The sequence below is a fragment of the Ambystoma mexicanum genome, chromosome 10, assembly GCF_040938575.1.
Source record: "Ambystoma mexicanum isolate Mex_15411 chromosome 10, UKY_AmexF1_1, whole genome shotgun sequence".
In the NCBI taxonomy this organism is placed as follows: domain Eukaryota; kingdom Metazoa; phylum Chordata; class Amphibia; order Caudata; family Ambystomatidae; genus Ambystoma; species Ambystoma mexicanum.
The window spans coordinates 1,660,721,558-1,660,793,646 of NC_090932.1; positions in this window are offsets into that span (position 1 = coordinate 1,660,721,558).

A 72,089-nucleotide genomic window follows, 5' to 3' on the forward strand; every position below is an offset into this window, starting at 1 on the left:
TGCATCTAAGGCTAATGGTAGGGAGGCAAGTATATTGCTGGCTATGATAGAAAGCGTCAGTGTGCATGACAGGGCATAATGCAGACTGATAATGAGTGCTACTGGCCAACACCAAGCGTCAAGAACATATCAGGAAAAGCAAACTGAGTGCAACGATCATTCTGTCTTGGTGCATTCAAACGATGACGGTTTTCATTTCAATTGAAAATGCATTTCTTTTCATGCAGTGGTTAAACATCGCTTCCCGGGCCCCGACTCTTCTACATGTGCGAACTATTGGCTACAGTAGGTTTTGAGAAATGAAAACAACCTACTTATATACCGATTTAAAGCGCTGTAGGCATCCCCTACGACCAGAGAAAGTAATTTGTTAAGTATTCCTTTTGCCCCTCTGTACCCTGTTCTGCGTTAGGCGCTGCCCCCGCCCTCCCCAGCCCCCGGCAATGCGTGTCTACCCTCTGCCTGCTTTTCACTGCCTTCTTGTTCCCTTAATCTCGCTGTCCTGAACTTTTGTGCGGCTTGAAAAGATTTCACGGGTGTTTAGATGTATTTTTAGAGCTCACCAAAGGCTACTTGGTGACATTTAGAGGCCGATTCATGGAATAATTAGCGCGGCGCAAGTGGGCATAAACGTGCGAATCGCAGTGGAATAGCGAAAATCGCAGTGAACGTGCGAAAATCGCACGAAAAGCAGCGCACGTCGATTCATGGAAGGCCGTGCGCGAGAAAACCAGCGGATGTGCGATAAAAAGTGCGCGGCGCACGTTAACGCACAGGCCATCTAACAGCGTGCGCCAGGTCACAGCGAAAATCGCACAGACCACAGCGAAAATCGCACATAGCGCGGCGCACGCAATAAAAGTAGGCGGAACACGGGCGTAACACTCGGAATGGGGAACAACTTGCCAAAACGTGGGCGTCACGGGGGAAGTACAGGGCACAAGTGCGCGGAACGCCCACACGCTCGCCTACAACACGTATTCATGGAATAGAATAGGGGAAAAAAGCGCACGCTCAAACCAGCGCACAGGCACAAACACGACCGCCACAAGAAAGGAGGCGGTAGCGTCTCTGCGGCTGTAAGAAATGTGCGCCAAAAGGTGCGCCAACAAATAGCACCTATATACTGCCATGATGAATGTCAAATACTGTGGCCCTCCAGGAAAAATGACGTGCAAAGGGGTACCCACAAACACGGACACCCGCTGACAAAAAATACGTGTGCATGTATACCGGGGTGCGCGGGAAGTGTCACACGCGATTTGCAGGGTACGTGCATCACAGGGGTTCGCGTGAAGTTATTCACGCGATCGGGCCTGGGGGAGCGGGCTACGTGTATTACAGGGGTTCGCGTGAAGTTCCACACGCGATCGGGCCTGGGGGAGCGGGCTTCGTGTATTACAGGGGTTCGCGTGAAGTTCCTCACGCGATCGGGCCTGGGGGAGCGGGCTACGTGTATAACAGGGGTTCGCGTGAAGTTCCTCACGCGATCGGGCCTGGGGGAGCGGGCTACGTGTATTACAGGGGTTCGCGTGAAGTTCCTCACGCGATCGGGCCTGGGGGAGCGGGCTACGTGTATTACAGGGGTTCGCGGGAAGTTCCACACGCGAATAGCCTGGGCACGTGTATTTCAGGGGTTCGCGGGAAGTTCCACACGCGAATAGCCTGGGCGCGTGTATTTCAGGGGTGCGCGGGAAGTTCCACACGCGAATAGCCTGGGCGCGTGAATTTGAGGGGTGCGCGGGAAGTTCCTCACGCGATCGGGCCTGGGGGAGCGGGCTACGTGTATTACAGGGGTTCGCGGGAAGTTCCACACGCGAATAGCCTGGGCGCGTGTATTTCAGGGGTGCGCGGGAAGTTCCACACGCGAACAGCCTGGGCGCGTGAATTTGAGGGGTGCGCGGGAAGTTCCACACGCGAATAGCCTGGGCGCGTGTATTTCAGGGGTTCGAAGGAAGTTCCACACGCGAATAGCCTGGGCGCGTGTATTTCAGGGGTTCGCGGGAAGTTCCACACGCGAATAGCCTGGGCGCGTGTATTTCAGGGGTGCGCAGGAAGTTCCACACGCGAATAGCCTGGGCGCGTGTATTTCAGGGGTTCGCGGGAAGTTCCACACGCGAATAGCCTGGGCGCGTGTATTTCAGGGGTTCGCGGGAAGTTCCACACGCGAATAGCCTGGGCGCGTGTATTTCAGGGGTGCGCGGGAAGTTCCACACGCGAATAGCCTGGGCGCGTGAATTTGAGGGGTGCGCGGGAAGTTCCTCACGCGATCGGGCCTGGGGGAGCGGGCTACGTGTATTACAGGGGTTCGCGTGAAGTTCCACACGCGATCGGGCCTGGGGGAGCGGGCTTTGTGTATTACAGGGGTTCGCGTGAAGTTCCTCACGCGATCGGGCCTGGGGGAGCGGGCTACGTGTATAACAGGGGTTCGCGTGAAGTTCCTCACGCGATCGGGCCTGGGGGAGCGGGCTACGTGTATTACAGGGGTTCGCGTGAAGTTCCTCACGCGATCGGGCCTGGGGGAGCGGGCTACGTGTATTACAGGGGTTCGCGGGAAGTTCCACACGCGAATAGCCTGGGCGCGTGTATTTCAGGGGTTCGCGGGAAGTTCCACACGCGAATAGCCTGGGCGCGTGTATTTCAGGGGTGCGCGGGAAGTTCCACACGCGAATAGCCTGGGCGCGTGAATTTGAGGGGTGCGCGGGAAGTTCCTCACGCGATCGGGCCTGGGGGAGCGGGCTACGTGTATTACAGGGGTTCGCGGGAAGTTCCACACGCGAATAGCCTGGGCGCGTGTATTTCAGGGGTGCGCGGGAAGTTCCACACGCGAACAGCCTGGGCGCGTGAATTTGAGGGGTGCGCGGGAAGTTCCACACGCGAATAGCCTGGGCGCGTGTATTTCAGGGGTTGGCGGGAAGTTCCACACGCGAATAGCCTGGGCGCGTGTATTTCAGGGGTTCGCGGGAAGTTCCACACGCGAATAGCCTGGCCGCGTGAATTTGAGGGGTGCGCGGGAAGTTCCACACGCGAATAGCCTGGGCGCGTGTATTTCAGGGGTGCGCGGGAAGTTCCACATGTGATTTGACAGTGTGGCTCCTCCCAGGTGTACCCTGTACACCCTCCACGGCCCCTGCAGGCAGCCCACACCACAGGGGACTACCCTGCATCCCTGGTCATGTCCCGCAGGCAGCCCACCCAACATGGGCATGCCCCCCAGCAAAGGCACATGTCTCCTTGAACTAATGAACACCAACACATGTCCCCTTGCACCCCCACCCCCCAGCACTGTGGGGCACCTGCCAGCAGGCCCCCACCCATGTCCAACTCATGTCTCCCACCACCCCCAAACCCCAGCCACCAGGGTCACCCTCCACCAGGGCCCCACTCATGTCTCCCACCACCCCCACCCCCCAGCACTGTGGGGCACCTGCCAGCAGGCCCCCACCCATGTCCAACTCATGTCTCCCACCACCCCCAAACCCCAGCCACCAGGGTCACCCTCCACCAGGGCCCCACTCATGTCTCCCACCACCCCCACCCCCCAGCACTGTGGGGCACCTGCCAGCAGGCCCCCACCCATGTCCAACTCATGTCTCCCACCACCCCCAAACCCCAGCCACCAGGGTCACCCTCCACCAGGGCCCCACTCATGTCTCCCACCACCCCCACCCCCCAGCACTGTGGGGCACCTGCCAGCAGGCCCCCACCCATGTCCAACTCATGTCTCCCACCACCCCCAAACCCCAGCCACCAGGGTCACCCTCCACCAGGGCCCCACTCATGTCTCCCACCACCCCCACCCCCCAGCACTGTGGGGCACCTGCCAGCAGGCCCCCACCCATGTCCAACTCATGTTCCCCACCCCCCCACCCCCCAGCAGTGCAGGGGCACCCTCCACCAGGCCCCCACCCATGTCTCCCACCCCACAGCAGTGCAGGGGCACCCTCCACCAGGCCCCCACCCATGTCTGCCACCCTCCCACCCCCCAGCAGTGCAGGGGCACCCTCCACCAGGCCCCACCCATGTCTCCCACCACCCCCACCCCCCAGCAGTGCAGGGGCACCTGCCAGCAGGCCCCCACCCATGTTCCCCACCCCCCCACCCCCCAGCACTGTGGGGCACCTGCCAGCAGGCCCCCACCCATGTCCAACTCATGTCTCTCACCACCCCCACCCCCCAGCACTGTGGGGCACCTGCCAGCAGGCCCCCACCCATGTCCAATCCATGCCCCCCTGCACCTGGGTCCCAACATTCCCCAATCATGTCCGTAATGCCCATCCTCCCCTGCCAAAAGGCCCAACCAACTATCACACCCACCCACATATCAAAGCCAATTACATGTTACACCCCCAATGTAAATAATGCAATTTAACACATGTCTGTCACACACAATGGCTGCAAGTGAATGACAAAACACCCAACATGACATGCCTGAAAGCAATGAGATGATACGACACATTGAAGATAAAAAAAATAATATGTATTGAACAGCAAATAAGAAAAAACACAAAGCAAATCAAACAAAACAAGATGAATGTCCAAGAAAAAATTATGAAAATTTAAAATAAGCCAATCAAGAAGATAATCCTGGGTCCATGAGCCCTACCAAATTAAACCTAACTGACTACTAACTAAAAAGGGAACTATATACAAAAAAGTGGTGCATTGTCCAATCGCAACCCAAAAAAAATTCAAAAAAACAAAGGAAACCTAACCCTAACTATACAACTATATACAAAGGCAGCGGGCTATTCGGACGGCTCACTGGTTGTCGTCATGGGCCAGGGCATCCTCGAACTCCTGGTCAATGGCTTGGAGGCGGGCATGTTCCCTGGCCCCGAGGTCCCGCAGGGATAACGCAGTGTCAAGCTCAAACTCCCTGCGAAGACCCTCGAGGCACTCAGCCCGCCTCAGCGCCCTCCGCATGGAGTCCTCCGCCCTGACCATCGTGAGCCGTTCCTCCTCTGCCCGCTGCCGCTCCGCACCTATCCGCTGGCACAACCTCTCCCACACGGAAGCCACTCCCATTCCAGGGTTCTCCTGCCCTCCGGCCGATGCCTGCACCCCTGATGTTGATGGCCCCGAGCCATGATGCCTCCCACGTTGAGCCTGCTGCTGCCTCCGACGCAACTGCCTGTGCCAGCACGACGGCATCCAGGCTGATGGAAACCACCGACGCCGTCGTGCACGTGCCCTGCCTGATGATGCCGTCACATCCTCCATCTGCTGGGGTCCAGTTGCTCTGGTGTCCACCCCTGCTGGATCTCTGACTCCCGACTGTGGCAGGGATGGGATCCCCACCGAGCTGGCTGCATTGGTCGGGGCAGGTCCACAGGGGGCCCTGGTGGCATCTGGGCTGGAAGACGGCAAGGAGAACGACTGGTGGATAGCCTGCACAGAGGAGGAGAGGGCCGCCACATTGGCCAACACATGCAGGAAACCCCCGAACATGGCCGATCCCAATTGGGCCACGTCGGCACGGTGCACTTCGTGATGATGTGCGTGCTCCTCCCGGGAAGCACGCACGGCATCACGAATCGCAGCCGTGCGCAACGCGACCCCAATCAGGACCTTCTCCGCACGGCCAGGGGTTCCCACGTCCGCAGGTGGAGGGGAGTCAGGTGACATGGACATCCCCTCTACCTGCGGACAGGCCTGGGATGGGGCATCCCTGCTGGTGCATGGTGGTGCACTCACAGGGTCAGGGACGGCGACATGCACAGGCCCCTCCACGGTGACCTGTGCTGCCTCCTGCCCCTGGCCCTGGACTGCACCACTTGCACCAGCAGGGATGCCCCCACCAGGCCCCATGTGTGCCCCAGTGGCGGCCTCCTCCTCCTCTGTGCAAACCACCAACCTGGATGGCTCCTCACCGTCTCCCACCGTAGCAGGCCCCTGTGGGGGCTCACCCACCCCTTCCGCTGCAGCCGTGGGGGCATCCCCGCCGCCTTGCTCCACAGCGCCGTCTCCGCCCTCTTCTTCACTAGCCGCTGCGTAGAGGGAGACAAAGAACACAAGCATCAGGGCACTGTACAATGGTCCCCTAGACAGGAAGCAATAGCAGATGAGCACCACTGTCAAAGTACACTTCCATCATGTCCCTCCACAACACATGGGCCAGTCCAGGCAAAACACACACAGTAACAGGCATGGTGCATGCCATGGACATTTCCATGCATGTCCAATGGACTCTTGAAACATTCAATGATATGTAACTCACATGCATCATGCCTCATGCCCATCACATGCACACACATCACCTCAGTCACATCCATCTGGCCCCAAACACACCAAACACAGCGGATACAAGGGTAATTTTGCTGCTTTAATGAATCTCTGCATTGTCACACACATGTGTCATGCATCCATGGCATGCACAAGTCACAGACACGCAGGTCAGGCACACAGACATGGCTACCATATATGTACCTGGCATCAGCACCCATCCCTCACCCCCACCCATGTTCAGGTACAGAGACTGGCATGCTCTCATGTTCATAATCTGATTAGGGCTCCCCATGCGGCATATCAACACATGCAACAACCATGTGCATCACACATCACTGGTCGCACATGCATTACCATGATGTCCCTGCACACATACATGCATACATGGGCTATGGCACACATACAGGCAAGTATCATAGAACCAGCACACCGCAACATGCCCTGTCTCACACAGTAATGCATGGACACTTACCGCTCAACTCCAGACGGGCCTCCCTCTCAAGGATCTGGGCGTGGAGCGCTGGGCGTACGCGTTCCAGGACCCTCATCTGGATGGTACTCATGCGGCCCCGGCCCCCCTCCACGAGGCGCCGGGCCTTCACAAGGGTCCTGGACCTCAAGTCCTCCCAGCGCTTCTTGATCTTCAGGACGTCGCGGGTTGCCACCCCCTCCGCGTTGATGGCAACCACACAGTCGGCCCAGATCCTCTGCCGTCCTTCCTTGCTGGCGCGGGACGATCCAAAGAGGGCATCATACTGCCCCAGGACATGCTCCACCAGGACACCAACTTCGGTGACAGTGAAGCTGGTGCCCCTCTGCCCCTCTGGCCTGGGGTTGCCACTGGTGCCAGATGTGGAAGTGCCCGACATGGCAACCCCAGAGGCAGGTGTGGGTGGGCAACTGGGTCCTGGGGCTGGGCTGTGGAGCGATGTAATACCAGTCGGGAGTCTTCAGTTCCAGCAGGGGTGGACACAGCAACTGGACCCCTGCAGATGGCTGATGTGCAGGCACCAAATGGCAGGGCACGGTGGCAGCAGGCAGGCAGGCAGCAGCAGATGGCACGTGGGAGGCTGCTCGGGGCACTGGGGGGCAGTAACTCGGCCTTCTGGGCAGGAGCGTGGGCTTCCGTGTGTTTTCGCGTGGCCAGCTTGATACGGAGTGATTTGGCACGTGAAAATCCTGCACGTCAGCGTGAAATCCGAGGAAAGGCCCTTAGCGCGTAAGCGCGTCAGCGCGCATACGCGATTCTATTGGACCAGAGTCCCTCAGCGCGTAAGCGCGTCTGTGACGTGACCCGCACGGGTGTTCCCCACTCAGGACGTGATGACGGGGCACACGTGGAGATACTGCACGTCAGAGTGTCATCGCGTGTAATTGGACAAAAGTGCGCGTACACGCGATTGGCCTATGTACGTGTATTTAATGGGTGCGCGGCCACTTACACACGCAAGTACGTCAGCGAACCTGTATCCCGTGGTGCGTGTGAATTTCCACACGCTATTGGACTGGGAACAGGATTCCAGGGCTGCGCGGGTCACACGCTGTATCCCGTGGTGCGTGTGAATTTCCACACGCTATTGGACTGGGAACAGGATTCCAGGGCTGCGCGGGTCACACGCTGTAATCCGTGGTGCGTGTGAATTTCCACACGCTATTGGACTGGGAACAGGATTCCAGGGCTGCGCGGGTCACACGCTCGCCTAGAACACGCGCTAAGCATAAATTGCGGACTTTAACAATAACAAGCTCAGACGCCAGGATGAACATACCGTTCCTAGCAGCAGTGGCAGTGGGCTACCAAAGGAGGAGGAGGAGGATAGTCAGGGCCAGAATATTCACACCCAGAACCAGCCTTTTCGGGATGCCTGATGACCAGGTGTATGGGAGGTACAGGTTTCCACCACACATCATACTGGACCTGGTGACTGAGTGGGAGGATGACCTCACATCACCCACCCTGTGCTCCCAAGCACTCAGCCCCCTGGAGAAGGTCCTCAATGTACTGCACTTCTTAGCCACTGGATCATTTCAGCGGACAAGTGCCATAGTGGGTGGGGTGTCACAGGCCACCCAGTCACGCTGCCTACACCAGGTCTTGAACATCATGACTGCACGCCCATCAGTCCGCAGGCACATATACCTGCCCAGAACACCTGCAGAAAGGCATGCTGCCGCCCTGGATTTTTACGCAGTGGCACGATTCCCCAAAGTGCTAGGTGCCATCGACTGCACCCATGTGGCTCTACGTCCCCCCAGGGCATCTGAGCACATCTATAGGAACCGCAAGCACTGGCATTCCATCAACGTGCAGGTAGCATGTAATGCCAAGGGAATCATCACCTCAGTATATGCCAACTATCCCGGCTCCACCCACGACAGCTTCATTTACCGAATGTCCACCCTAAGCCGGGACCTAGAAGCTGGGCGGCATGGAGATACATGGCTGCTTGGTGAGTATGTATGCCACTGCACATGCATGCATGTTGGATACTGAGCAAGGTCACAACCTCACCAATGATACCAATCCCCACCTCCACAGGGGACAGTGCCTACCCTCTCAGCCCCCACATGATGACGCCAATTCGGAACCCCACCACGCCACCCCAGGTAAGATTTAACACAGCCCACATTACAACCAGGGGCATAGTGGAGCGCACATTCGGAGTGCTGAAGTCACGCTTTCGCTCCCTTGACCGTTCTGGCGGGCAGCTGTTATACGCTCCCCCAGTAGTGTGCAGGATCATAGTGGCAGCATGTGTCCTGCACAACGTTGCAACACGCCGGGGCCTGGCCGTGGACATGGTGGTGGCCCCACATCCCCAACCACATGCACAGCCGCTGCGCATGGGAGGGGAAAGGGCACGGGGGGAGGCAGCCCGTACACAGCTAGTGGCTAATTACTTCACATAGAAATCACACCCCTGTGGAGTGCACACTGCCCTGGCACATTCCATCTGACAATCAATGATGACTCAACCTGACACTGATCCTGAATGTGTGGAGAATGAACCGGGAATTCCATGTCAGCCTGAGATTGTTCACCTGGAAGTGTCACAATGTGTGCATCCCTACCCACACAGACACCACCAATGCAGTTTTGTGAAGTTACACATTGAAGCAGCTAAAATGAATACCCACTTGCAAAATGCAACAAGAGGACAGTGCCATGTCAGCCAACCCAACCCCAGCACTGCCACACGACACACCGTGCCATGTCATGCTAATTGCAGGTAAACAAAGTAATCCCCACAACATGACATCACTCTCACTATGTACAGTGGCACTATTAGAAACCTGCAACACCTGAAATGCTCACAGCAATGCCGGACCAACAACATACTTGAGCACGTAGTACCATTAACATGACATCAAAAATGTAACATATTAGTAGTCTCACCACCTGGAAATGCCTGCACTCCCACCACTACCAACTGTGCAGTGTTGGCGCCATGTAGAGTTGTAGGTGCACTGCTGCCAACATGGTCCCCATCGCCAGACTAGAGGTCCTTGTGTGGACTTGAGGAAGGGACCTGCAAATTGGGAGGTAGACACAGAAGAAGAGTTACACATCAATGCAACATGCAGTGTACAACACAACAGCAATATGCACTAGGAATGTATACACAGTATTGACTACAGACTGGCCACACAGCTCATGGGAGTCCAACGTCACTGTGTAATTCACTGTCACTTGGGCACACCCTTTGCAAGCCCATGGAAACGGGAAGCAGGAGGGGTGTGTGTGACTCAAACCCAAGCATCTGAACCAAATACATTACAAGCCTGCATGTGCCCAGCCACAATGCAGCGTATGCCCACAGGAACCACGGAAGCCAACAGATCGGAGCCAACAGATCGGAGCCAACAGATCGGAGCCAACAGATCGGAGCCAACAGATCGGAGCCAACAGATCGGAGCCAACAGATCGGAGCCAACAGATCCTCCCAAAAAAATTGGGAATAAAAGAAATCAAAATCTAAATAAAAATAAGAAACAATCAAAAATGGCCATTGATGGGCCCGGGGGGGTTGGGGAGGCCACCCAGGAGGTCCGAGGACAGGATGCACACCAGAACCCACCTGCGTGGATCCTGGGAAAATAAAACACCTCCATGGGCTCATGGCCCACACGGCTACCCTATTGTGGGAGTGTCACTGCTGTCGCTATTATCACCCTGTGCAGCTGCATCCGGAGGTGGTTGCACTATGGGAGGCAGCCCACGCAAGGCCCTAGTCTGCTCCTCCATGGCTGCAAGCATGCGGGTGTGGTAGGTCTGGTTCTGGAGGATGAGTGTGCGGAGGTCCCCATGCAACAACTCACGGGATGCCCGGACCTCCGCCCTCGTTGCCTGCATCTCAGCTGAGAGCGTACGGGTGAGACGCTCCAGCTGCTGTTCTGTCCTTTGGTGTGTTGAAGCCTCAAGCTCAACAAGAGTCGTCCTGAGGTGTAGGAGCTCCTGCCTCAGGGCTTCCCTGTGGCCCTGGGACTCAATGGAGATGGCCTCCTGCAGAGTCGCCAGTGCCGCCCGCCTGTCCCTGTTGGACCCCAACATGTCGTCCCTGTGTGACTGGCAGATGGAGTCAGTTGCCTGCTCTAGTCGCTCCATCAGCCTTTCTGGGGGGACAATGGAAGTGGCCACCCTATCCATGGCCTGAGCCATCATCTCGGATGATGCAGCCTGTTGGGTAGCCATACCGTAAATGGATTGCTCCCATGCGGTATTGCCAGGTGGCGTACGGCCACCACGTCGGCGGGCACCACACCTGTCTGGGGCAAGGCGAACTGCGCCTTGCTGTGCCGGCACTGCCTGAGGCTGCAGGACTGCATTCCCCCTCTGATCTGCTGGCCCAGGAACAGGATCAGATGTCGCGGAGTGTGACCCTGCATCCGTAACCACCGAAGGCGTAGCTGCCAACACTGACATCCCCATGGAGGGTACTGACCCTGGTGCAGGTGGGTGAGACAGAACAGAATCCCTCCCTGGAACACTCACCTGCGACGGCACGTAGGTCTCATCCGAATCAACACCTGAGTACAGCTCGGGGGAGGTGCAGCCAGAGACACCCCTTGAGAGCACGACCTGCAGCACTTGTGGGTTCTCCCCCACCACCACACCACGTCCCTCACTGGTGGTTGGTCGGCCCTGGGACACCTCCTGGGTCTGCACCATCTCCACAACCCCAGCAGTATCAGGTGCGTCTTCCCCTGCAAAGACATGAAAACAAAGTAATGGAAACAGGCATTAGCACCATGGCACACATTGAGGGCTGAGAAGCAAGAGAACCAGTACTTGATTGACATGTCCCACATGACTAAAACCCTCCCATGCATGCACCCACACTGCGTATGAAGTGCAGGCAAACGGCACACACTGATGACACCAAGATGGAAGATGAACAAATTTTCTGCATGCTGCCTGGCAGTGGCATCACACATTGGCCTGTGATTGGCAGGTGAAACACACATGCCATCACACAGATGGCATGTACCATTGCTATTGAGTGAAGATGGAGAGGAGGGCAGCACCTATTCATTCAGTCCAGTTCCCGCATGTAATAGCTTTTCTGATTCTAACAGGTCAGATTTTTCACCTGGAGCTGCCAGTCTGTAATGGTCAAATTGCACAGGGACATGTGTGTACAAATGATATCCAGGTAACAAAGTCACTCCCCTTTACCATACCCATGTCAGACATGTGACTAGTGGACAGCGACATGCCTAGTGAAAGTGGTGGAATGCAAACAAACTGACTGAATGAACAGTGAAAATTAAGCAAATCTGTTGTGTCAAGGTGACACTTCAAGGGCAACTGGCGTGCAGTTGTGCTAGATGTCTACTGTTGGCAGAAGGGATACTGCTATGGCCAAATGCAGCTGCGCAGGAAGTATTGCATGAAGCACATGGCTGACCCATACGACTGAGGCGCACACACTCTCTCCTGCCACCCAAACAGAAGCCCTCACACACACACCATGCACATGTATGACACACACATGCATGTGCACTCACCGGACAATGCCTCGTAATCAGCCAGATCTCCCACGCCTTGGATCTGTTCCTCCGTGACGTAGGTCCCAGCGACTGACTCATGTGGAGTGAGTTCCATGTCTACTACTGGAGACCCACCTCCAGTCACTAGAGTTGCGGCATGACTTGAGGCCAGCTTACTCTTTGCCCTGCGCTTTAGGTCATTCCAGCGCTTATAGCAATCATTGGCTGTGCGCCTCACGATTCCAAGGGCACTTACGATGTCCGCAACGGTCTGCCAGTGTGCCTGGCGTTGTGCAGGTGTGGTCTTGGATCCTGCAACAATGACCATCTCGTTGTCATGTCCGGACACATACTCGACAAGTGCATTCAGTTCGTCATCCGTGAAGCTGGGCTTCCTGGACGGGCCGGACTGTGTAGCCGTGTCTGGGGCATCAGCCTGTGCCGGACGAGCACTCTTCCTCTTCCGCTTGGAAGGTGGTGGTGATCCTGAGTGTCCTGCGCCGCTCTGGACACTAGGGGCAGGAGCCCTGGTGGACTCTGTATCAGGAGTGTGGGATTGCACACTCAGCATGGGAGTTGGTGCAGGCATTGGCTCTAGTGTGATGGTGTCAGGGGGAATGTCAGCAGCATGGACTAGGACCGACACTGTCCTGGCTGGGTGTGTGAGGGCTGGGGTGGATGGAGCCGCAGCTGCCCCTGCAGCCACTCCGCCCTGCCTCCTTGGTGCAGCAGATGACCTTGCTGCCCCAGATCCACGTGGCATGATGGCATCAACGTGCACCAGCGCACGTGTCGTAGCCCTGCTGACCTGGAAGTCAGCCATGGAGTCAGCCAGGTCTGGTGCCACAATGGGCTGGTCCAACAAGGGCTGAGCATGGATGGTGTCAGCCACTTCAGCCTCAACGGGAGGGGGTAGGGGGGGGTGGGGGGGGGATGATGGGTGCCCTTGACTGGTCCTCCACACATGGGGGGACAGGCTCACCCTGCAAGTTACGACCACGTCCCCTACCGGATCCACCACGGCCACCACTTGTGGCTCTTCCACCTTTGCCACCCTTACGGAATCCTCGCCTCCCAGCCATGGCACTGATATTAATGTGCATATGGGAGTGGCTGTAGACAATTGTCCTGGGCAATTGGGGGTCAAAGGGGTTGGGTACCAGATGGTAATTGTACCCTAGTGCTCTAGCACGGCTGATTGTAACCCCTGGGGAAAGATGACGGGTCACGCAACGCACAGGAGGCCCAAAAAAGGGAGATGACGTGCACGCAACCCCTCCTAGACCACGTGTGCAGAAAGAAAAACCTGCACTACGCTGTGGCACCCAGTAACACAAGAATGAACGTATGCGTGTCACACGCAGCCTAGAATGACCTCTGAAGGGGTAGGCAACACACGGGGCAAGCACAGAAGTTGGATACGTGCGTGACTCACCGTCTGCCAGGTAAAAGAGCGTGAAGAATGAGCGCGTTTGGCTGGCTAAACCCCCGCCAAAAGAAGATGTGTACGCTGTCTGAGAAGACAGGACAACAGTAGAAGGGGACACTGTTTGAGGGAACAGGCCCAGGTAAACCAGTAATAGAGAAAAAAGAGAAAAAGCTGTCAGAGGTAACAGGGAATACGAACTGGAAACGCCGTGAAGTAAATCGCGTGTGAAACGACAAGAAGTACAGATTTCACCCACTCGCTCTCCACGAAAAGCACGTACAAGGAAATGGTGTTCTACATGTACCTTATATACAGGCCCACACGTACAGCGTCACTTACGCGGCGTGTACGTTCACCAATCACACGCTTTGTCACTCCTGCGTGTAGATCCATTTTCACCAATCACACGCTTTGTCACTTCTACGTGTACATCCATTTTCACCAATCACACGCTTTGACACTGGGACGTGTCACGCAACAATTTCCTGCACGTGCAGGTGACTATAGGCGCGCATATGCTGTTGACGGGTTTACGCGCTAAGGGCCTTTGCTGACGTGTGGGATTTCACTACCTATCAGGCTGTCCACGCGTTCACACACGAGAGACCACGCTCCTGGCCAGGAGGCGAAATTACTGCCCCCCCAGAGCCCTGAGCACGCTCCCACCTGCCATCTGCTGCTGCCTGACTGCCTGCTGGCCACGTGCCCCACAGTGCTGGTGGGTGGGGGTGTTGGGAGACATGGGTGGGGGCCTGGTGGAGGGTGCCCATGCACTGGTGGGGGTGGTGGGAGACATGGGTGGGGGCTTGGTGGAGAGTGCCCCTGGTGGCGGGGGGTGGTGGGAGACATGGGTGGGGGCCTGGTGGAGGCTGCCCCTGGTGGCGGGAGGGTGGGGGTGGTGGGAGACATGAGTGGGGGCCTGGTGGAGGCTGCCCCTGCACTGCTGGGGGGGTGGGGGTGCAGGGGGACATGAGCAGGTGTGCAGGGTAGTCCCCTGTTTTGTAGGCTGCCTGCAGGGGCCGTGGAGGGTGTACAGGGAACACCTGTGAGGACCCACCCAGCCTAATCGCGTGTTAAACTTCCCGCGTACCCCTGTAATACACGTACCCTGGCTAATTGCTTGTTGAAATTCCCGCGTACCCCTGTAATACACGTACCCTGGCCAATCGCGTGTTAAACTTCCCGCGTACCCATGTAATACACGTACCCTGGCTAATCGCGTGTATGACTTCACGTGTACCCCTGTAATACACTTACCCTGGCTAATCGCGTGTTAAACTTCCCGCGTACCCCTGTAATACACGTACCCTGGCTAATCGCGTGTATAACTTCCCGCGTACCCCTGTAATACACGTACCCTGGCCAATCGCGTGTTAAACTTCCCGCGTACCCCTGTAATACACGTACCCTGGCCAATCGCGTGTTAAACTTCCCGCGTACCCCTGTAATACACGTACCCTGGCTAATTGCGTGTTGAACTTCCCGCGTACCCATGTAATACACGTACCCTGGCTAATCGCGTGTATGACTTCACGTGTACCCCTGTAATACACTTACCCTGGCCAATCGCGTGTTAAACTTCCCGCGTACCCCTGTAATACACGTACCCTGGCTAATTGCGTGTTGAACTTCCCGCGTACCCCTGTAATACACGTACCCTGGCCAATCGCGTGTTAAACTTCCCGCGTACCCCTGTAATACACGTACCCTGGCCAATCGCGTGTTAAACTTCCCGCGTACCCCTGTAATACACGTACCCTGGCTAATTGCGTGTTGAACTTCCCGCGTACCCATGTAATACACGTACCCTGGCTAATCGCGTGTATGACTTCACGTGTACCCCTGTAATACACTTACCCTGGCCAATCGCGTTAAACTTCCCGCGTACCCCTGTAATACACGTACCCTGGCTAATTGCGTGTTGAACTTCCCGCGTACCCCTGTAATACACGTACCCTGGCCAATCGCGTGTTAAACTTCCCGCGTACCCCTGTAATACACGTACCCTGGCCAATCGCGTGTTAAACTTCCCGCGTACCCCTGTAATACACGTACCCTGGCTAATTGCGTGTTGAACTTCCCGCGTACCCATGTAATACACGTACCCTGGCTAATCGCGTGTATGACTTCACGTGTACCCCTGTAATACACTTACCCTGGCCAATCGCGTGTTAAACTTCCCGCGTACCCCTGTAATACACGTACCCTGGCTAATTGCGTGTTGAACTTCCCGCGTACCCCTGTAATACACGTACCCTGGCCAATCGCGTGTTAAACTTCCCGCGTACCCATGTAATACACGTACCCTGGCTAATCGCGTGTATGACTTCACGTGTACCCCTGTAATACACTTACCCTGGCTAATCGCGTGTTAAACTTCCCGCGTACCCCTGTAATACACGTACCCTGGCTAATCGCGTGTATAACTTCCCGCGTACCCCTGTAATACACGTACCCTGGCCAATCGCGTGTTAAACTTCCCGCGTACCCCTGTAATACACGTACCCTGGCCAATCGCGTGTTAAACTTCCCGCGTACCCCTGTAATACACGTACCCTGGCTAATTGCGTGTTGAACTTCCCGCGTACCCCTGTAATACACTTACCCTGGCTAATCGCGTGTTAAACTTCCCGCGTACCCCTGTAATACACGTACCCTGGCCAATCGCGTGTTAAACTTCCCGCATACCCATGTAATACACGTACCCTGGCTAATCGCGTGTATGACTTCACGTGTACCCCTGTAATACACTTACCCTGGCCAATCGCGTGTTAAACTTCCCGCGTACCCCTGTAATACACGTACCCTGGCTAATTGCGTGTTGAACTTCCCGCGTACCCCTGTAATACACATACCCTGGCCAATCGCGTGTTAAACTTCCCGCGTACCCATGTAATACACGTACCCTGGCTAATCGCGTGTATGACTTCACGTGTACCCCTGTAATACACTTACCCTGGCTAATCGCGTGTTAAACTTCCCGCGTACCCCTGTAATGCACGTACCCTGGCCAATCGCGTGTTAAACTTCCCGCGTACCCCTGTAATACACGTACCCTGGCTAATCGCGTGTATGACTTCACGTGTACCCCTGATATGCACGTTACCCGCTTTGCGTTCCTTGTTTGGCTGCCCTGTAAACTGGTCCAGAGTTAGCGCAGCCCTTTGCGATGATTTAGCGATTTTGCTGGCTTTTCCTTGCGCGAGGGCGTTCTTGGGGGCGTTACTGGCGCTGCTGCAGGGTCGCTGCGATACTCTGCGCCACGGCTGGTTTGGGAGCATGAAATCCATGAATACGCTGTGCGCGGAAATCGGTTTTATCGCACGTGCCTGGCGCAGTCAATCGCACGCGGACACTCTGCGCCAGCCGCTTGCGACACTTTTCTGCGAAATTCTATGAATTACCCTGTTAATCTTTCTGCACCTCGGCTTATAGGGCGGTGCAGCGTGTGCCGAGGAATTCCAAATGTTTTTTAGACTTGTAACAGAGAACAGGATAGCACTCTGGACTATCATCACAGCTGGGAAATGCTGTCGTTCTGTAGGTGTGTGTTGTGGTATGTTATGCTATGGATTGTTATGATACGTAACATTTGTACAGACCATCCCTGTCATTTGCATACGATTGGCGATGCTTGTTTGTGTGTGTCAATGTCTCTGTGTAGTGTCTCCAGCAAGTCCACCTCTGACATTTGCATGGAATTTCAGTGCTGCGTGTGCTGTGTGTGCATAGTGCACCCTCCGGTTGCACTAGAACCATCTCCGGTTCAGGAAGCACCTCAAAACCTTCCTCTTTGCTTCTGCTTTCTCTCTCCCTCTCCCCTGCTAATTCTTCGCTGAAACTGCACTGAATCTGCAACTGGGCCACTCTCCCCGACCCTGGGCCCAGCCACTCTCCACTTGCACTGCCTCCCTGGCAACCCCTGCACTGCGGGACTGTCTCTGTATCCCTCCAGCCCCCCCTTCCCAGCACTTACCTGCACTTACCTTGCACTTGCCACCAGCTGGCCCTCCTCATTTATTTATTTATTTATTATTTATTTTATTCTACTTACCTTGTACTGCACTCCCCCCCTGCACTTCTCCCCTGCCCCCCTTGCACTTCTTCCCTTCCCCCTACCCCTGCACTTGCGCGGCGATCTGAATGACACCTGGCCTAGTAGGATCGTTGTCTGTCTTCCCCCTCTTCCCCCCTCCCTGCCTCATCACGCCTTGAAACACTTGTGTATAGGCGCGTTACAAATGCCATATCATATCATATCATATCATACTGTCTCCTGCAGTTTACCTCTGTAACTTGCATGTCATTGCAGTGATGCGTGTGGTGTGTGTGTGTGTGTGTGTTTGTGTATCTGCATACTGTCTCCCGCAGTTCACCTTTGTAACTTACATGGAATTTCAGTGCTGCGTGTGGTGTGTGTGCATACTGCCTGTTGCAGTTCACCTCTGTAATGTGCATTCCATTGCAGTGCTGCTTTTGCCGTGTGTGTGTGTGCATACTGTCTCCTGCAGTTCACCACTGTAACTTGCATGGAAGTGCAGTGCTGCATGGTATGTGCATACTGTCTCCTGAAGTTCACCTGTGTGCACGGAAATGTTGTGCTGCATATGGTGTGTAGTGTCGTCGTGTGTGTATACTGTGTCTACACTCCAACTTTGTCTCTTGCACAAAATGATAGTGGTGTGTCTGCGTGTGTGTGTGCACTCTTCAACAACACTAGACTGTCCATCACTCCCAGATCCTCTTCAGCAAACATATTTTATACATGTGGGAAATCCAATCTTTTGATAAAAGTCTATTTCAAATTAGCAAAGAAATGTAAACTCAGAAGGATATGGACCCTCATGTGGGAAACGACACAAATGGGGATTTTTAACATCCATACCAACACTCGTAATCCTCTGGTAAGGTGACAGGACTGAGGGCCTGATTCTGAGCTTGTGTTAAATGTAAAGTGGGAAGTCGTCATTCTCCCCTCCAGTTTCCAACACCACCATTCTGAGGTAGATGGGAATATTGGAGGGGAAATGTGTTTTCCAGCATCTTATATCTATAGTCTAGATACACACATGTGCACGATTGCAATTGCGAGCATTTCCTAAAAGACTGCCTCTTTTCTATTTTGAGAAAGTTTTCTTAAACTGTCATTACACTAGAAAAGTGGTGCTGCAGTCTAGGAAATACTATTTTTTATATAGGGAGAAAGTGTTCAGCAGCGTCCACCGGCACCTAACAGGTGCCATATTTTGACTCCTCTTTTGATGTGCTAAAGCACTGCTTTTGAATGGAGATATCCCTCACAGTGCCTGACCTGCATTTCTCATGGTTGCTAAGGCTGTTATCAAGCATTACATTAGGCACATGCTAAAGTCCTTGCTTTGATGCAAGCCAGCATCATAACCACTATTAGAATATGATGCATTTAAGGAAAGTGTTCATCCTTCATAGATGAACACTTTTCTATTTTTTCATTCACTTCAGAATCTGGGTGGTGATAATGTAACCACATGCAATGGCAAAAGGTTGATTTACTGCCAATGTAAAACCAAACTTGTAATGAGGCCACAGTTTTATTACTGTCTGCAAGTTAGAGCCCCCCCACTGTTCCATTTAAACTTCAGGGCCCTTTGGCGTATGCACATTTAGTTTTCCTTACATCATTTCTAGACCATTTCTACTGGCAGCCCCTAGCCCACAGTTCAGCTGAGCAGAATTACCTCATTGACTACTGCACCATTGTGGGGACATCACATGATCGCGGGAGCGTGGTCTCGCGAGATCTCGGCATAACGAGATCTCGCGAACCCGCGCTCCGCCAGAAAACGTTCTCGCCAGTGTTGGCGAAGCGCCAGACCAAGCAGTCGACCCACAGTGCTGCTCCTGATAAGGAGCCATCAAACTGAGGCCCTGAAGAGCCTGATGATCCTGCTTCCAAGGCATAAATCCAAAGCCACAGGAGGCCACATGGGGGCCCTGGAAGCTTACAGCGTGCCATCCTTGTGCACACCTAGCCCCAGTAACTGAGAGGCCCTGAACTGAACTGTGAGTAATTCCCCTGCCTGCACGAGGACACATTTATGTTCACCTGTTTGTCTTGCAATAAAGACAGTTAGAACCCACTGAAGGATCCTGTCGTCCTTAAAGGCCACAACAACCATGCATAGAAAAGGACACTACAATCCCTAGAGTCAATATTGGGTGCACAAGAGGTCCCTGCCACCAGCACCTCTTGGAGGTCTGAGAGATACACATAGAATAATAGAGGTGCCCTTGAACACTCTTGGGGGAGCCCTGCATTGCACACCAAGACGCGGCACTCTCTATCCTTGGCTCTTGGATGGGCTCTGGCCGTTGCGTTTCGCAGGCTAATGCTGATGTAGACAGGAACATTGACGCATCAAATACCCCATTAGAGAAAGTGTGGGTCCTGTTCATGTGGCCAGTGTCGGCGTATCTGAGTGTTCAGCACTTTCCTGCGCTTTCTTTCTTTTCTTCAGTGCCACAGCACCTTTAGCTCCAAGAGCGCATCTGATTACATATTTGTCTCAGTGCCTTAATTAGTAGTTTATCTCTACGCACCCTTCTCATTGACTCGTAGAAGAAGAAGCAACATGATTGGGTAACCCATTAACCCTTGTTGTGCTTTGACCCCACAACTCATTTTGGGCCCGCATATTAACCAGTCTCCTTCCATGTTCCTTTTCAATGCTCACACTGGCATTTTCACCTTTAGCATTTGGGTTTCCCCAAGCCGCCCTAGGATCCAGGTCCCTTCTCAAGTGTCATCAATACAGTCTCCCTGATTTGTCACGCCCTGTGGGTTTGGAAATAGGTAAGACATCGTCTGTTTTTGCTGTTGATCATGTAGGCTGCTGGCCGGGTATTCAGTAAACACTGGGATCTCTTCTTTTTAATACTAGGGGACACAACCCTTGTTTTCAGTTCATAAACCATACCTTTGGCTCTTGTGTGCTCTATCTTCTTAGCATCTCTTTTGGTGATGGTCTCTGGTGGTGGAGCCGATGCTCCACACAGGTTCTAGTGGTGGTCCCCTCCTGGACTTTTAGCTCCCTCCACTTGGCAACAAGCCACCTGGAGTTCTGCACATGGTAAACCTGGTCCACTGGGCCTCTGGATAGTTTGACCATTGGCCTTTTTGAAATCATAACGTTTTTTCCAACATGTTATTGTTTTAGGGGCCGAGTAAAGACAGTTTTGTCCTGATGGAGGTGGTTGTACGCCATATCTTCCACCAAAACACCCAATCTGCTGTTCCATTTGATGCTTCACCTCCGATATATCAGTGTCTTGATAAATGTGGTGGGGGAATCCTGCTCCAATGTATCAGTATTTCCATGCAATGACAACAGTAATAGGCGTAGACTACTTTCTGATCTGCTCCTATTTTACTGCCTCTCTCTGGCATCTGCTGGCAACATTATCTATAACACTCTAAGGGGATCCACTTTTTCGTCTCTGGAGTAACTATATGTTTATTCTTGTATGTGTACTGTGGTTAGTTAGGGCAAGTTAGCAAGTGTACAAAAGGTTTTGCATTGTTCTTGCCATCCGTGAATGGAGCCTTCAATTGTATTATCCAATCCACTGTTTATGTACCAACATTTTCAACTTCTTGACTTTAGCCTCAAGATGTATTAAACTTTTTTGGTGTGTATTTTTTATTTCTTTTCCTCTGTCATATTTGTCTTTTTGTAGTCATTTTGGAGTAGAGTTCTTTCAGGAATGTTTATATAGTTCTTTCAGAAATGTTTAAAGAATTGCTTAGTCTTTGACCTTTGCAAAAGACAACGGCATGCTTTTAATTTTATGTATTGATTACTTCATATGTGGACCATGTTAGTGCATTACTAATGGGTTAAATTATTCAACTGTAATTTTATCTGCTGCATGATGAATCATATGATTAATTTCCAGTGCATTTTTCTATGCCTTGGTCCTGTGCAAATGGCATGTTATGCTGTTTGAACTGCATAGATTTATGATATGATATGATATGATATGGCATTTATAACGCGCCTATACACAAGTGTTTCAAGGCGCGATGAGGCAAGGGGGGAGGGGAAACAAAGGGAGGACAGACAACGATCTTACTAAGCCAGGTGTCATTCAGATTGCGCAAGTGCATGGGAAGGGGGAAAGGAAGAGTGCAGAGGTGAAAGGGAGAGGGGAAAGTGCAGTACATGGGAAGTGGAAAAAATAAGATAAATAAAACACATACAAACAAGCAAGTGCAAGGAAGTGCGGACAAAGTGCTGGAAAGGGGACTGAAGGAATACAGAAAACAGTATCCAAGTGCAGAGGTTGCCAGGGAGGCAGTGCAGGTGGGCAGTTTGACAGGGCCTGGGCCAGAGATCAGAAGGGTGGCCAGGTAACCAGTGCAATTTCAGTCAATAGTTCAGCAAGGGAGGGGAGGAGAGAAAGCAGAAGCAAAGAGGAAGGTTTTGAGGTGTTTCCGGAACCGGAGGTGGTTCTCCTCGATTTTCACAGAGACAGGAAGGCTGTTCCAGAAAGAGGCCCCTGCCGAAGAGAGTGAACTGCCAACAATTTGTTGCTTGGAGAAGCGACTGACCCTGAGGGAGTTGGAGGCAGATGAGCGAAGAGCTCGAGAAGGAAGCATTTCACTTTGGTTGTATGGAAGGGGTTCAAACAACCCATCCGCCTGTATGTCAACTAAGCTTGCTAGTGTGATACCTGAAGTAAAGGCAAAGAGAGGTGGTGTGGACTCAAAGCATGCCAATGGCACCATGATTATTAGTATGCCATCTGCAACTTGGCCCATTGCTCCTTGAGGCTATGCTGGCACTCAGAGGATGCAATCAGGATGAAAGGCATCCTGGAACAGAGGGGGCTCTCGCTGTTGAATAGAGCAGCAAACCCCCTACCGTACCATGGTCCCTTCCTTGAGCTCCAGGTGCCACAGTGTAAACACTGACAGGGGGGCATTCTGCATAGACATGGGCATCACACATCCCTCTAAAACTGCATGGTGTGGCTGTGGTCAGAGATGGCATGAGCCCACAGTTGAATCTGGAGACTCAGCATCCAGTGAATGTTTGGGAAGGCGATGCACACCCTAGTGGTGGACAAGTACCCAGAAGCAGGGAAGATTGGTTTTAACAGAGGAGATGTGAATTTGGCCAGTGTTAGGAGGAGGAGGTAATGGAGAGTTAATTGTGGGCAGAGTGGGGGCATTCCCATGTTCATAGATGCTGTAGTGGTATTCACCTTGTGAAGAAGGTGGTGAAGAACATTTCAGTTTAGTTACTTGCCCTGGTTCATATTGCATTGACCCAATTCTTGATGATTATACAGATCGATGGACAGTGACATTTTTTCAGCACCTACTGCAGTGCTTTTGATATCCCTAAATGGTCAGGCTTCTGTTAGCTATCCCATCACTGACCGCTGGAAGTGTTTTGGATTCACTCACTGCATTCTGTGTTGTCCATCGCTTTTGCGGTCTTGACCAACCCATGGGATAATGCCCTCTTTTCAGTAAGGAGGACCTGTGATCTTCTTGCCCCTTAATATGCAATTACCTGTTCAAAAATATTTTTGAGAAGTGGGTCTTCCCTCTGGGATGTCTGTTGAGAGTCTGTGGCTAGTATCTTGTCTTCAGCCAGTACAGGTATGGTAGGTTCCATGAACTGGCCACTGTGGTACCTCCAAAAGTCAGACCCCAGAGGTCTCTGCTGTCTCATCGACAGATTCCACTTCTTTGACTTGTGACTTGTGGGATATGCAACTTGAAGATTAGATGAGCTACGGGCTCATTTGTGTGGATGTCACCAAGATCAAAAGGACGACTGGCAACTATGCAGTGTAATCCTCGCAAGCTATGGCAACCCTGACATAAGGACATTCTTTAATTCCAGTTCAGTCCCTGGAGTTATATGGGAGAATAATAATATGCAAGCCTGAACAATTACTTCATCGTGGGTGGTTCCGCTGTAGTCTTACCTGCTTTGTAGGTCTAATCCAGTCACTTTCTGGGGCCACGATTTTGAGTGAGTAACATTTAGAATTTGTATGATTGGCTCGTATGACAGGATTCTTTCTCCATGGATTAAGTCTATATATTCTTCTTTGTGGGCCATTCCTTCAAGTCAAATCATGGATCCACCTTTGACAATCTCCCTACCAATAAAAGGATGGACATCATTTGTTGAATACTTAAATAAAAATAAATAACTTTCAATACTTTGTGAATCCCTTTTCTAGCGAGTTCCTCAGTATCGCTCTTTGGATACAAGAGACCACTTCTACCTCCTTCGGTCTCCCACCTTCGTTCTAGTCGGGCGACTCCATGTTTCTAGCAAGTCTTTCCTTACTTTACTTTCAAACCCCTCTCATTTCGTTGTATTTTTAATAAATAGTAACTTTAGTTCCAGTCTAGAGGCCTCATTAAGGGTATTGCAGAAAAGTGGCAGTAATGACATTAACGCCACTTCTACCACACCGCCAAATTTAGAATTTCAAAATGTACAGTTAGTATCAACTACCGGGTTTTGTGAGGAGGAAGTTTCCTCCATACAAAAAAGTTACCACATAATGTTGTTTATCGTATGCGTTCATGTGTAATGCCCAATGGAGTCCTCCCAGACTCCAAACAGGGGGATAGCTTAAGGGCCCACATTACTCTAAATCATGTGGACTGGTAAAATAATTTGTTGGCGGCATTACCAAAGGAAATAGCACCCAACCCTTAATGATGTCTTATATGCCTTTTAATTCCCAAGTCATGTTGACTCCCCCCCCCATGTACATCAGACTTTGCTTTTGCCAGCAGCCTCAGACTTTAATCAGGATTTACAACTGCTTATTTCGTTTTTTCCCTCTGAATATTGACCAAAATGAATCCATACAGTTGGTAGAAATTGTGTCTTGACATAGATCAATATGTACTATGAGGAACATATGGGGGTGAGATCCCTCAGGGGAGGGAAGGAGACACACTGGTAGGGTCATGGCATCCCCCTTTACAATCAGAACATTACCCCCCTGAACTCCCATACCTTTGTGACTTATTGTGGTGTAGACCCAGTTCAACCTCCTTACACCAATAGTAGAACTCATTTTAAGATCGTCTGTAAAGACACTGAGACGAGAAAGAGCATGGGAGCAATACAGAGCACAGAAGTGGAGATGCCAAATTGAGGCACAAGGCAGTGGAGGAGCTTTGCACCAGCAAGGGAAGCCTGAGCATCAGGAAAACACCCTTATGCTGCAATGCAGAGCCCCTCACACTGTGATGAGAAGCCGAACATGGAGAAGTACCAGAGAGAGAGCAGGGAATCCCAGGAATACATCACAACACCAGTGATCCCACAGTGGAGAGTTGGGACACCTGGCTGTGCTATGGCAATATATTACTCACCGAAAGTGAGGTACAGATTCCATGGATTTAATACTATGTGTTCTGAATAATCCCAGTATTTGGGGAAGTTAAATGACAAGTATGCAGAAGTAAATGACAGTGAAGGACTAAAAGAAAGAGGTACTTGGGGAAGAAGCATACCCTTGTGTACTTAATGGTGATGAAGATTGAGAAAGATCTGGCAGGAGAGTAAACCAGGCAGTGTGATTGCAAGTGTGGGACCCGCACCCAAACACAGGAAATATTGTTAAGTCCTGGCATGAGAGTATCCCAGGCACAGTGAAGGTGAAGGTGAAGGTTCAAGGGTATTCTTATGCCCCTTGAAAATGAATGTTGTAAAGACCTGGCAGGAGAGTAAACCAGGCAGCATGATTGCGAGTCGGGGACTGCACCCAAATACAGTGAACATTAAAAGGTCCTGGCAGGGGAGTATACCAGGCAGGCCTATGGGAAGTGGGAAACCCCAGGGAAGACATTCAAACCTCTTGGTTTGGAAAGGTGAATAAAGTGTGGAAAGCACTGAGTAAAAAGAACCCTGTTAGTGTGTGGAATCCAGGGAAAGGGAGCCATACCCTGTGGATCGGTTAATTACATATTCCAGGAAAAGAACTGTCACTCTAAGCTGTGAAGCTGAAGCTGAGAAACTCTCCCCCTGCTGAATCCCTCTCTGAAACTGAAACTGCACTGGTCACCTGGCTACCCTCGGATCTCGGGGCCAGGCCACATCCCACACCACTCGCACACCTGCACCACCTCTTGGCAACCCCCACTTCTGTTTCCCTACATTCCCCCCACCAGCACTTGAGACACCATATGTCTGCACTTACCCTTGCATTTGCCACCAGCTGGCCATATTTTTTATTATTGCTTTATTTATTCTATGTATCCCATGTACTGAACTGTCCCAACATCCTTAGCGCCCACACTTTTTTCCTTCCCATGCACTTGCACGATCTGAATGACACCTGGCCCAGTAAAATCGTTGTCTCTGTCTTCCCTCTGTTCCACCTCGCTTGCCTCATCATGCCTTGAAACATTTGTGTATAGGCACATTATAAATGCCATATCATATATCATATCATATCATATCAATACACAATGGAGAGGGGACGACAAACCTACTATGCTTCGTGAATGTTCAGAACGTTCAAGTGCAGAGGGGAGAGGGGTATGGGCAGGTGCTGTGGTGCTCATGGAGAGCAGCAGATGAATTGCTACGAAGAAAGAAAGGTAGGTGCAACCACCAGTGCAGAGTATGGACAACCGCAGGGAAGATAAGATGTGGGAGGTCAGGGCACCCCGAGGATGCATAAGGGTCCTGAACACCAATCAAACCACTATGCAATTAGCAGGGCAGATAGGAAGGGAAGGACAAGGTAAAGAGGAAGGTATTGAGGCTTTTCCGGAGCTTAAGGAGGTCTTGCTCAAGACAAAGAGGGAAGGGGATGCTGTTCCAAATAAGGGGGCCCGCTGAAGAAAGGGACCAACCCCCTGCTCTCTGTTACCCAACCGCTTAACACACAACAAGTTGATGCCAGAGTAACGTAGGCATCTAGAGGATGAATATTTAGTCAGAAAGAGTTGCAGATAGAGTGGCCCCCAGCCCCAGAAAGCCCCAGACATCATAATGCCTCTGTGATCGAGTCTTACTCATGATACATTACACATGGTGTCAGAGTGGGATCCATCTTAGTTGATACAAACTGGGGAACCCTAAAATGTGAAAATCTTAGTGAGCGAATATACACCCCATCTGTAGCTACTAAGGAACACATTGGGCCTCATTACACGGTATGCGGTAAGGGATTACCGTTACCGGTATTTTACCAGTACCGGTAAAACCTTAACGCCTTAATACGAGGTCCCTTTGGGGGTTGGAGAATTTAACGCCTGCTTTTTGCAGGCGTTAAATACCAACCCGCAAAGGGACCAGGGAGCTAATTATGGTACCGCAATTTGTGGCACCGTAATTAGCTCCTTCCACATTCCCATTATGCCCTATGCGGCAAAAATGGGAATGGGGAAGGGCAATGGGGGAAGGGGGAATTACCGCCCCACCAACCTTGGAATAGGGCGGTAATTCCCCTTTCCACCAAGGCGGTGCCGGTATTTTACCGGCATGGACCAAAGTGCTTATAGCAAATTGGTCCACCGCCGTCCGTGTAATGAGGCCCATTGGCTTTGATTCATGCAGCTGCAGTGAAGAAATATTACAACCCGGAGTCCGGTTATTAATTTCTACTGATCTAGTCCTAGTGCCCTGCCCCTCCCCACAGGAAAATATGTACATTTGGTTTCTAAGTCTGGACTGACGGTTTGGCCTAGATGTCATGGCTGGGGTGTTAGATCTTGACTTCAGGGGTGATGTAAACATTATAATACAGACCAATGGTAAAAATCCCTCCCACGGTTTATAGTCATAATGTCGAAACAAAAATGTCGACAAACAAAAATGTCGACATTTTTTTTTCGAAAATAATAATGTCGACATCCTATACTTATAATGTAAAAAGTCATTTTTTCGAAAAAAAAATGTCGACAAAAAATGTCACTTAAAACTATCAACACCTCACCCAACACCCCCCTGCCACCCCCCCACACCCCCACCACCACCCTCCCACCCCTCATACTCAACACATTCTAATTATATATTTATTTATTTATTTATTTTTTCAATACATAAATAACCAAAAAGAGTATCATTTACTATTGGGGGGGGGTCCCCCCAACCCCCCCTCACCCAACACCCCCCTGCCACCCCCCCACACCCCCCCCAACCACCCTCCCACCCCTCATACTCAACACATTCTAATTATATATTTATTTATTTATTTATTCTTACAATAAATACAAAATTTCGAAAAAATATCGAAAAAATGTCGACATTTTTGTTTGTCGACATTATTGTTTTTCGACATTTATTTGTCGACATTTTGACTGTCGACATTTTGACTGTCGACATTATGACTGCCCACATCAAGATGGGAGAGAAAGTGGCCCAGGGGACTTTAGAGAAGGCCCTGTTTCCCACACTGGTCGAAGTTAGTAAGACCAACAAAACAGGAAGGAGAGAGAAAGATTTTGAGGAGGCATGCAAAGACCTTCCAGTTACATCATAGCTATTACCATGAATACCTAGGGACGAGCAAACTGAGATAATTCGAGACTTAGCATTTGCCCATCATAATGATCCAATGTTAGCTGAAGCCGAAGCCTTCTTGCATAACATTGTAGAGGAAGAGGTGTGGAAAAATGAAGGACCTTTCTTCATTATCAGCCAAGGTCAGCTGTACAGAGAACATGCCTGTCCCAAGGGCATCCCTAGAATACAGATTGTGGTCCCCAAAAGTCACAAAAGAATGGTCCTGGAAATCGCCCATTCCCATCTAACAGGAGGCCATTTGGGGATGGCCAAAACTCAAGGGCAGATTATAAACAGATTTAATTGGCCTGGCATTTACGCCGACATCAAAAATATTTTCCTTACCTGTGCCTTGTGTCAAAATATTAGTGTGCAGGTACCTGCCCTGCCCCCACTCCAATCCTTACTTATCATTTATATTACATTTTCCTGTATTGGTATGGATATAGTGGGACCTCTTGGACCATCTAAGTTGTTTTAGATTACGCAACCCGATATGCTGAGGCTTTGCCTCTAAGAATCAACACCTCCCAACAAATTCTAAAACATTTGATATCCTTTTTCTCTATTGTTAGTTTCCCTAAAGAGATCCTCATGGATCAAGAGACCATTTGTATGAGTAAGTTAATGGCAGAGGTGAAATAGGTCTTACAAATTAAAATTATTTGAACCTCAGTATACCACCCCCAGACTGATGGGTTAGTCAAACATGTTCACAAAAACCTGAAGAGTTTTCTTAAGAAGCTGGTAGAAGCAGACGGGAGAAATTGTGACGTTATATTCGGTGGGTTCTCTTTGCCATCCAGAAGAACCCCCAATCCTCCCTAGGTTTCTCACCTTTTGAGCTTTTGTACAGCAGTGAGCCACAGGATGTACTAGACATGCAAAGAAAGACATGGGAGGAAAGAGAGGAATAATTATGACCCTCTCTCTCACACTACCCAACATCTGAAAAAACACATGACAGCTGTAAGATCTGTAGTCCACTCCCATTTGTCCAATGGCCAAGAACAACATAAAACCTCTTAATATAAAATGGCCACTCAGGGATCTTTTTGTGTGGGACAGAAAGTTCTTGTTTTGTTGCCAACTTCTGAGAAGAAGATGCTGCCCAGATGGCATGGTCTCTACGAGGTTCTAGAACAGACAGCCAAATGCAATTACTGGGTTGCTTAGCCAGATAGACAAGCTAAGAGCCAGATATGTCACACTAAACTGTTAAAATAATGGAAAGAAGACACAGTAGTGTCCACAACTATGGAAATGGCTAGCCTCCTGATGGAAGCACCAGAATAGGATAACATAATACCCCCACATCTTCTGCATAATCAAAAACAAGATCCCCAAGACCTACTGACACAATTTCGTGATGTCTTTAGCCGTGAGCCTGGGAGAGTGAAAGAGGTCTTTCATTAGATTTGTACTGCTCCAGGGAAAGTTGTCAACCTGAAACCCTTTAGAATTCCAGAGACAAGAAATTAGATAGTCGTACTGGAAGTGGAGAAAATGTTAGCCTCAGATATTATAGAACCATCCCAGAGCTGATTGTCCTCTCCAATAGCCCTTGTCACAAAACCTTGAACATTTGTGGAGGTTTTGCATCGATTTTGGAACGGTAAACGCAGTGTCAAAATTCAACAATTATCCCATGCCAAGTATTGATGACTTGATTGATCGATTGGGTTCCGCTGTTTACCTTTCCATGATTGATCTGGCAAAGGGCTATTGGCAGTTACCAGTGAATCCAGTGGACAACGAGAAAACAGCCTTCTCCACCCCTGTGGGACTGTTGCAGTCCAAGGTATTACCTTTAGGGCTTCATGGGCATCCCGACACATTCCAGAAACTTCTGGACCAAATGTTTCATCCATATTTGGCATTCTGTGGAGCCTATTTGGATGACATAGTCATCGATAGCAAGACCTGGAATGAACACATATACCATCATTATCAGGTAAAAAGGGCCCTGAGGAAGGCAGGACTTACTGCAAACCCCAAAAAGTGTCACTGTGCCGAATCTGCAGTACAATACTTGGGGTTATTTTTTGCGAACGGTCTCGTACAACCACAAACAGAAAAGGTAAAGGCTGTCTAAGATACCCCGACTACAAAGACAAAAAGGGACCCGAGGATATTCCTTGGCCTACTAGGGTAGTATAGAAGATTTGTTACCAGTTACTACTTAAACTCACTCTACTGTCTACACTTCTATTATTTATGACCATTTTGTGAAACCAATTTGCATTAATTGTGTAGTGAGGTCTGTGTTCCTCAGGTTCCTGTATATAATACCAAAATGTACGTAATACCATTGTTGTCATGCTGACCATTTTGTAACCCTGTCTTCATGCTTTTTGCCACTTTCTGTGTAACTGTACCTGTAACGAATCAACTTTGCTCAAGCGCCCAGATGCCTCAGGGTTAGGCGCGCTCTATAAATAATAAACTAAACTAAACTAAACTAAACTAAACTAAACTAAACTAAACTAAACTAAACTAAACTACTATAACAGCTTGTCTTACTGACAAACATTGAAATGCTGAACCCCAAAAACTTAAGTGGAATCACAAAGATCAATCTTGCTTTGGTATTCTACAATTTGACCGTATCCAAATGGTTGCATGTACAAAAAGTCCTAAAAATGCTACCACCAAAGGTTCGAACACCAAAAGTTCGAACCTTTGGTGGTAGCATTGTAGGTAAGTATTAACAAAAAAAAAAACTGCGAGGGCTACTTTTTAGTATAGTGAGCGGGGTGTTGCGGGGGACACCCCCGCAGCTCATGAAAAAAAAAGAAAAAAAAAACGGGGGCTGCGGGGGTGTCCCCCTTAACACCACCACATACTTTAGAGTATAGTGAGAGGGGGTTGCGGGGGAAACCCCTGCAGGCCCCGTAAAAAAATAAACAGGTGGAGCCGGTTCCCGATCACAGAAGTGAAAGAAAAAGGTAAGTAGCGTATGTTTATGTTGGGGGTGTTGGTGGGGGTGTGTTGAGGGTGTGTTGTGGGATGTATGTCGTGGGTGTGTTGTGGGTATGGGTGGGGAAATAGGTATGTAAGGGTTGTGTAAGTGTGTTTGCATGGGAAATGTGCAAACCTGTGGTCGTTCGCACATTTCTCATGCAAACTTTCTGGCCGCTGGAAAATCAGCCACGCTCGGATCACATAGATCCCTTGCTTTACCACCCTCAAGCAGATTCTCTATAGTGAACCAGTCTTAAAGGTAGCTGACTTCAATAAGGAATTCCTGTTACAAACAGACACATCCAAGGTTGGGTTAGGGGCAGTTCTCTCCCAGGAATCGAAAACCATTGGACATGCTATTCTTTTCACTAGTCGGAAATGTATCCCATTGGAGAGAAGTGATGCCACTTTTGAACTTGAAGCCTAGCTATGCAATGGGCTGTGTCTTATTTATGTTACTATCTAACAGGGAAGAAGTTCCAGTTCATAACTAATCATTCCCCTTTACATTGATCAGTCTCCGGAAAGACATTAATGCCAGAGTCATGCACTGGTTTTTCGACCTACAGCCATATTGTTTTAGTATCGAACAGTGGAAAGGAAAAGATCAGGGCAGTGTGGATTACTTTTCCTCTTTATCAATAGGCGTAGCAGAAAACAGCCAGCTGAGATGAAGTGAACATGAAGAATCAAGCAATGTCATCACTTCTTCTCAGGGAAACTCTCTTCCCATATGGCCAGGGAAGGGCAGCCACTACCTGATCCCACCAACCCTGTGGGTGGCCATCCAAGGCAGGATCATTAAGGGGGAGAGAACCCTCAGGGAAGGGATGGAGACACACACGTAAGGTCATAGCATTGCCCTTTACGCTCAGAACATTACACCCTCCCAAACTCCCATAACTTTATGGCTTATTGTGGTGTAGACCCAGTTCAACCATCTCAGAACAGTAGTCAAACTCTTTCTAACACATTCTGTAAAGACACTTAGATGAGGAAGAGCATGAAAGCAATACAGAGCATGGAATTGGAGACGTGCTCTAGTTGTTTGTAAATTCCAAAATTGTGGCACAATGTTTAAATTTAAAAGCAGGAAGCATCAAGAAAGGTGGAGATTCACTTCACTTGACGCGGGCCAGGAATCAGAGAGAAAACCAAGCTGTGAGCCAGGCAGTTGAGCACAGAGACACCAGATGAGAGCAGATAAATCTTGCCAGCTCAGACTGGGAACCCATAGAGTAGAGAGTGAGACAGAGCCAAGGCATGGAGAGAAGGAAAGGCCAAGAGACACATTCCTGAGAGCACCGTTGATGTCAAACTGGGATGCGAGGCAGTGGAGAAGCTTTGCGCTGGCAAGGTAACACCCTTCTGCTGCAAGGTAGAGCCGATCGCAACACGAGGAGAAGCTGAACATGAAGAAAGGCCTGAGAGAGAGCGTGAAAGCTCAGGAAGCCATCACAATGCCAGTGAATCCACAGTGGAGGGCTTTGGACACAGGGTTGTGCTCTGGGAACAAAATACTCACCAAAAGTGGGGAACAAAATCCCACAGTTTGCATACTAAGTGTTCTGAATAATCCCATTGCTTGGGGAAGTTGAGGGACAAGTAAACAGAAGTAAATAAAAGTGAAGGACTATAAGAAAGAGGTGCTTGCGGCTCTTTACTCTCACGTACAACTGAATATCTTCGGTGTATTGGTGGATGGCACTACTGGGACTTTTTAGGAGAGTGCCCAGGATCTCCATATAAAGATTAAAAATGACTTGTGTGGGGGGATGGAGCATTGGGGGACTCTGCAGGAGACTGTGACTCAGTTAGAATGCAATGAATTAATCTGGACAGCCTGATTTCTGCCCAAGTGGTAGGCGGTAAAGCAATTCAGGACAGTGCCAGATAATCCCATTCTGTCAGCGAGGTGGGAGAGGAGGAAGGGTGGTCGATGGTGTTCAATGCAGCGGAGAGGTCAAGGAGGATGAGGAGGCATGTGTTGCCCTTGTCTATGATTTGAAGGCCATGACCCAATGGTGGTTGTCTCGATGCCACTCTTTGGGTGGAACCCTGACTGACAGTCATTTAAGAGGTAAAGTTATTAAATTCTGGCGAACAGTTGTGTAGTGACTACTTTCTCCAAGATTTTATCAAGTGGGAGGTTCGTAATGGACTAGTAGTTGACCTGGTTGTCTGAGTCAAGGGTTGCTTTTTCAAAAGAGTTTGTATGAGACCAGTCTTGAGGTTTTCTGGGAATTACCCTTCTTTGAGGGAGGCATTAATGATGCTAAGGCACCGGTTCAAGTTGAGCCTTGGCCCCATCAGTTGTTTAATTATAGGGGCCCTGATGATATCATCAGAGTAAGAGGTATGCTTCAGGGAGGAAATCGTTTTTAGGAGGTTGGAGGAGGTCTCTCTTGTAATCTGTGCCAGACTTGGCCTGAGACATTGAACTTCGTTACCCGGTATTGAGTCAATGTTGAAGTCCTTTCTTCAGCTATTACTTAGTATTGCACTTGGTTTTGGACTGTTTGTCCGAGCATTCATCATCTTTCTTTCTTCTAATTTCTGATAAACTTGACTTGGGGAATTAGGCTTCAGTTGCCAGTCTGTAATCAATATTTAAGCCCTTCCTTATTATCCTGTCCCGGGAGGATAGCTCAGCGGCAAAGTGCTCCCCTTGGAAACAAGACGACATGAAGCAATACAGGTTCGATCCCCGGGTCCGCGCTTAGAAATCTCTGGGTGTTTAAGCGCATTATAAATACGCAACTAAGAGAAAAAAACAATTACCAAAATACAAAACAAACAATTCCTGTAACAGCGCATCGATGCCTGCGGGATGTGTGAGCGCTTTAAAAATGTAAATACAAATACAAATATGATATGATATGGCATTTACAAAGGCGCGACGAGGCAAGGGAAAGGGAACGAGGGAGGACAGAGACAACAATCTTACTGGGCCAAGTGACATTGAGATCACGCAAGTGCAGGGGTGAGAGCAGGGTAGAAAGTACCAGGAGAGGCAGTGATGTACATGGGATCAAACAATAACAAGAAGTGCAGCCAGCAGGTGGCAGTTTCAAGGGTATGTGCAGGCAACGGGTGTTCAATAAGTGCAAGTAGGGGACTGTAGGGTTACAGATACAGACTGTAGTGCAAGGGTTGCGAGGAGGCAGTGCGGGTGTGCAACTTGTCAGGCAAGGACCTGGGCCCAAAATCAGAGGGTAGCCAGGTGACCAGTGCAGTATCATACAGGAGATCAGCAGGGGAGAGGAAGAGAGAATGTAGAAGCAAAGAGGAAGGTCTTGAGGTGCTTATCAAACCAGAGATGGTTCTCCTCAAGTTTCAGAGAGGCATGGAGCTGTTCCAGAAGGAGGCCCCAGCCAAATAAAGAGATCTATCCCCAACTCTTTGTTTGTAGAAGCATCTGACCCTAAGGGAGTTGAAGGTGGAGCAAAGAGCTTGAGTAGGAAGGTATTTACGAAGAGAGATTTGGAGGTATTGAGGACCCAGGCTCCAGAAGGCCTTGTGGACAATGCAGAGGGTCTTGAACTTAATCCTTGCAGCCAATGGGAGCCAATTAAGATATTCCAGCACCGGAGAGATACGATCCCTGGGCTTGAGGCCAAGGACAAGCCTCGCAGCCCTGTTCTGGATGAATTTCAGAGGGCAGAGAGTAGAAGCAGGCAGATTTAGAAAGAGTATTTTGAAGTAGTCCACCCTAGAGAGAACCTGAGCTCTAGAGACATTGAGGTTCTGGGGCAAGGAGAGGAAAGGAAGAATACATCTGAGGATGTGTAGTTGGTATAGACCTCAGAGATGTGAGGAGAAAAGTGGAGTGTGGAGTTGAAGATGACCAAACGGTTCTTAGCCTCACAGGTGGGAGCAGGAAGAGGGCCAAGGGAGGCCGGCCAGAGAGTGAAAGGAAAGGAGGATGCTGGTGTGCCAATGAGGATAATCTCTGTCTTACAGGCATTAAGTGTGAGATCATTGGTGGCACGCCACTCCTGGAAAGCAGACAGACAGTCAGAGGTGAGGGAAGGATAAGAGATGGCAGAGGGGAGCCTGAAAACTAGCTGAGTGTCATACGCATAGAACTGAAAGTTGGAGCAGAGGGCGGCAATGCAGGGGGTAAGAGGTGCCAGGTAATGGTTTAAAAGCCAGGGAGAGAGGTTAGACCCCTGGGGAACACCACAGATAGAGAGTGAGATAGAGGAAAGGAAGGACCCAAGTTGGACCTGGGAGGGTCGATCAGAAAGGAACGAGGTCAGCCAGGCCAGGGCCTGATTGGTGATACCCAGGTTATCATGGAGATGGTTGAGCAGGATGGCATTGTTGACCCTGTCAAAGGCAGAAGAGGGATTGAGTAAGATGAGCACAGAGGGGAGATTAGAATCAAGGTTGGAGAGCAGGTCTTCACAGATTTTCAGGAGAGCAGTTTCTGTGCTTGGGGCTGCTCTGAAGCCAGACTGACGGTCATGGAGACAGCCAAAAGATTCAGTATGAAGATTAAGCTGGGAAATGGGCAGCTTTTCCAGGAGTTTGCACAGGAAAGGAGCGACAGAGATCGGGCGATAGTTAGCCCAGCAGTAGGTGTCGGCTGAAGGTTTCTTGAGAAGAAGGTGAACAAGAGAGTGCTTCATGGGGGAAGGGAAGGCTCCAGTGGTGAAGGCGTAATTGCAGAAGTCAGCCAGGGCAGGAGCAAGAGTGTCAATGTGGTCCGTGATGGATTTGGAAGAACAGGGAAGAACCTATTTTGTCAAGACTTTCATAGATCGGACTTGTCTAGAAACCTTGTCAGGGGAGAACAGAGGAAAGCAAGAGAAAGAAGGAGGAGAGGAGGCCAAATATGGGCCAGAGGTAGAGGAGAGAGTAGAGGGGAGAGGAGGAGGAGAAGAGGATGATAGGGTGGACAGGATGTCCTTGGTTTTAGAGATGAAATTAGAAACCAGGTCTGTGCAGAGGGCCTGGGAGGGGACAGGAGAAGTAGAGACTGCAGCAAGATTGGGCAACTCCTTGCAGATTTCAAAGAGTTCAGCCGAGTTGTTAGATGCCGCAGAAACGTAGGCTTAGATGTGGGCTCTCTTCTTAGTTCGGACAGAGAGCCGGCATTGCCTTTGGAGCAGGTGGCAGGCCAGTTTGTCAGAGGATGCACAGGATGCTTGCAATTTCATTTCAACATCCAAATAATATTGCTCTGTGTTTTGGACTGCATGACCCAGCATGCGTCAACTCTGTCAGATGGTTGAACCGATGGGAATGAGGACCAGGACCAGCTAAGGTTGATTCTTGAGATCTGTGAGATTAGCACTGCCAGGTGGGAGTCATCAGCACATGTATAACGCGAGTGAGTAGGGAAACAGCAAATGACATACAAAACTATCTAGAAGTGGTGTTGAAAAAATATCTGTAGTGCTAGAGGATTTTTTCTCGGCTCTAGGTTTTTGACAGTTTTACAAAAACATATACTCGCAAATCATTGTCTTTCCCTTTAGTGGTAGACATTCATGGATCTGCTAAATATACAATACGATAAAATTTACAGTTTTTCCTTTCACAAAATTGAGAAATTACGAGTTCCTTTTCCAATAACAACTATGGCAAATTGCGAAAGTCCTGCAATATGTTTCTTTAGAACGTTTTTATGCTGCAATCTAAGTGGACAAATGCACTTTCATTCACTAAATGTGCTGGTATATTGTACCAGAGTGAGAAAGAAGATACAGCTGAGAAGTAGTGGATGCTTAATCAGCATAAAGTGGAGGATGTAACAGTTTCGGCTCCCCTTTCCCCTCCTTAAAAAACAAGAGCGCAGATATAGAGGAAAAGGGATTTTAACCCTTAAAGAAATTAAAAACAGCAGCAGGTTATGTTAAACCTTCATGCGAGCACCCCGCTTATAACTGTGAGGATAACACAGAAGAGAGCAAAAGTAGAAAACTTTAATATACTTTGACACGCGATGAAAGTAAACAATGTGATTAGAGGAAGGATAGACAAGATAGACCAATCAAGAAGTAAGAAAGCAGAAAGAAATAAAATACAAAGCTAAGGGAATAACAATAGTACAGAATTAATGGATGGGGGCATAAATATTACTTAAGCTCGATGATAAGGGCATTGATTCGGTTTGAGAAAGAGAACAAAGAGAAGATCACGAAAAGAAAGAAAAGGAAGAAGAAAGAGCATATAAAGAATTATAAAGAAGAGAAATAAAGAGAATGCAAGCTAAGGGACAAACAAAGAAGGTAATAGGTGAGGAAAGAAAAGAGAGACTGGAAGACAAGAGACAAGAGGAGTTAGAAGCACAAAGAATGAAAGTACGCAGGTTGCAAGGAAGGTAAGAGGAAGATGAATTAAGGGAGATGAGGAAGAGAGAGGAAGAAATTAACAGAAGTAGGGGACTAAAAGATGATGAGATAGATTATCTATGTCATAGAGGCATAGTGCTGATCGAAGCACAAGAACAATTGAAGAAGAAAGAGAGTCACAACAACTCTGCATGGAGCTGCAAGCGATACCAAGAATACCAACATGGACTGATAAGCGAGATGCAAAAGACATAGGGAAACAAATTGGGGACTTAGATAGGCGAATGAGGGATACAGAAGGGTACAAATCCCAAGAGAACATAGAAGGATCTCTATTGAGGGAAACTCGAGGAATGTCAGATGACGCCATAACAGATTAGCACAGAATGCTGTCATTAAGTAGGCTAGATATTGATGATGCAGAAACAGATAACCATCATACAAGCTGAGACATAATAATGTCAGACAAAGTAAGGGAAGAAAACGAGAAAGCACGAAGGGAGGGCACTTGCAGATTTTCAAAAGAATTGAGTGAAAAAAGGGGTAAAATGTTCAGATCCTGTAGACCCCAAAGAAAGAACACCAGAACCGACACTGTATACTGATAGACCACATGTATGATTGTGCAGTACAGAGGATGTTTCCCCACCTCATGTAAGCAGATTATGGGCACGGACAGATCCAAATGGGCGAGACTAGCCCCACCTGGAAACCGAGAAGTGTAGGTAGGTATGATTATGGACCAGGATTTTCACAATTTTCATTTTTAGACAAAGGGGGAGGGCGACCACAATCTATACCGTGGCCACACATGGATAAAAACAATTTAAGGTGTAATTTGCCAAATTTTACTTCCGGTGTGGGAAAATGGATTTACAAATTAGAGAGAATTACATCAAGAATGACTTTAGTCATAGGTGACATAAAAGACTTGCTAGCAGCCATTGTAGGAGAGAGAGAGAGAGAGCAAGAGCTAATAATGTTTGGAAGCGAGCAGGATATGCAGGTGTGACTGCACAAAGCACAACACATGATGGAGCACCATTTAATTATTGCAGAGCAGATGTATGGCGAGCACTCAGAGTACAATATCCTGATACATTTGCTATGGGTGCGATTATGACTAGGAAAATGGGGGACGATGAGGACCCTGTCACCTATATTCAAGACATTCATGAAAGCTGGTGCCTTGAGACGTGTGAACCATGAGATAAAGCAGTGGCATTATTTAACCATATTTTGTGTCATATACTGCCCAGAAATGTGCAAAGGCAGATGAAGAAACAGGTGGGATTAGACACCCTACCATAGCCAGAATTACAATTGATGATCGTGCATCACTGCCAATTGTTGCAGGAGAAGAATAAGAAGAAGCCGAAAGTATAAAGCAGGAGGAGGCATAGTTAGTTCCCGAAAAGTTGTCAAAAATAGCCATAGAGGGAGCAGTATTGACAAGTCATGAAGGTGGGGTGACATAGTAGATGCAATCAGTGCAGCAAAACAACATAGTTTATCCCATGGATCAGAGTGGGTACAATATTTGGCCAAGAAGAAGAGGGAATGGATCGTAAGGAGGAGGATGAGGTACATTTCAAAACCATCAGGCAAGAGGAGGATATAATGGCGGACAGCCACAACACTGCTGGAATTGCAGAAGAATTGGATATATAGCCAGGACATGTAGAAGTAGAGGAGGCATACAGCGAAATTGGCAAACTCCAAGAGGGGGGGATGGGGTATGTTCTGGAATATTGAAGTATTATGCCCAAGATCACACACATCTGTTTGATGGTATTTCTGAGGATTTACCTCCATCTCGTACTGAGGACAAATAGATTTTACTGATGAAGAAATAGTGTGTTCCACTCCAGGGATACATTATATGTATGTGAGAGAGTCTATATTAGACTTTACAGACCAGAAGGCATTACAAGGGGTCCCTCTGGATCCAGAAGTATTTTTGTATGGATGACTGTTTTATCATCATGGTTACCCAGATTGATAGGTAAACTATAGAGAATACCTGATGAGTTTTTGTTCAGACCAAAAATCCCTATGTATGACAAAGAAGGACAGATTTTCCACTTGGACTTAGAAGCAGCAGTAGTCAGAGAGGAAAGGGTGGTTCTACAAGGGACAAATGATGTAGGAAGAGGATGGAGAACAGTGATAGCCCTCAGTGAAGGATACAGACTGAAAGATATGACAGATGAGGACCTGTTTAAGGATGAGTACTCAAGACAATGAATTAGTATTTTTCATAAGTCTGACAAATTGGATTAAACTAGAGAATAGAGAAATACTGCAGAGAATAGAGTTGGTAAAAAAATAGACAGTCATTTTTTCAGGAAGATTTAGATGAAGTGCCAAAGATTTTATTGACCACAAGTCCATATGAGGTGGGTTTCTTAAATGGCATAGGACCAGTTAAAATCAAGCTTAAAGCTTAAACCAGGATCCCTTTTGCCATGTGCGAAGATACCCCATGTCCAGAGAGGCAGATGAAGGTATATTTGAGAACAATTCCACTTTAATGCAGGAAGGAATATTGGTACGATCCAATTCGCCATGTAACACGGATGTGTACACAGCGAGAAAATCAACGGGGGGTTGTGGAGATTCATACAGGACCTTCACCCCCTAAAAAATATAATCAGAGCTGAGTTTCCTTTAGTTCCAAATCCTGTGACAATATTGTGTAATCAAATATTTCACAAGATTTGACTTCCTTTTCGTATAGAAATATTCACCTGAAACATACTTGTTTTACCCAGGGGTACTGTGAGCCCCATTCAATCTTTAATAGAGTCCTCCAGATGGACTTAGGCAATGTTCAGCTCAAAAGTGCAATCCTCCAATATGTGGATGATTTGTTGGTGTGCAATGAGACAGAAGAAACATGCAGAGAGGATTCAATTAAGCTTATGACTACACTCTCAGAGGAGGGGAAAAAGTGGACAAAGAGAAGCTACAATACTGTAAGGAAGAGGTCTCATCAGGGGAGGAAAGTGACACCTGAAAGAGCAGAAATTATTATGAAGACCTCAGGACATAATACAGTGAGGGACATGTAATCATTTTTAGGCCTATGTAACTATTGTAGGGCCAGGGTTTTCAATTGCAGTGCATATATCCAACCACTTTAAAAGGACTTAAAGCAGCACAGGTGAGCAAGATTAAACTAACATGGACAGATGAGATGATTGAAGGATTCCAAGAATTAAAAAAGACAATCAGTACAGCCCCTGTGTTTGAAATGCCAGATGATCATGAAGCATTGTACTTATTTTCTAATTCAAATGGAGAAGCCATGACATCAGACCTTACACAGCAAATTAGATTAGGACATCACCATAAAGCATTGGCTTACTATAGTGGGATTGCAGACCCAGTTATGAAAGGGCATTCTCCTTGTGAGCAGTCTTTAGCTGCTGCTGCATAAAGCTTCAAGTATAACAATGGGGTGTTCAGTAACAATATTTTTTGAGCATGCATTATTTGCAATTTTAGAGAAACTTAAAAGTACATTGACCACACAAAGAACATAAGGATACAAAGTAATTATTTATAATCCTGTGATTAAAATTTCAAAATGTAACACTGTGAACCCAGCAACATTCATAGCAGAACCAGTAGGGAAGGGTGATTATGCACATGATTGCAGAAAGTATACTGAACACTATGATGATATTACCCAAGCTAGAGAAAATGCTATGGGGAGGGGGGTAGTTCTCTTTATTGATGGTTCTTCAAAAATTGACCAAACAATTGGCGAAAGACATACTGGATCAGGGGTAGTGAATCTGAACCAAGAGGGTGAATTTGAGGTAGTGGCAAGTGCGAGATTTCCTTTGCATTACTCAAAACAGGCTGCAGAATTAGTGATGCTTATTGCTGCACTAGAGATTTGAAGATAAGGAAGTGATGGTGTACTCTGACTACGCCTATGTGACATCAACTGTACACGCAGGTTAGTCACACTGGAAAAAGAGGGGGTTCCTCGGTGCAGACGGCAGTCCAGTGTAACATGTGGCCCTATTGGATAAAGATATTGAAGCATTTGCACTCCCATTGACTCTAGCTTTCGTGAAATGTGCAGCGCATACTAAAATGGTAGACATAATTTCTAGTGTAAACAAAGCTGCAGATTTAGAAGCCAAAAAGGCAGCCTATTTGCCAACCATTTCTAATTTTGAAATAGAAGGTGTTAAGCAAATGACTGGACTATACATGTTGGTTGAGGAGGTCTTTATCATGCTCTCTATTTTCCAGTTAATTGAGATACAAGGTCGAGCACCACAAGAAGAAAAGGATTTATGGAGGAAATCGGGTTGTCTTTATCCCACACAGAGGCAATTTGGAGACAAGATAGCAGTAGAACGAAAGTCATGCCTATAGCCATATTGAGGGTAGCACTGGAGCAGCTCCACTACCCCGCACATACGATTCAAGAGAGTCTTGCCGCCACAATTGCAGAAGATTTGGTTTTGCCAAATATGCTAGAACATGTGGCTTAGTTTATTGTAAATTGCATCGTGTGCCAGAAATGTACTGCAAGGCACACTTTGCAGACAGTGGGTGGAGGAAGTCCTAGACCCAATGGGCCATTTCAGCACCTACATATAGATTATGTGGATATGCTGCAGACATGCAATGGCTACAGATATATTCTGGCCATGGTATGTCCTTTTTCTAGATGGATTGAGGCAGGTCTATGCACACAGCCTGACACCATGTGCACTGCCAAGTTCCTTGTGTGTGAAGTATTTCCAAGATGGGGTGTGTGCGAAGTTTGGCGGTCTGACAATGGACCACATTTCGTAAAATGAATTGTTTGAACAAATAGGTATTCTATTAGGCATTAAGCATACCTTTTCCTCAGCTTACCATCCACAGATAAATGGTCTCTGTGAGAGACTAAATGGGCTGCTAAAGGAGAGGACTGCAAAGAAAAAAAATGACTTCAAAGAAGGGATGGCTACATTGACTACCCCTTGCCTTATATGCCCTATGACACCAGCCTTGCTCAGATAACCATATAACTCCTCATGAGTTGGTGACTGTATCCTGCATTAGACTCACCCTTGCTCATTCAAGGAGGTTAAAAACGTATGCCCATAGTGTAGCGAAAGGATTAGGTCATGAGATGCAGGATTACCTTATAACAATGATTGCAAGAGTTTCCTTCATGTTTCAACAGGTCAAGAATCAAAGGGAGAGGTCAAAGAGAAGCGACAAAAACAATCAATCCATTGAAGCAGAGGATTTGTAAAAACAAACCAGTCTGTATCCTGGGGACCAGGTGCTGGTACAAAAATGTGTATGCACTTGGAGTACACCCTGTTTTGAAGGACCATATGAGGTAGAAGAAGTTACTCCCACAGCTCCCAGGTTTAAAGGAGGTAGAGCCTGGCTGCATTTGCATGACATTGAGTCATCTAAAGGAGAAGCCCTGACACCTCCTGTAACTACTGACGGTGACACTTATTAAAGAAGGAACCGGTATGTATAAATGGTAAGTATAATGTAAATAGTGAATGACAAATGTCTAGAGTCATGGGCCAAGTACTAACATGGGTCGACAATGAAGCAGGCCAGTATCTATAATACCAAGACTGCAACAACATGCCTCAAGAATGACAGTCTAGTCCTGATTGGAGAAAACAAAGGATCTGGACAAACAATCAAAGTGCCAGGAATGAATGGATGGCCTGTGGATCGACAGCTTACATGCAGTTGACTAAGAAAGGGGGCGAATATGCTCTATTTTATTAATGCATGTTCCAGCATTAATGATTCCTCAAAGTGATCTCAACATTGAAGGATTTCCAAAGATGAATGAACAATAGAGGAGGAAGAGGTCACTCAACCTCCTTTGGCTGAAGGGAGGGAATTATTTCTCAACAAAATAAATAAATGCCAATGAAGATATTCCAGATGAGCATAAACTGTTCAGCAAGACGGCAATGATAATGATGTCTATAGTCATGCCAGGACTCTAGACTGTAGTGAATGCAAAGTGGCTGCATATTACAAGATGGGAGCTGTTACAGGTGATCAATGCAACAATAAAATGATTTAATGTAATCAGAGAAGAATTGAGAGCCATCCGGCTGATGACTCTCCCAAAAAGATATGTCCTGAACTTAATTACAGCAATGGAGCCAAGTGTGTGCACAAAGATCGGGCCTTCTTGCTGTACATTCAGACTATCTCATGATGGAGAACATGGGACCCCGACTGAAGCAATAACGATGCTGATGGCCCTGCATAGAAAGATGGAAGATGAAGCTGACGAGACAGCAGGCGATAACTGGTTCTCGATCCTATTGTTATGGATTCCAACCTGGTTGGTGAATGCGTTCAGAATACTAGGAACAATACTACTGTTGGTATTGATAGGATTTTGTCTCATAAGGATCATCTTGGGACAGTGCCAGAAGACAGCCCAGAAAGCTATTGGGCTGAAGATAATGATTGATATAGATGCTGTTAGTGGTGAGCAAATGCAGGATGATGAAAGCACCCATGGGAATTTAAAGAAAAGCACCTTTGCACCTTCAGGAACAAAGTTCTACTACATCAAGGATCATAAACAATGTGTGGGATGTTGGATATTGTGTCCATTATCAGGAGAATGCTGTCACATGGCTTGGAGTGTGGATGAACATATAAAGAATGCTGGTCACCTGAGGGGGTGATGAAGATATGGATCCCAAAGAAACAACAGTATGAAGAGAAGATGAAGGAGATTGAAGAGGAGAGTGTAGTCGAGGACTTGACCAGAGGGTGGAATGTAGAGGAGCAGGTGGACAAATTTTCCCTAACACCCACCCACGTCATATTGGAACAGTAGGAGAAGAGCCATCTATGGAACTCCATGTATTTTCCCTATATTGCATCAAGTGTACGGGAGATGATATGCACTCAGACAACCGTATCAAATGTATCCTCACACTCAAAGAGTGGAAGGATATCATGTGGAAGGATGTCAGCACACACGACTGGACATCATGGAGCCCTGAGTGAAATCTGATAAGCGCAAATGGATGTGAAGACATACTGAAATGAAATGAAAATACTTAAGAGTGACGATGTAACTGAAGAACATTAGAAACACAAATGAAATTAAAGAGTAATCATGAATAAAAAGAAGATAAAGTTACTTTCTGGCCAACAACTGTTAATATGCAGTAACGCAAGGAAGATAAGACATATAGAAGCTTGCTGCAGAGGGATATATAACGTGTCTAGGATGGCCATAATTGGAACATGGACACAGGCTCAGGCTAAGATTCTATCCAGCTACCCCAGAGACAGACCAAGGTTGCAGGGTCAGGAGATGCTGGAAAACAGCTTTGAGTGCAAAACAAATAGAGGAGTATATGTTGGTCTGGGATCAAGGATGCTATTTTTAAAGAATGGCTGCAAAGCACAAAGGGAGGCAGACGGATAAACCATGTGTGTGAGACATATTTCTCTAAGAATAAAGAAGAAGAAAACATTTGCAAGAGCCAAGTATTGGCCAATTAAAAGTGCATAAAGTCTATACAAGGTAGAGTGAGCAAGTTCTGGAGACCAAGAGGAGCAATGACACCCAGCATAATTGAATCAAATAGCAATAAATAAGAGGTTGAAATGGACAAATATGCAGTCTCGTCACACGTGATTTGAAATTCGAAAGCAAGGGATAGTCAGTAAGCCTTGGATGAAGATAGTGATGTGCTTACATTCCCCTGAGTCTCCCCGACAGAGAGCAGGCTACAATGTCAACTACAGATCGGAAGCTTTGACTAATGGGCAAAATGATGAGAGATGATGGACTAATTGGGAAAGTGGGGAGTCATCTGACATGACTCAAGCATCTGGGTTTCGTTTTGCTTATGTGCTGCTAGCCGAGTCAAAAGTCCAATGCTGGGTGGAATGCCAACCAATAAGTTGGTCTATGGGGTAACCTGCTATACAGTGTTACATAGAATAATCTGCTGCCATCTTGCCCACTATAATCAGTGTTATATGTATTTAGAGGTAGCTCGAGGAGTGCCTTACAGATAAGAGGTAGCCAATGGTGTACTAACCGCTATATATTCTCCGAGTAGATATGTTCCCCTAACCAATACCTCCCGTCAATACGTTTTGCAGTTTGCCATGTAGGTTGACATCATATATGATGCATATTGGGGTATAAACCCTCGATATAATCAAGTTTGTGTGTGAGTGTGCAAGCATCAGTCCGATGTCTGCCAGTTTGCCTTGCTTTATTAACTTGAAAATAAAGTAGTACTTTGCCCTATCTGTTTGAGCCTGTCCGGTTATTTGGCCTGCAATATTGGTAATCCCATCAAGCACAAGAGACGCTCCAAGGTGCTAGAACAGCACAAAGTCCAGTATTCATTATGTAAGTAGCGCTTCAAGCATACACCTCTTTCTTTCATAAAAGACATATTCGTCAAAAATTAAGTTCTGTGGTCCTTCGTATGTTCCCAAAATGCTCTTGGATTTTATGCAAAATACACATGAACCCTCATTGGTGATGTCCTTCCTGTTCCTGAGTAGGAGTTTTGGAAGTGTCCAGTAGCCGTTCACCAGACTATAAATCATGGAATGAAAACATTCTTTCAAAAAATGGTTATTCTACATTTTGATCACGTGCTTTGTACAGTAACACATATATAACAGTCTAAATAGGACTGCAGTATATATTGGAATGTGATCATTAGAAATGATCATTGTAAGGTTTTAAAAAGAGCAGGTTTACAATGTTAACTCACTCAAAGAATTTTCTTTTTTTTCGTAATAGTTTCTTTTGTCGGTATTACACACCATTTTCTCTCTCAAAATGTCCTCCTTTCATGTAAAAGGTCACACGCTGATTGAAACCATTGAGCTGTTTCTTTTCTGCACACCCGGGCCATGCTTGGTTTAATGTGCTGGCCACTGATTAGTGCTGCTGAACCCAGGACCCTGCAGCGTGTTCCTCCTATACCCGGGCGGTCGGAATACCTGGACCTGCACAGAATCTATTCCTACTCCTTGACCTCCTGTGCAGACGATGCACCCTCAGTATGATGGCAAGAGGCATGCAGGATGCATGCAAGGACGACGCACATCTCGTAGTATCTGCATCGTGGTACGAGAGTTAGTTCTCCCTAAAGGCAGTCAGGGCAGCCTTCTTCATAATGCAGACCCTGCAGGGACAGACACATTACCGGCACTTAAACCACGCGGATATGGGACTGGCTTGGAGTATGGTGGTCGACTCTCCACCTGAATTACCCCTCATCTCCATGAATTTAGCGCATTAAAGGCGCCAACCTTTCATAATGCAGGGAGGGCAGCGGGCGCATGTGGAAACGCGGGCCCCACGTCTAAGCAGACAATACTTTACCTTGCTGAAGAATAATTCCATTTCCAAATATGCATAATGCAGTAATGCAATGGCTGGGGGGAAAAAAAACAAAAAACATTGAGGGATTTTAAAAAAGGCACTATCCAACACTTTCCTCACATTTCCTAGGGCTGGAGTTTGTTTATATAAATGCACCAATCCTAAAATATGTTGGAGAGAGTGTTTAGTGCCTTTGAAAATAAAACAGAGTTACCCTGGATGTTATTTCCAGCGATTATATTGCACATAACCGGAAGTGTCTGGCATTTTGCACCTCACCAGTGCTTATATAACTTTATTAAGCGATTGTTCATATCTAAATATTGTTTCAATGCCTCTAGCACCAGTTTTCTTTTCTGTACATAACATAATTATTTGCATTGATTGAAGTCTGTAAAGTGCCTGATAAAATCATTCAATTGCGTCCCCATACACAATCGCCATACATAAGACGTGTGCAAGCACTATGGTGTCAAGTGGCACATGTGTTTGCATTTACTTCACAAATTTAAATCAACATTTTAAGTGTTCTAATTTGTTAAACTGATGTGTTGTTTACATCATCGCCAAATCTTTCATGTTTCAGAATATTACGTTCCTTTTCTGTGAACAACATTTTGTATGTGACACATGTTTCGTGCCTCTCTGGCACTTTGTTAAGGCAATTTAAACTATTTCCAATGCAAGTTCTATATATTCGGTTGAAAAATTAGCTAAAAACAAATGCAAATCGTGTACAAATAATAACACATTACATCCGATGAATCTCAAAGAAACCAATAGAAAGTGCAGAATCAGAGAAGGTGAAGGTACATAGCTGTGTCATACAGGGAAAAACAACCACAACAACAGGAAAAGACCCACTTCTGAGTACAGGCACAGTTCCCTGGGAATATTACACAAGTGCAAATCAAGTGCTGCCTGATGTGCTTATGCATCAAACCATTGATGGTGAGAAAAGAAAAACATGCATAGACTTCTTCGAGCACACACAATGCGAGGACATTGCTGCCAGTGTCGGTGACACTACCCGCTATAGATAAGCAGTGCCTTAAGAGGCCAAAGAAAATGAGTCGGGGCACAAGGGGTGCACGGCCTGTGGAGGGGTCACCTGCCCCCTGCTCCCTCCCCTCGGTTAGGCTATGCCCTGGCCCACTTAAAGCTCTGCAGGTAATCATGATAAGCGTTAACTTACGGCAGGTCAACGCGGTTGCTTTACAGCATAATGTACACTAGACATCAGGACGCCCTTACGTCACAGAGCCATGTGAGGGCGTTGTGTTAAGAGGCACTGATTGGATGGGGGTAACAGGATCGAGCTACACAATAGAACACACGTTTCACAAGTGTGTAGAACTCATCTGGACATGTAAATGGCATTACGTGCTGTTGCACCGACTGCTTTGTTGTGCCATGCTGTTGCCTATCAGATGTACATTTTCAGGTATTGCAAACTATGTCCTACCACTTGGTGACAATTGCTTCCCTTGCCATCATCTCACATAGTGCAGACAGTGCACATGGCATGGGGACTAGAAAGCACCACAGGGAGCTGCATTACTGCATTACTGACTCCAGCTGAAAAGGGTAAGCATTAATTCATTGTTTCCCATGGCATTTACATCTATCTGTTGACCACACACATGTGGAGGCCATGTTAGACCAGAAACAACCCTATAGTATGAATAGTATGTATGATATGTTGGCCAGAAATCAATCGCATCATGTGGCAAACACCGCAATCACAGAATAGTCAATGTAACCAGAGGGCGTCCATTTTGTGAATGCATCAGCCATTTGTTTTTTCCTTTCTATCTTAACGCCTTGCAAAATGTATTCTATGCTTCGACATGGTGTGAGGCCACGGCCTGCATGCTGAAAGACTAATACAGTAGGAATGTCAGACAATACAGAAATGCATTGTTTTCCTCCCTCACAAAGTCCTTGGAGGCGAGCAGAAGCTGCATCTAATCAGCAGGCCAGGTGTGGGCCTGTCTTTTAAATGCTGTAGTAAAAGGCAGTTAAAGCATGAATTATATTCTTTTTGTGGTACACCTTCGCGGAGACTGGTATTCTCTGCCTCAGAACTATCTGACCCTTGGTTCACGAATAGAAACACATAGATAACGTGCTAAGGAAAGTTTCTCTCCTATGAACATGATATCCTTGCTGAACTAGGAGCTTTATGTTCGCCAAAAAGCTTTCTCTGCTACTTTTGCTAGAATAAGTATATTTAGACTGAATAGAGACTTGTCAAAACGTGTCCTAATTGTCATGATTGTCAATCACTGAACCCTAGCCTAAAAGATACATTATGGGCGGTCTGAATTGACTTCGAAGATTGCATGTTATGTACATATATTGTTGTTTGAGCCTTGCTCGCTCTCTTGCGTATCACGAGGTCTGGGTACACACGTTGCGAGACGTTAGACCCCAGTCAGCCGACTGAGAATACTTTGTAATAAACCAGACTTGTTTGCAAATCGAACCTTGTGTCTGTCGTGTCACTAAAGTATATGGTGATTGTGCCTTAGTTTGCATATGCGAGGTCTTTATGGCTTAGCAAATATGGCGCCCGAATAGGGACCCTCCCTCTTTTGCTCCATCATACATGTTAAGTTTGAAGAAGGCAAAAACATGTCGAGGACGAAGCTGTCGAGCCGGGATAGAAAGATGTTCGGGGCATCCCTGTAGAAGTGATGAGAGACTCCTTTGCAGATCTGTACACAGCCGATCCCTGATCGACGAGCAGTGCCCAGAGAGCATCGAGGCAAGGGTCCTGGAACAAGGCAGATTTAGCCAGACACGCAGTCCCAACGATTCTTGGTTGCGTCTGTATACAGATGAATTGCGTTGTGAGTGACGAATTGATTGATCAGGTGAGTCGTGCCCCGATTCTTAAACGTCCTGATATTGATCGAGTATTGCTCTTGCAAGATAGATCAAACTCCCAGGGTAAGAGAAGGCTAAGGATTAACTATGCCTGAGAAATTGTCTTCCTGCTTAGTGGGATTTATCCAATGCAGTAGACAATCTTTGGAAACTGGCCAGGTCGTGCACCCGCATGGTCGCCGGCATATGAAATGTATGTAAAATACGGTATAAGGGCAATAGTGTTTAATGCAATTTGGCATAGGCAAACCAGACATGGAGCAGACTTACAGTGGCCTAATGATGGGAGCTTTGAATTAGAACGTATAGAACACCTAGAATCAGTATTGCTACGTAAGAAGGCCAGACCAGCAGCGTTCACCATCCTGAGAGACTAGAGGAAGGAAGCTAATCTTCATTTGAGAAGTAGAGAGAAACACACGTGCAGGCATAAAACGAACGCAGAGAAAGCACTAGAACTTGATCCGCATCAGCAGACAGAAGCCCTTAGGAAAATGGACAGGACTTTCCAATTAGGTGTACAAAAAATATATCCACAGCAAGAATTGCATGCGTCAGATGAGTTAATGAACAAAATCTTAAATGAACGAAGAAATGAACATCAAAGTACTGACACAGTTGCACCTCCTCCTTATGTACCTCCCATTCCCGTTGTTGCATCTGCACCAGTAGCAAGTCCCTCTCCCCATGTGCTTGTGACATCATTTCCTCCACCGCCTTCAGAGCATGAGTTGGTTGCTTTGGTAGGCGGTTCTACAGAGATGGGGCCTGTGCAAGGAAGCAGTAGAGTAACTCTTAGTACGGTTAGCAAAGACAGGAAAAAGGAGCTGAGAACTTGGGCAGAAACGTATATTGAAGGTGACGATGAAGCAGCTGTGCAAAGTTCCATATCTGATCATAGAGGCCTCGGTGAACAGAAGGTATTGCTAGAATACATGGGGAATTATCTTGTGAAAAAATTGAGTGATTTGACTGACACATTGGCACTGCAAGGGTTGCGTGATTTGATTGTTCTTTCTCAATTGTGGGATAATGCGTCAAAAGTACGAGAACATGTTGGCCGAATATATGTGTTTAAGCACAAGCTTAATCAATTGCATAAAGAAATAATGAAGAAAGATAAACCGCATATGTCATATGTCCAGCAACGATTTTTTCTGCCGTTGAAACCTGTTAGTGAGGAGATGAGAATTTGTACGCAAGATGTCGCCATTTCCCCAATTGAAGTGCATGATACGTTTAGTCAGTATACACCAGAAATGCAGAGAAAGGTATTACAGGTCATGGTAGAGTAGTTGCAAGATGAATGTATGAAGAATAAGACATGTTGTCCTGCTGATTTAATGACGATTTACAAAAGGGTATTTTTGCTTGAAACTGGAATAACTGCTTTTTCTCTTGATTTAGCTTTATTGCTTAGTAAACAAACAAATGTATAAACACCTGGTTTGGAATTATCCAGGAGGGATGTGGCTCCCACGTTTGTCCCGAAAGTAGAGGTTGCTGCCACCGCAACGGTTGCAGCGCACACGATAGAAGCACATTATACTGCACTGTTTGTACATGTCCCTTTTTCTAGACAAGAGGTAAATAATATCAACCAGAGGATCCCTGACATTAGAAAAAACCTGTCAGGATTCTCTAAATAAATTGAATCTGTTTTGAATTCATCTGTTTTTACATTGAGTGACATTGATTTATTGTTTCCCATGATTCTTCCTGTAGACATATAGAAGCAGGTTAGAAATATAAATGATGTGACGATGTTAGGTGACACATGGGAGAATTTGATTAGTATTGATGGTGAGAGAAAGGCTGGATAAAAACCGCTGCAAGTCAAGTTGGCTTTACAGTCGCAAATAGTAGAAAAATTGAAAACTCTGGTACCTGAGAAGAGAATAGTTTGCGATAAATGAACTGCTTGTTTACAGGGCAAAGATGAAGGAGCAACAGATTATTTTAATCGATTTGAAGAAGTATTTACAGATTTTAGTGGTCAAGACTTGAGTACTGAACCCGGGAAGAGATTGTTTGTTGATAAGTTTGTGTGAAGGTTGTTACCGAAAATTCAAAATGTATTAATGACATCTGAAAGGGCATGGCAAGCAAAAACACAAAGTGAAGTATTACACATGGCCCAGTATTATGAGAACAGAGTAAATGCAGAGAAGGACAATGAAATAAGGGATGAAGGGAATTTGAAAACAAGAGTATTGATGCAGCAAGTAGCAAACAATAATAGAGGTGGCGGGAACGTACAATCCAGAGCCCACTTTTCCAACATGCAAGGTGGTCCAATAGGGATTAATCAATGTCCCTATTGTAGACAAGGAGGCCATTGGCGAGCACAGTGCCCGCAGATACAGAATCGAAACGGGACTTTCCCGAGAAGACAGAATAGAGGTCACCCGGGAAAACAAGGACAGAATAGAAACCAAAGAGCGCCACAATTTCACAATAACCAGGGGAATCAGAATCAGAACCAGAACCAACAACAGTGAAATAGCACAAATGATGGAAATGTTTTTGACAATCACTCCAATTAATATTACACTGGTGAATTTACATCTGACGATGTATTGTTTAACTAGGACAGCACAGGACAGGGGTTGGAACCAGTATCTATTCCCATAGACCAGAAAGGGCTCTACGTAGAAATGAAGGTTGGGAATAAATGTTCGATTGACCATCAGCAGGTTCCAGATATACCACTGTCAGGGCAAAATAATGTCTCAGTAGGGTTCTCAGGTACACCAGTAATTAGTTAAGTGTCACAATCAATACCTATAACACTAGGTCAATTCACCAAGTCTTATCCATTTCTTTTGACGAACAATTGCAGTGAAAATTTGTTGGGATTAAATTTGCTGAAGAAATTGAATGCGGTTATTTATTGTTCTCCTGATGGAGTGTATTTGACAATATCGCCACAAAAGATTCCTGTATCACAATTTCTATCTAAACCATTACCGACTAAATTGAGTAAAGTACCGGCTTGTATATGGACAGTGAACGACAATGATGTTGGTTGTTTAAAAGCAGAGCCAGTAAAAATTGTTTTGAAAGAAGGAATTACATTGCAGCGCATTCCACAATATAACATTTCGACCAAGGGGGAGAAAGCATTGAAATGAACTGTGTCGGATTTGATTAAAAGAAACGTAATTGAAGAAATTTCTGGTAGCACTTGCAATAGTCTGATTCTTCCGGTTTACAAGAAAGGAGGTAATGATATACCGTACCGTTTCATAATTGATTTGCGCGGAGTGAATAAAGTTGTTGATCCACAATTTCCATTAGTCCCGGATGTGACTACAATTTTGACTATGATTCCAGCATCTGCATCGTACTTTAGTGTTCTACATTTGAAACATGCATTTTTCAGCATTCCAGTGCATCCAGATAGCAGATATGTATTTGCTTTTACTCTAGGAGGATGTTCATTTACATTCACATGAATTCCACAGGGTTACACTGAAAGTCTGAGTATTTACAGTAGAGCATTAAAAGAAAAATTAGATATGCTAGAACTACCAGCAGGTTGTGTTTTGTTACAATAAATAGACAATTTATTGATAGCAGCAGACAAAGAAGAAATGTGTAAAGAAAGTACCGTTGCATTATTGACACAATTAGCAGCGCATGGACACAAAGCTTCACTAAAGAAATTCCAGTATTGTCGAAAGGAAGTAACCTACTTGGGCTACCTCCTTTTGAAGGAGGGAAGAAAATTGACACCAGAAAGGATAGAAATCATCTCTGATATGCCTATTCCAAATACGCATAAAGAAGTCAGGGCTTTAATTGGCATGGTTTCATATTGTAGGCAGTGGAACGCCATTTTCTCTATGATTGTGAAACCGATAGTGGCATTGACAAGGAATGATGCTACCTTACCTTTGTCATGGAACATGGAATGTCAAGAAGCATTTGACCTGCTCAAAGCTGCATTATGTTCAGCTCCAGTTTTGGGCACACCAAATTATGAGAAGAGTTTTAAATTATTGGTGCAGGAAAACAATGGTTGTGTTATGGCTGTTTTGACTCAGGAACAAGGAGGGAGAAATAGACCATGTGCCTACTTCTTTTCCACGTTGGATCCTGTTGCATGCGCTTTCCCTTGCTGCTTGCAAGCTGTTACTGCAGCTGCCGCGTCAGTAAAACAAACCGAGGGTATGGTTTTAGGTCACGCTTTAACCTCATGGTGCCCCGTTCTTTTAAATAAAACGCAGACGCAACACCTTACATCAGCTAGATTAACAAGGTATGAAATGGTCCTGTTTGCACCGCATATACAAATTATGAGGTGTTGCCCTTTGAATCCAGCCGAGTTAATGCCCCCTCCCAATGAAAAAGGGGTGAAAAATAATTCCCCATGATTGTTTAATGGTTACTGAGCAAGAGACAAAAGGAAGAAATTATCTAACTGATACCCCACAGAAAGAGCCAGATGGAGAACTGTTCTGCGATGGTTCTTGTTTTAAATTGCGCGATGGTACATCAACTGCTGCATATGCCATCACTACACTGAAAAGTATTGTAGAAAGCAAAAGAACCCATACAACTCAGCACAAGCCGCAGAGATAATAGCGTTAACCAGAGCATGTGAAATCTCTGCAAACCTTAATGAGAACATATATACTGACAGTCAGTATGTATTTGTGGTGGTACACAATTTTGGTCGATTATGGGCTCAAAGGGGTTTCCTGACATCACACGGAACAAAAATCCAACATGGCACTTTGATAGTGAGACTGTTGTCTGCACTCGCGCTTCCCAAACGATTAGCAATAATGAAATGTGAAGCACATAAAAAAGTAACATGTGATGTTGGAAAGGGAAACGCGTCTGCAGCCCGAATTGTGAAACAAAATGCCACTGATTTACACACAAAATTGTATGTTGAAAAAATTAAAGAAGTGCATGATAGAAAATGGAAATGCCACAGTTAAGGAAATACAAGCAGAAGCTACTGCAGATGAAATAAAAGCATGGTCTGAGGGTCCAGCAGAATTAGACATTGAAGGTTGTTGGGTGGACAAAAAGAAAAAAAGATGGATGTTGCCAAATGCCTATCTAATGGGGATGGTCACTATGGCCCACAGCCCAACACACATTCAGCATCTAGATATGGCATGGCAGAATCCACATATCAGAAAAACTGCTGGCAGACTGGTCTAAAATTGTATGACTTGTTTACAATATAACATTGGAAAAAAGACAGCAACGCCAACAGGAAGTTTTGCCCCCCCCTCTATTTATTTATTTTATTTTTTTATTTTATTTGCATTTTTAAAGTGCTCACACAGCCCACAAGCATCGAGGTGCTGTTACAGGAATTCTGTTTTTAGTTGCATAGTTGTTTGTCCTAGTTGCGTATTTATAAAGCGCTTATATACCCAGAGGGTTCTTAGCGCGGACCCGGGGATCGAACCTGTGTTGCTTCGTGTCGTCTTGCTTCCAAGGCAAGCATGTTGCCGTTGAGTTATCTTCCCAGGACATTTGAAGTCATCCATTTTAACTTCATAGAAACGGAAAGGTGCCAAAACTATAAGTATGTCCTCGTGGTGGTCTGCGCATTTAGCAAATGGGTAGAGGCCTATCCCCTGAAAGATTGTACAGCTATGTCCACAGCTAAAGTTATGCTAAAAGAGCACTCTTCCCGTTTTGGCCTACCACGTTTCATATGGTCAGACAACAGTCCGCACTTTATTGCAGCCGTGATATTACACATTTATGCAGGCCTCCTAATTGACAAACAATTTCATTCGGCCAGACACCCGATGAGTGCCGGTTTGGTGTAATGCCAGAATGGTATTTTGAAAAATAAGATCAGTAAGCTCTGTGAGGGGAGTAATTTGAAATGGCCTGATGCATTGCCGCTAGCTGTGTTGTGCATGCAAACCTCTGTACAAGCAAGGGCTGAACTCTCCCCCTGCTTATTAATTACTGTAAACAGTTAACTCAAAACTTGCGTTTAATTCCTCGGCAGGTGCAGGAGGCTCTTCCTGTCAGATATAACGGCCCAAGACATTGTCTGCAGCCCGGTGACTGGACATTGATTAAAGATTTTGAGAGAAAATCTTCATTTGTGCCGTGATGGAAGGGGCCCTATCAGGTGCTCCTGGCTACACAGACTGCAGTCCGAGTGGATGGTTGCAAGTCCTGGATCCACACAACACACACAAAAAGAATTCTGTTTCCTTTGAGAGAGCTGCCTGACCCTGACGTCAAAAGAAATACAGCTGCACTCGATCACAAAGACACCATCGCCAGTTCTCTACCAGAAGTGCTTCCTAAGCCTGAGAAAGGGCCTGGGGAGATTGCAACGAAAATCGAAAGATCAAAGGTGCCTCAGCCTTGTCCGACTACTGTCGCATCATCACTCATTGCATTGCAAGCTGGCACTGATCCTGCATCTGGAAATGAGAGTGCATTGTTCATCGATCATACTGTACCTGAAGCCATAAGGTACAATCTACGTTCACAAGATCGGAAGTGATCTGTTTTGTCTTGCCTCTATTCCAAACATGGATGAGGTGGGAACGGAGACCTAGGGAAAAGGAGCGTTTCAGCTGTATCAAGCTGCATCAAATTGAAAGCTCTGAAACGCGGTTTCCCGGTGCTACCATTGAAAAGTGAAGGACCAGTGCGACCCCGTACGGACAAGCGGGGGGCATATGGTACCGACACAATTGATGCTTGCTCCTGCCTTTTTGGAGCTCTGTGCAAAATCACATCAGTTTGCTGTCATTTATTAAGCAGGCTAGCCTGAACTGGCCTGAAGGCTTTGCTGCTACTTGAACGCTTTGCTGCTACTTGGACGCTTTGCATTAACACCTTGTATTCTTGTATTCACTGTAACCAAGCTCCTAAGTATCCTTGTACTGTTCTGTAACCAAGTTCTTAAGTATTCTTGTATTGCCTGCACCCAGCTACCTGAGGGTTTTGGACTAGTGCTACATCAAATAAACAAACAAACAAACGTGTGTTGCTGTGGAGAACTTTTCTGCGACGAACATTGAGAACTTTTCCTTAGATAAATTACAGACAATGCCTACACTCACTACTGCTCCCTCCTGCACCAATGCTGTTGATATTGTAGAAATAGAGACTAAGCCTGTTCCAAGAAAAACTTGGATTGAAAAAAATGATATGGTATTAACTATGATACCGCTTTGTATTTTGATTACTCTGATCCCAATATTCTGGTATCTGGAAACTGTACATCCGTTGAACTTTCTTTTACCTGCTACCGATGCTCCTACCACGAGCAGCCCAGTACATGTGCTCTCTTATACTCTCCCCTTACAAGAAGTGAAACATAGAAAAGGATATGATAATAACACCTTGCTATTGATTATGAATATGACACATGCTATCCTGAATAGGTCCAATTATTTGGTCTGTTCCCATTTACCACAGCATGGTGGAAAAGGAATGGGTTGGTATGTACATCAGTTGTCACTCAATACTGCATGTTATGCATCATTGAGAGCGTTATTTTATGGAAAATGGAATGACAGTGATACTGGTCAGGTGGATGGAACAAACATAAATGAGTTTGAAAGAATGGTATTAGAAATGGTGGGTTGTTCCATATTTAGAGGCACAAGCAAAATAAACACGGTAACAAAAAATCCAGTAGATAGGCTCTTTAGGCCTTACAAATCCCAAATCACTTTTAACATGGCTCCAGTAGGGAATAAGGATGCTGTGCCTTCCTCCTATACTATTAATTACAGTCACGTTCTGTCCCGTTTTGCTTACGGAAAAAGAATTCCTATCCAGTAGGAACGTTTACTAGATGCATGAATACTGCAGTACTCGAAAAAGAAGAGGAAACATTATATAAAGGAGTTTCTGTTTATTTTATATGTGGAGATCAGGCCTATCCATGGTTACCTAGAAATTGGGAAGGGACCTGTTATTTGGGTATACTTTTCCCTGGTGTATTTCTCTCCAAAATGTCTGAAATATCAAAACTATCCAGATATAGGCCACGGCGAGATGATACCGCAGGACTGATTGCAGGTGATATAGCAAAGTCATTCATACCATTTTGGGGACAAGCAATACATTCATGGAATATAAGGGAACTGTCCAGGGTGATAGAAAAAACGATAAATGAAACTACAGACATACTCTATAATATGACATTGGAAGAGAAACCAGTCTGATTAATGACACTTCAGAATAGAATGGTCCTTGATATAATTTTGGCTGATCGTGGACGTGTGTGCAAAATTGTGGGGTCAGCGTGCTGCATATTCGTAAGCGACTCCTCCCCCACGATATTCAAAGCAATCAAGAAATTGCATGTCCTGAGTTCTGATATTCATGTCCCCAGAGGTGGTTGGGATCTGAATATAAGTTTATGGTTTTGGAACTGTTGCGATCATGGGGATGAAAACTAATTGCAATTTTGATCCCGTGACTTGGAATCCTCATGTTCTGCTGTTGTTGCATACAATGCCTGCCAATTCTCTGCTCCTAAATTGCAAATGAATGTGTACACGCAATCAGAATGAAACCTCCTCGCATATTATGTGAAGGTGCCCAACACGAAAATTAAACCATCAGAGAGTTCATGGCAATTAATATTTCTGATGACGATTCTAGTAGTATGCATAGTTCAGAACTAGACACATGGTCAGATGAAGATGCGATGTTACAGCCAAAATGAGGGTTTGTTAGACCAGAAACGACCCTATAGTATGAATAGTCTGTATATTATGTTGGCCGGAAACCAATCGCATCATGTGGCAAAAACCACAATCACAGAATCGTCAAAGTAACCAGAGGGTATCCATTTTGTGAACGCATCATCCATTTGCTTTTTTCCTTTTTGTCTTTACGCCTTGCAAAATGTATTCTATGCTTCGAATTCATACACAGTGCTAAGCCACGGCCTGCATGCTGAAAGGCTAATACAGACAGGAATGTCAGACGATACAGTAATACATTGTTTTCCTCCCTCACGAAGTCCTTGGAGATGAGCAGAAGCCGCATCTAATCAGCAGGCCAGGTGCCGGCCTGTCTTGCAAACGCTGTAGTAAAAGGCAGTTAAAGCATGAATTATATTCTTTTTGTGGTACTCCTTCGCGGAAACTGGTATTCTCCACCTCAGAACTGTCTGACCCGTTCGCGAATAGAAACACATAGATTGCGTGCTAAGGAATTTTTCTCTCCTACGAACATGATATCCTTGCTGAACTAGGAGCTTAATGTTCTCCATAACAAAAAGCTGTCTCTGCTACTGTTGCTAGAATAAGTATATTTAGACTGAATAGAGACTTGTCAAAACGTGTCATAATTGTCATGATTGTCAATCACCGAACCCTAGCCTAAAAGATACATAATGGGTGGTCTGAATTTCCTTCGAAGATTGCATGTTATGTATATATATTGTTGCTTGAGCGTTGCTCGCTCTCTTGCATCTCACGAGGTCTGGGTACACACGTTGCGAGACGTTAGACCCCAGTCGGCCGACTGAGAATACTTTGAAATAAACCAGACTTGTTTGGAAATTGAACCTCGTGTCTGTCGTGTCACTAGAGTATATGTTGATTGTGCCTTAGTTTCCATATGCGGGGTCTTTATGGCCTAGCAGCCATGGCTAATCACTCCCTTGTCACTCCTGGCATGGTGACGCAAAACGGGAGCTATGCCATATATGTACCCTTTTCTGGGCAGCACTGGAGATTTGAGTAGTGGGCCGGAAGCCCATGCCTCACATGTCATGAGTAGCGGGAGCAAGGTGGGCACGGACATTGCTCCTGTGGGCACCAGGTGAGTACGGGTCAGAAGCAAAGCCTTTCACATTGTTGGGTCATGACCTGGGCCAACAGGCACATAGTCCATGGTGATGCTGCCAGACTCGGGGGCACATCACCACTGAAACCCATTGTTCGGTGGTGGACGATTGTGGCACGAGTTGGGGAGGTGAAGAAGCAGCAGGTGCAGACAACACCACCAGTGGGGTCATAGACAGCAAAAGTGAGGAATGATAAGGGGCACAGAGAAGGGCCTGGACCTTGGTAGGGCTAGGAGAGGAATAATGGAATGAGGAGGAGATCCTCATGAGGGCATCGAGGTCGAAGGATGCGCTACACTGTTTGAGGAGGAGAAGGCAGTGGGGGTATTGGAAGAACATCAAAGAGAAATTCCCCAAACAAGACAGACCAAAGCCACCAACAAACTGGTAATGTCCCACCTCTTACCGGTCAAGAGGGAAAGCATGTCTGTGTTCCACAAAGTAGGGGCTGATTCCAGGCACAACAGCCACTACTTGGTGCACATGTGCATGAGCAAAGTGAAACATAGTTGCCTAGCCACCATGCACGCCCCCTCGCTATTGAGAGTGAAAAGGCTGCCATGAGCAGCAGGGAAGTTTAGCACTCAAGGAGTGAAGGTGTTACTCCCACACGTCTTTGGTCCTCATAGGCAGCCACAAGTCTTCGGTCCACATACGCAGCCGCAAGTCTTCTGTCCACTTAGCCTGCCACACGTGAGTGCACCCATGACATGAAAATTTGTCTCTCTTTCTAGGTCTGCCAAGTCTGGTACAGGACTTGATGTTCCATCACATTTGAGAGGACCAGGTGTGGCAGAGGTAGGTGGAGGGGATACAGCCAGACACTGCCCAAATATAACTAACTGTACCGATCAAAGTGATGGCTAAATGGAAAGAGCTGTTGTTCAGGTGGTATCTTTACAGTGGAGGACTTTGGGTGGCACAAATAGTTCAGGGGGTGGCCCTTGCTGACCTAGCCAGGGCAGTAGCCAGGAGACCAGTCCGAGCTCCCACTGTTTCCTGGGGTGAAGTCAGAGGACATTGCTGCTAGTGTTAGGCTGTGCATGGTGTGTTGTCATTTCATTCCCCAGCCTCTGGCTGCTCTCCTCAGTTCCCCATGTGCACTTGGACGGTGCAGTTGTATTGATTGTCAGTGAATGCCACAGTGCAGTTGGTCAAGTGGCACTTCTGCTAGTGGCTCCACGTGCTGGCAGAGCTTGGGTATGTGGGCGCCAATAGGTGTCTTGTGTAGCATGACCCATATTTGCAGTTAAATGCCAGTCTTCAAGGCTTCGGTAGATGCCTTAATGCACACACAAGACACATCAATGTGTAGCTTTCTGCTACACGTCTTAGAATATAAGTGCCTATAGAGGAATGTGCACTTTACAAATAAAGTATAACATGGCATAGCAGAGATCCTTGCTTTAGAATGCCAGCCTCTTTCTTAATGGTGCTCTCCGTAGGCATGTGCGCTCTGTTGGATTGCTTTTTTTTTTGTTAGGGGATACTTGTACGGTGTCATGAAACATGTCTTCAGTGGCTATCCCCTCTCACCTGTGAGGGGAAGGTGAAGGAGGGGTTACTTTACAGTGCATCCGATCTCTGTAATAAGCCAGCTATGATGTGAGGTAGCTGTTGTGCCTGGAAGAGGCTACTGTCTGGTAAAAGTGAAAAATGCCTTGGTCTTTGCATTTTAATATCAAGTCAAAGTACTTAGAGTTAGCTTCCCGCATGTGCCTTTATACCCAACAGGCCTCGCGCATGCCAGCGTCAGCTATGAACCAGGGAGGCATATGAAGTAGGCTAAGAACCCTAGGTGTGCATCAACACCAGCTGAATGCAGCAGAGGCTGGAGTAGTCTTTCCTCTTGCAGCAGGTGTATGCCCTGGTGGGAAAATATTGATGTGTACAGATGTGTGCAGGCCTAGGCACCTATCACTTTGGGATTGTTATTAATATAGCCTTATAGACTTGAAGGACGGGTCATTGTAGCGGGATATTGACCCACCACCAAATTAGGTCCGAGCTGAAGCAGAGGGCCATGAGTTGGGGAATGGTCATTATCCCAAGCGATAATGACCCCTCCCCAGTTCTAAAAGGGTACTAGCACATATTGATATTAGCACTACATGTTTTGGAGTTTTGGTGGTAATGAAATGGTTACTTTAAAAATGAGTAATGTAAATAGACACACTATCTTAGCAAATTAAATGTGCTCTTATTTTGTTGAATGTAATAACAAGGTTATCTTCATGTATTTAGCATTTTAATTGCAATTTGGTTACACTAGAGCGAGTTTGACATGAGCATGTATTAGATGTTATCAAAAAGTAAGCTGTTTCTCTATATGAAAGTGAAAAGAGGTTACCATGTTTTGTTTTAGCTTTCTCTTTTGTGTGTTGAATAGTGTGGGGTGCATTTAAAGGCCCCAAACAGAAGTCCCTTTCACTTGAACGGCAAGATGTTAAACACTGAAACAAAAATGGCCTGCCATTTGTTTTTGTTTTTCAAGTAAAATTAAAGAGCCACGTGGAAAGGAGCCTACCTGTCATTACCAGTGGATAAGCACCATTTTAATTTTAAAAAGAAGGAGGAATCAAAGATCCCTATCACATGGAACACAGGATTTTTAAACATTGAAAACAATAACGGCCTCCACATATTTATGCAAATAAAAACGTTTTTTGAAAAAAAAATCACTGCTTCAGATAAATGTCAGGAAAACAAAACATGATGTGTGGGTTGACAAAGAGCAATGTATGTTATGTTTCACCCACAAAACTCCAGTGACATTTGAAGAGCCAATTTGTCTTTATGAAACTAATGTCAGCCCTAGGCAGACGCTTTTACTGGCTGTGGGCAAAACTTCACAGGGACATCTCCCATTTCCAGCCTGGATGTCACATCTCCCATCTAATAACCAACCGCAATAACAATTTCCAGCTAAAGGCCTCGAAATTCAGTGTTCTCTAGGCCGGCTGGCTCTGAAATCATGAACTTCAAGAAAAGTCATCCTTGGCTGGAGCACGACTAATATGTGTGAAAATTGGGGCACCCACTTCAAAGAGCAAGCTTCCAACACAAAGGAGATTGATAAAGGTACAGGCTGACCCAGTGAAAACAAATGGCCGGAAGCAGGAGCAGGACCATTTCTCCCACATGAACATTCACAATGTATTTAAAAGGACTATTATCATGTAGGTCTTTTTCTTAGCCATCAGAAGGTGGATGGAGTTCCATTATGTACCATTATGAATTAAATTTCCAGGCGATTTTGGGGATATATAATTCATCTTCCTGTGACTCTGGGCACTTTAAGGGCCAGTTCAACTAGGTTTCCAGCTGATCTGAACATGTTCAAAATGTGAGAGTTGGTGAGCGGGTGGAAATTGAAATTAGGGATATGCTTAATAACTTACATATTCATATCTGTTGTGTTTTTTATGGAAACAGCAGAAAGGTGCCACATGGCCATGCTTATCTAATTCCCGATGATTAGCGGAAAAAGAAAATATTTTTAGTCTGACCCATTGCTAGTAAAACTATGATGTTGTGATACATAACTAGTTTTTGTTAAAAAAGTTGAAAGGAGAACAAAGGGTGATAACAAATAGGAATTGCCATATGTTGCTCCAGACTCCTAAACCAATCCTGACTTGGAGGCTGTGTTTTGGAGGAGAGAGAAGGGTAACTGTCCAAACCTATTGGCAGGGATTATTGCAGGGTAATTCCCCAAGATTGTAAAATTGGTGGTGTCATCGCTGCTATATAAGGGGGACTGCACTAGGACAGGGGAGGCAGGAAAAAGGAGAAATACAGGAACAGACAGACAAGAGAAAGACCATCAGGAAGGCTGCTGAAACTAACCATCTGACAGCTGTAAGGAGACACCAGAGGAGATTGCTGAGAGTGCATCTGGGTGGAGCTGTCTATTTCTAGGAAGGCCTCAAGGCTGACTGGGTCCTATAGCGGAGAGTGGGAGGCCATCTTTGAGAGTGGAGTGACCTGACCCCTGTCTTATCTTTCCAGAGTGTCCTGAGATGCAGCTGGCTTTCCGGAACTATAAACAGAGGCTTGCTATGTAAGTAGAACTGAGCCCTGGGAAACAAAAGGCAGAGGTGTGTGATTTCCTTGATTCTATTCCCTTTATAGTGGGCAGGGGGCAACACTGTGTAGATCCTTGGCCTATTTAACCAAAGAAATATTAATTAATTAATTTCCCATTTGGCAGAACACTAAGTGTGAATTTTGTTAAAATTTGAAATGAAAAAGCTTTCTTCCCAGTGTGCGCTGAAAACTATAGCCTAGAAATTAATTGGGTAATCCTTGTTGTCCAGATGACCGCAACTTCTTTAAAGAAGAGGGGTGTCTTTGTTCTTAAATCAGATCAACTTTTTTATCCAGCTTCCCTAACACAGGCCTTTCAGTAAGGGGGATCTGAAATCCAAAATTCCCCAAAGCATTTCAATTTTTATGTCTGATTTCCCAACCTAGACCAATCCGAGGGGGGGGTGTTCAGGGGTGTCTGAAAATCAAAGCGATAAATAACCCTGTGTTTATTTTAAACCAAAAGTGTGGGCAAAATTTTAATTGCCATATGTATTTTTACCAATCTTGAAATCCTACTGCTACCCTTTTAAGCCTGCAGGAAATTCAAAATTGCACAACATTACATAAGAGCCTTTGTTATTGATCAGTGTAGTTATTTTGTGGAGTGAAATTTGCAGAAACTAAGAATTGTATTTGTGTTCTTTTTAATTCATTTTGCGATTTATTTATGCTGAGAGAAGTTGCTTGTGTTGTGCCATGGTTAAAGTGGTTTTGGAAATGTTTGTGATAATTTCTATTAATTTCAATTTCAATTTCTTTATTTGTAAAGCGTGCCTTGCCCACGGGCATCTGGGTGCATATCTTATGAGAGGTTACAGCAGACATATAATAGAGCGGCATGGAGTACATCATATAAAGGAAAGTATAGTCTCTATTTACAATTTTTACAGAGGTATGTATGTTCACATCATAAGCAGGGTTGTTAAGTAAGCAGTACAGAGATGGAACAGGAAACAGTGCTAGTTGTCACTGTTCTGGAGCCACAGTTTAGTATTGCATTTGAAGGCATATGGGGAGGGTTTTGGACCTGAGTGTGGGTCAGTGTGTTCCATAGTTTGGTTGCTAGTACAGGGAAGCTGCAGCCGCCCGCTTTCTGTCGCTTGCACTTGGGGAGGGTCAGACAATTGGCTTGTGCAGATCTTTGCGGTCGAAAGGAGGTGCGAGGTGCAAATCGATTGGAGAGAGCCTGGTTGGAGAGACACTTGTGGGTAAGTGTCAAGGTTTTTAGAGAGATTCGCTGGGCTACTGAGAGCCAACCCATGTTGCGTCTGGTGGCTGAGATGTGGTTGTTTCTTGGAATGTTGAGAGCTGCTCTGATGGTGTTGTTCTGGGTGACCTGCAGCTTATTTAGGTTCCTTTGGCTGGTACCCAGGTAGAGCACGTTGCAATAGTCGATCTTGGACATGACAAGGGTTCTTGCTAAGATGATGCAGTTAGCCGTGGAGAGAAATGGGCGACAAGCGGTAATCAGTTTGCACGTGTAGGCAGAGGCAGATGTAACTGAATTGGTTTGTCTGGAAAGGGACAGAGTGGAGTAAAGGTAGATCCCAAAGGTTTTGGTGTCTTTATAAACCTTGATGATGTTGCTGTAAATGGTGAAAGACTTGAAAGCAGGATCAAGTTTACTGAGGTGGGAGTGTGAGCCGAGGATAAGGAGCTCAGTCTTATCATCATTAAGACATAGTTCGTGTTGAGTCATCCAGGCTTGTATGACCAGGTAGACGTCATTCAGTGATTTGGTGTCAGCCAAGTAGTCTTCAGTGATAGGGATGAGCATCTGGGTGTCATTGGCATAATTTGTGTAGGTGACGCCCAGATAGTCAAGAATATGAAAGAGAGGTTTGGTGAACACATTGTACAGTGTAGGGGATACGCAGGAGCCCTGAGGCACGCCTCAGGGGACAGATGAAGGTTCATTGGCCGCTGACGAGGACAAGACTTGCATGGATCTATTGTCAAGGAATGATCTGATCCAAGAGGAGGCAGCATCTGAGAAGTTGGCGGTTGATGAGAGGTGTTGACAAAGGATGCAGTGGTTAACAAGGTCGAAGGCTGCGGATAGGTCTAATAGTAGCAGCAGTGCGAGTTTCCCTTTGTCTTTAAGGTCCTCAATTTGTGTTTTCCGATCAATAAGGGCCATTTCTGTCCCGTGCCTGGGTCTGAAGCCTGATTGCCGGAGTTTATTGGATTCGAGGTATTCCTGGATCTGAAGGTAAGCTTCCCGATCAAGGATTTTAAGCAAGAAGGGGACCATGGTAATGGGGCTGCAATTGGTAGGTGTGCTCGGGTCGAGAGTGTTTTTTTTAAATTAGGGGTATGACCCATGCATCTTTTAGATTGTTAGGGACAATGCCTGTTTTAAAGGATGTGTTGATGAAGGTGGTGATGAATGGGGCTAGTTTGTGTGCCGCATCCTTGATGGTTGAGGTGGGACATAAGTCGCCTTGGCAGTTGGTTGGCTTAAGCTTGATGATGATGTTTTCAACTTCAGATGTACTGAGTGCTGTGAAGCTGAAAGGCTTGTGAGTAGAGTCGGGGGAGGTGATGCGACTGGGAGGGCGTTCGGTATCAGCTCGGAGGCACGATTGTTTGGCATTCATTTTGGCTTTGAGCGTGGTCATTTTACCCAGTAGGGCATCTTGAATGTTTGTACACCACAAGTTGTTTTTGATACATGTATCTGGGGGGGTTGCAGGAGATTCAAGTTCCTTGAGCTCTTTAGCGTTGGATTTGGCTTCCATGATGCGGCCATTGTATGTGTCTTTCTTTGCCTGGAAGATGGCTTCTTTTTAGTTAAGGGAGGCAATGGTTAGGTGGTCTTTGTTGGTGTCGGCGGGGTGACTTTTCCAGCGAGATTCAGCAGAGCGTTTGGCTTTGCGGAGTTCTCTTAGCTGAGGGGTGAACCACGAGTTGAGGTGGGCTCGGGGTTTGGGTCTCTGCAATTTGATGGGGGCAATAGCGTTCAGGGCTTTAAGCATGGACTGGTTGTACGTGTCAACTAGTACTGTGGGATCCTTGCATGTGAGTGCAAGGTTGTTTAAAAGCGGGAGGATGAGGGGGAGTAGTTTAGCCTTGGTTATGTCTCTTTTGTTTTAAGTCTGGGTGGCGGATGCAGGTTCTTGTTTGGGGCACAGGTCAGTGGTTTTGATTTCAAAGAGGATGGTGTGATGATCTGACTATGCGCAAGGAGTGTTGTCCTTAAGGTTGATGCAACAGTTAGATTCTGCTAGCCAGTCGAGGGTTCGTCCTTTGGAATGGGTGGGTTCTGTGATGTGATGGGTGAAACCTTGATCAGTTAATGTGTTAGCCAGGTCTAGCGTTGAAGGGCCATTAGGGTCTTGGAATCCAAGATTGAAGTCACCAAGTAAGTTGATTTGTGACATTACTTTTAATTTAAATAAATACCAATATATTTCCTGTACAGCGGCCTGGTTCTTGGCTCATTGTTAGCTCAGGGGAGAGGGATCCAAGGGGCATGATATGTGTCTGAGATATGGATAAAATAAAATAATCTGTTAAACAGTTTGTTGTGTCACCACTTGAGTGAGGAGGGAAGGAACTCCCCATATTGAGGGTGGCTTCTTAATAAACCGTTACATAGGATGTTGAAGTGCAAAAAAATGCCCCCCCCCCCCCTCAGATACATTCTTGCTGAAATAAATCTTGCCTGGAAATGACATTGTTTCCTGTCTGCTTTTGAAGACAGAATGTTCAAAATGCAGTCAATACCTGTAGTTATTGACTGCACTCTGCATTCCGATTGGCTGAGAGGTGGTCAATAATGTTGTCTGTGTGCTAGTATCAGAGACGTCCTCCTTAGAATTCACTCCCAACATTAAAATATGCAAGGAGCTTGACATCCATGTCAAAGAGAACTGCTTCCTTAGCAATTCTCAAGCACTTTGTGAATATTAGCTTATGTCACATCCTGACAGAACTGTGACTATTAACTTGCACCCCATCTGGACAGAACTGTGACTATTAGCCTGCACCACATTTAAACAGAATTGTGAATACTAACGTGTGTCGCATCTAGACAGAATTGTGGATATTAACTTGTGTCACATGCAATCGGAATTGTGAATATTAGCTTTTATCACTTCTGGACAGAACTGTGAATACTAGCCTGCATCATATCTAGACAGATTTGTGAATATTAGCTTGTGTCACATGCAATCGGAATTGTGAATATTAGCTTGAGTCACATGTAGACATATTAACTTGCATCAAATGTAGACAGATGTGTGAATATTGGATTGCATCACATCTGGACGGAAGTGTGGAGCTATTCATGTGCCACATCTGGATAGAATTCTTAACATTAGCAGCCACCAGATCGGGAAAGAATTGTGAAGAATTGTGAAGATTAGAATACATCACATCTAGATAGCGATGCCACTAACCAACCCACTAAAGAAATCTCATCATCTGCTTACACCTCTCAAACTCTACCCAAATACAACCACACCTCTAAAGCACACCAATCCACACGCACGTCACTACACTGCAGCAACAAACAAATCACATGCAACCCTGCACAACAGAACACAGCAGCTTCCAACTCAGCGAACAGTGTTAACCGAACTGAAGCTGCCAACAGCACATCACAGCTCTCTTGCACTTTCTCTCGCTCGGTCCTAGTAACTCCCCCCACCCCTTTCCTTTTCAGATCCACCAGAGCGCCAGGGGACCACTCCGGTGGTGATAGTGCATGGTACAAATGTCCTTTAACATTAACATCAACTTATCAAGAATGTTTAAAAGACAGTTCCCACGTAGTACTAAGCATTTCTCTCCTAGAAGGAGGTAATTTATTCTCTACACACGGAGTAAACCTTTAATAACATGTCCAATGACTGTTTATTTAGCTGCTTTACATTTGTGTGCCATAAACATGCCTGGGCAGTGCTTCATAAAGGCTTCAATAAAGCAGTTTGGAAGAAGTTTGCATACTTAGTTGGCGCTTAAGCAAAGCCTTTCCTTTCATAGTGTGGCACGCTGTGTGGGTTAATAAAGAGGGAACCCTAACTAGACTGCTAGTTAAGATTTTTTTGACTCTGGGGAGTTATCATAAAATAGGCTGGATGCTCTCTATTAAAAGTCCCTTAGGGATTATGGGTTTGCATTGCTGTTTGGAAAACCCAGAAAGCATTGCGGGTATGTCTATCCAGCTCCTTAAAGCGACATTCTGGACTGCTCAGGGTAACATTAGGAAGGATGTAAATCTGAGTAATCCTCCTGACTGGTTGTATCTTCCGCCTTGTCCTGTTGAGGGATTAGCTGGTGTCTTACTGTGGTCCCAAAACCATATCATCATGTCTTTCTGACCAGGGCACAGCTAAATACTTTCCATTTAAAAGCTATAACATGTAAATGGCTGGGCGCTTCAAATCTAGGTGATAAGCACTGCCTGTGCAGCGAGAAGTTAAATACTCTCACATTTTGTGTTGTTTTGTTCTTTTATTTATTATGTTCAGAAAATTATTATTATTATTATTATTATCATTATTATATGTATTGAATGTGCTTAGGGCAAATGGGTTACACCATTGGAGACGTGGCTTTCATGTTATGGCTGCCTCTTCCCGATGTTGGGGTCTCTTTTACACTTGCCTACTTTTTAAAAGCTGCATGGCATCAAAAATCGAAACATTTTGAGATAGTTGTGTAGCAATTTTACTATGTACAATATATACTCTGGTGATTCCTTTTAAATTGTTTTTATCATTCAATTACTTCCTGTTTTAATTGTTGTGGAAATGAGATGTCGATTGATTTATTTTTTCTGAGATCATGTCACTTTTGTATTTAACTATGTTTTGATTCTTGTTTGTCTTGTTTACTATGTGATTTATTGTTTTTAAACAGTGTTTGTTGATGGATTTTTGCAATCTAAAATAAACAGATTTGTCCGACTGATTAGGCCAGCACATCTGCACTGCATTACAGTCCCCTGGAAATACACAGGTCAACTTTGAGAATAAAGTGAGCTGCACTTTGCACTTTTTTCGCAAGCTCGCCCAAATAAAAAGAAGTGCATCCTTTGCAGGTTTTTTTTAATTGAAATGCTTTTGGCTTTTATGTCTAGCTTTTCGCATATAAAACAACATTAAAAACGCACTACAATAAAACAACAATAAAAACATACTTTTTATATCACATTCATCATTTTGTTGCGAGCTACCTCAACATCCTAATACATGCACCTTACATACTACCCTACACACATTTCCCATTCAGATAAGCACATTTGCAGCCATCTCATATTACCATCCCGCTAATATAGGTAAGGAAGATAATCTCGTTTTAATAATGGCAGCACCTTATCCCAAATGTGCATTGTAGCTGCTGTAATTACTAATTTAGTAATTACTCAGCCCCCATTATAGTTGCCCACAATCAATCTTGTGCTGTGCTTTCAATAGATGTGCAGAATCCATGGTAGTCATCCAAATACTATCTCTGGGCAGACTTACAGCTGGTCAGTATATGGCGCTTAGTCTCAATTTCTTGTCTGCACAATCGGCACAACCTGTATTCTAAAGGCACGCCTGTCCAAGCCCCCATATTTTCCAGGATAGGTAACAGATTCATTCGTAGTTACAGGATAAAGCGCCTCTGTTTTTTTGCACATATTATTGACAACTGTTTCAGCGGTCTAAAACCCTATGTTCTAAATTCTTGATATTGTTGTTTACTTAGTAAACAATCGGCAGACCTTACCCGATCCCACTGAAGCGACTTTATCCTATCATCATGAAGGAAATAGCCAGCACTGTCCACATCAGTCATCTCCAACCCAATGTTTGTCACATGATCTTGAGCCGTGCTTACCAAGTTAAGTTGTACCAAATTTCTTGGTCAACAGCACATATGTGCTGCAAACATAGACAGTACACTGGCTGAAAGGTCTATCTGCTCCTATTGTTTAATAGTCATTAGCTGTTTACATCGCGCAAGCTTCCACTTCTTTTAGAGGAACATGACTCCCAATGCTAATCTTAAAGCTCCCACTGGTACTTCTACTGGGAGGATGATTAGAGATCCTATTATTTTCCCTTCGAGGATGTCAGACCACCACATCTGCTTTCCCTGAGAGTTCTAGTCCCATACAGTATACATTGCACAATTGACTTCTAGTAGACCTCTAAAAGGCCCTCTACTTAGCCACCATCATCTCTATGTATGTACCACTTCACTACTTGCCACCTAAAGATTTCTTTCAATTTTATATACTTCTTAAATTGTGTAGGACTCGGGTCACCATAAAAAGGCAGTCCCAGGTATAACCACTTCAAACATTACACCACTGATGTGCCATCTATGTTTAGCTTCCAGAACATGCCCTCCCTTTACCTAGGAACACCCAGCAACCACTGATTGCAAGTAACTATACCCAGGTCACTGCCCAAGTTAACTAGGAACCCGTTGTCTACTAAAGATAAAGAGGTAAGAAAACCTGCTACCCCACAGCTAAAACCTCAACGTTCTGCATACACTTCTCATACATTAACTCACACAACTACTTCTTTGCACAGCAATCCACTCATTCTTCACCACATTGCAACAACAGACCAACAACAAATAACCCGGCACAACAGCACATGGGAATTCCCACCAACCCAGAAACTGCTCTTAAACTCAGCGAACGGTGCAAACCGAACTGAAGCTGCCAACAGACCATCACAACTCTCACTGTCCTATTCCATCTACACCCTCCTAACCCCCTATCCTCCCTTTTTCAGATCCACCAGAGCACCTGGGGACCACTCCAGTAGTGACGGTTTGCGCTATTTGGTGCAAATGTCCTTTAACATTAACTTATCAAGAATGTTTAAATGACAGTTCCCAAGTAGCACTAAGCATTTGTCTCCTACATAAAGTTTATTTATTCTCTACGCACGGAGTAAACCTTTAATAACATGCCCAGTGACTGTTTATTTAGCTTCTTTATATTTTTGTGCCATGCCTGGGGAGTGATTAATACATTTTCAATAAAGCAATTTGGAAGTTTGCATACTTAGTTGGCACTTAAGCAATGCCTTTCATTTCATATTGTGGTGCACTGTGGCGCGGTGTGTGGGTTAAAAAAGAGGGAGCACTAACTTGATTTCTAGTTAAGAGTGTTTTGACTCTGGGGAGTGATCATGAAATAGGCTGGCTGCTCTCTATTAAAAGTCCATTAGGCATTATGGGTCTGGATTGTGGTTTCGAAAAGAGGTAAGGAAAACCTGCTACCCCAATGCTAAAACCTCAACTTTCCACATACACTTCTCATACAGAAAATCACACAACCACTTCTCTGCACAGCAACCCACGCATACTTCACCACATTGCAACAACAGACAAACAACACATAACCCAGCACAACAGCACATGGGAATTCCCACCAACTCGGAAACCGCACTTAAGCTCAGCAAATGGTGCAAACTGAACTGTAGCTGCG